General features: G+C 37.5%; 1 protein-coding gene and 1 pseudogene across 1 annotated transcript; both read right to left on the bottom strand.

Moving 5' to 3' along the window:
• Positions 1-21,968: 21,968 nt before the first annotated feature.
• Positions 21,969-24,722, bottom strand: LOC132631338 (ABC transporter G family member 11-like; annotated as a pseudogene).
• Positions 24,723-26,561: 1,839 nt separating this feature from the next.
• On the bottom strand, positions 26,562-27,689 carry LOC132634165 (uncharacterized). The gene is made up of 2 exons (XM_060350457.1): positions 27,390-27,689; positions 26,562-27,274 (listed from the first exon to the last, which is right to left on the bottom strand). The coding sequence occupies exons 1-2, from the start codon at positions 27,630-27,632 to the stop codon at positions 26,810-26,812; spliced, it is 708 nt and encodes a 235-aa protein (XP_060206440.1). The 5' UTR covers positions 27,633-27,689; the 3' UTR covers positions 26,562-26,809.
• Between the last annotated feature and the right edge of the window lie 44,400 nt (positions 27,690-72,089).

Below are 72,089 nucleotides of genomic sequence, written 5' to 3'. Positions count from 1 at the left end.
CCTAAAATTTAAAAGAGTTATTTAATAAAAAATTTAAAGGCTGTTTTAGACAAATATACATTTCAAGTGTTGGAAAGAAACTAAAGTGAAAGAGTTATTCGTTGAATTAGTTGACCCTTTTATTTCTTAGATTAAGCTAATCGTTAGTGTAGGATTTGTGATGTTTTAAGCTTCTAAAATAGTAAGAGTGAGTGTTGATTCTTTTAGCTTGAAAAAATATGTAGGCATACCATTTTGAACAATCAATTGCTCTAAATAAATATTATAGATACTATAAACAATTTAGAAAATAGAATTGAATGTAATTTTGTGGGATTAACTACCCATAACTAAACTAAAACTCTTAATGTTACTAAAATTTATCTTAATTAACGAGCATAAATGTTAGTTATACAAAAATAAATAAAATACACAACAATAAGAAGGAAGAGAGGAGAAAGTTAAATGGGCCTGACCCATTTATTAAGGCCTAATCGTAGCAAACTGTTGACGTTATTGGGCTTCGGCCCAATAGATTTGTTTTCTATTTTTTTGGCTACGAACCAAGGCTGGACACGAGAGAGGTTTTGTTGGGCTTTGGCCCGACGCCGAATGCGGGAGAGGCGAGTCCCCTTGGACTCGTATGCAAGATGTCATGCGTAAAACAAAAGAAAAGGATTAGTACCCGATCGATGAATAAAACTAAACATACATAATGTAAACTCAAGAGAATGACATATTAATAACTCATGTACGTACTATGTATTCCTAATATATTTCACTTATACACATTCATATAGGAGCAATCCGAAAAAACTATATTAGGACTGGTATACTTCAGTATACCTTGAATATACAGATCTCAGTATGCCTGTGGGCATCGTGAGGCTGTATACTTTAGGTATATTTGAGTATATCGTCTTATAATTTGATATAGAACACTAAAACACACAAACCAACAAACCTCAAATTCGATTATTATGCTATACTTTTATCTCTCAAAAATGTGCAGGATACATTTCACACGATAGACAGGATATTCGAGGGAAATACGAGTAAGAAATGCACTGTGAGACTCAAAGAAAACAACATAGAAGCCCGGGAAAAGCATAATGATTACTCGCTGAAAATTTAAAGCAGCAAAGTCGATCTAAAAACAGTATTTTCGGCCTCGACATGCAATGACAATTCAGCTAAGAATAAAGCAGAGATTTAACTCAAAGTATAGCAGAAATTCAACTAAAAATGCAGTGGTTCATAGCCCGAAAGTACAACAACAAAAGTGGCTACACTGCAGCAGTTCAGGGGCAGAAAACAGTGATTCAGTGCTCCAAAAAAATACTCCTTAAGTATGGCAATCTTTTAACAACTTAATGATTTTAATTTAAGACAGGGGACTGTTTATATGTAACGTATTAATAGCTCCCAAACATCTGTAAACCGAAATTAAAATGAGGATCAGAAACACAGCCCTCTCACTATTATATTTGTCTCTATCTTTCTTTTAACAGTGGAGTGCCAGGAAGATGATTTGTTATACCAAACACATTTGTGCCATTTGAAGGCAAAGGAACCTATACCATGCTTTGTACACAAGATTTTTGTGGAAAAAAGAGGAACTAACAATAATACAAAGTAAGTTCGGATTTTTCACTATGTTTAAAGGTAACCCAGCCATTAATTTCATCTTAAAATCTAATGAGGTACAATCACAGCAAAAATCAGATGAAGAGAGAAATGACCTCTTACTAGCAACATTTTAGACTAAGACTTGATAGACGTAGGCAACATCCAAACTGAATTCAAACGAAACAGGGCACAAAACCAAACGTATAAAACATCAGAGAAGACAAATTGAAGATGACAGGGGAAGCAGAGTGTATGTCGAACAGGTTCGTCTCATTCCTTATTCGGCAGAATTCAATGCGAAAAAAGGACTTAACTCTACAAGGACTTCCCTTAATCACCTCATCTCACATTAGGGTAAATCCATGTTACATCCGGCATTTTTGCATATTCGAAAAATTCGAAACAATTTGGCTTGTAATGGACAAGGCCACATTTGGACCTTGCTTGGTACGAATGTGTCGGTTATGAATACATTGGTGTGGAATTACGAAAGGAGGCCAAGGGCAAAGTTGGAATTTTGGAAACTTGTGCCATGAATTACAAAAAAAAAAATTAGCCAAGTGGACTCAAAAAAAAAAAAAAAGAGAAACAAGGCCCAACAAGGGAGCCCAACCGTCCATGGTGTGTGAAAATGGTCCAAGTCCATAATTTAATTATGTGATATTATATATATGCATCCCTATCCATAGAACCTTCAAGAAAAATAAAGCAAAGCAAGAACAAAAAAAAGGAGAGGGTTCGGGTGAGAGAAAGAGAGGAGAAAAAAAAAATTCTTGGAGCTTAATCCTTGGTTCAAAAATTCATTTCTTGTGGGATTATTACCAAGTGCAAGGTTCTCTACAAGATGGTATAATTATATTGGCAAGAAAGTGACTTTTGTAGCAAGTAAAGAACTTGGGAGAAAGGTAAGGATTTTATGCTTTTGTTGTGATATGGAAGGTATATGTATGTTGTAGTGTGTGGAAATGAATAAAAAACATGAAAATCTTGTGTGTTGAGGTGGTATGCATGTTGGCCGAAAGTGTGCATGTATTGTATGTTCATGAAGATTTGAATTTTTGTTGAAATCTAGTGTAGTTATGATAGAAATTGTATTAGAAATGAAAGTGGAATGAATTAGTGAAAGTTGGAAAATATAGCATGTGGCCGTGTGATGCTATGGTGATGATGGAATGTGAATTAAATTCCGTTAGTATGTTAATTGCGTTATTTTGAAATGAATGGAAGGATAATGGTTCTTGTTGTCATGGAAAACTTGTTGTTAAGTTGTTGTAAGAAATTATGCAAATTTATTGTAACTTATGTAAATATGGAAAGAAAAGTAGTAAGAGGTAAATTATGATTGTCATTGATGAAGTTGGAAGATAGAAATATGTCATGAACATATATGGTAAAGATTGGAAGTTGTGGGTAAAATATGACTTTGGTAGTAAACTTGTATATTGTGTATACCTTATGTATATTTGGTGAAAACAATAGGATGTGCCTCCGAATTATGTTGTAATGATCTTGATGAGTGACGAATATGAAAATGGTAAGATGGGTTTGGAAGTGTAAGGTCGGAATGAAAGATGCTATGTTATGCCATATTATGTGTTTTGTAATGCTTGTTGTTGTTATTGATGTTGTTGTTGGGTTGCTGTGTTGATATATTAAGCCGAGCTAAGTCTCGGGGATGTCACATATATAGGGGAAATGCTGCCGAAATTTCGATAGACAATTATGTGATTGAGTATGGAATCTTAAAGGCTTGAATTGACAATTGGTAAACTTGACCATTTGTAGATTCTGGACGAAATTGGAAGTGAAGCTAAGCGAGTATAAGGCGCAATTGAGGTATGTAAAGTCTACCCCTTCATTCTTAGGCATGTTCTGAACATAATAGGCTCGGCCGCGAGCCTTAAATACGACTCCGTTCCTCGGAATTCGAGATGGAAATCCACTCCAATTCCTTCAGTAAGATTGAATCCATTTTCTTATAACTTGTCTTCAAAGTGAGCCTTAAGTATGCAACCTTCCTAAACGGAGTCGGAATACTTCCAAATCATTATGGACGACCTCATAAGGTCTACTATCTGTAATTTACGTACGCCTCCTCGGGTTGGTCCGAGGTGGGCCCACAAGGCCCCGACACTTTTTGTATGACCTAAATTGCCCTATTTCTGTCCGTTTCTCACAGGCAACATCTGGACTATTATTCTGATCATGCTATGACTATTTTTTATATAAATTTTACAAAATGGCTTTGACATCTGAAAATCTGATTCTGGTAATAATCCGTCGTGCCTTCCCAAGCAGGATATAGGCGCATATTATGAACGCTATCCGAATACTCTGATTTGACTCGCCATTTGGCCTACTTCAGTTTGATTGAGTCGGTATAACGATCTGTATGTATGTGGTTTCTCATTAATCTGTTCGTGGATGTCTTAAAGCTTCCTTTCACCGGATCCCGGGCCGGTTTATATCGTGCAGATGGGCCGCCGAGTCCCTTGTCGGGGGCCGGGTCCCATGTATGAATTCCGAAGTATGATGTGTCCGGTTCCGGGGTACTGTGGTATATGTCCGTCCCCAGCTACCGTGAATATGTTACGAAGTATGATGTGTCCGGTTTCCCGGCGTGTGATCTTTCCCCGGGGTTACCGTGGTTATGATGTGATGTGTTATGTGACGGAGATGTTCGAAGATATGAAATCTTCTGATATATGATATGTTGTGGCGCCAAAGACAGGAGTGGCGACCACGTTCCTGTGCCCTGTTCTGATTCTGTCTGTCCGTATGGATTGTGATTCTGCCCGTCCGTCTGGACCATGATCCTGCCCGTCCGTTTGATTTATGGTTCTGTCCGCTATATTTATGTGCTTCCGGTTCAGACTATGATTATGTTTGTTATGTTTCTGCTTTACATACTCGGTACAATTTTTCGTACTAACCCCCGGTTCTTCGGGGGCTGCGTTACATGCCCGCAGGTACAGACGCACCTGAAGTTACGCCGCCAGTCTAGGGCTCAGATTCTGCTATTTTGAAGAGCTCCTTTGTTCCGGAGCGTGTACTTTTGGTATATATCTTCTGTCTTCTGTATATTCTGTATGTATGGCAACTCCGGGTACGGCGGGGCCCTGTCCCGTCATATGACTCTGTATGTCTGTTAGAGGCCTGTAGATATGTTTGTGGGTTAGGGTCTTTCTGTACGGATGTGTGTATATGTTGTGTTTGGGGCGACCCCATTCGCCGCGGCGGCCGGTCCGCATATTATATATTGCTTTGTTGGCCGGTGTGGCCTTTGTTGGTATTTTCTGTGCGCAGGGTTATTTTGGATAGTATGTAAAACAAAGGAAACTCTGCCAAAATTTTTCTGGAAATTATCTAAATTTAAAATATAGCCTTGACGGCTTCTGCTTTATACTTGAATGCGTTTGATAACAGTTGAGATAGCGTTGGATAGATGTGTTTGGGTGCCCAGATCGGGTACTAGTCACGGCCTACGGGGTTGGGTCGTGACAGAAGTGGTATCAGAGCGTTTTGTCCTCGGAATGTCTACAGGCCGTGTCTAGTAGAGTCTTGTTTATCGGTGTGTTGTGCACCACATCTATAAACAGGAGGCTACAGGGCATCTAGGATGTTACCCCTCTTTGAATCTTAGATCGTGCGATAGAACTGTATTAGTAGGATGATCCCCTCCTAACGAATTGTTATGTTTTCAGCGATGCCTGCAAAGAAGGCAACAGCCGCCCAGAAGGGCAAGTCTACAGCGGCAGGTGAGACCAGCCGAGCTCAGGTAACTACTAGGGCTCGTGCCCAGATTGAGCCAAATGTTGTGCCTTCGACGGCTAGTTCTGTTACGCCACCAGTATCGGAGGGACTTGGAGCAGCCACAGCTGCAGCACAGGGGGCGGCTCCACCGCGAGCTCCCAGGGTTCCAGTGCCCGAGCCTCCAGCTCCACAGCTAGGGGCGGAGGACAGGGCCATGCGAGATGCGGTTCAGTTATTGACCACACTGATGACAGAGCAGGTTCGCAGGCATGGGTTTGGGGGTGGTCGTGCGGACAGATATGAAAGCTCCAGGGCTCGTGAGTTCTTGACATGTAATCCTCCAGAATTCTCCGGGACAAAACCCGAAGAGGACCCCCAGGAGTTCATTAGAAAGATGGAGAGTACGATACAGTTGATTAAGGCTTCGCCGACTGAGTCCGTCGAGTTGGCTTCGTATCGGTTATATGAGGTAGCGGCGAACTGGTATGAGTCCTGGCAGCTATCCAGGGGTGACGATGCTCCCCCAGCAGTATGGGCCGAGTTTACTAAGGCCTTTCTTGATCATTTTCTACCTCCAGAGTTGCGGAGAGCTAGGGTTGATCAATTCTTGAACTTGAGGCAGAACGGTAGAAGTGTTCGAGAGTATAGCCTAGAGTTTGACTCACTGGCTAGGTATGCACCCGCTATAGTAGCTGAGATGGCCGACAGGGTGCACCGGTACGTGATGGGGCTGGACCCTTATTTGATTGATAATTGCCTGGCGGTGGCTTCTCAGCCAGGGATGCATATTGCCCGGGTACAGGCGCACGCCCAGGGCATGGAGGACCGACGTAGGGAACGTCGGCCTGATAGGGGTCATGACAGGAGCCGGCCTAAGAGAGCCAGATCGGCCGGGTATTCAGGGGGATCTCAGAGCGGGTTTTCTCAGCGGCAGGGTGACAGGTATCCGTCCCAGCCAGCACACAGCACGCCTCCACAGTTCTCGGGACAGGACTCCATGGCTTCGAGTTCGCGAGTAAATAGGAGTTTCAGTCAGATGGGGCCATCCATACCTCGGTGTCCTTATTGCAGGAGGCGTCACCCTGGTGAGTGTTATCGTGCCACTGGTGCCTGCTTTTCTTGTGGCCAACAAGGCCATACGATGAGAGAGTGTCTGTATAGGTGTGGTCCAGGTGGTTCAGCCCAGCTTACCGGGTCAGTTGCTGGCTCGTTTTCTCCTTCGGTAGCCATACGCCCCACAGGGCGAGGAGCACCAGCACCAGCGCCAGCACCAGCGAGTCGTGGCCGAGGTCGAGGTGCAGCTTCTGGTTACAGCGGTCCTTCGAACCGCGTATTTGCTTTGACCGGCCGACAGGACCCAGGAGCGTCTTCAAGCGCACCCAGGTATGTTAGTGATCCTTTCTTGAGGGATATGTGTATGAATGGGTCTATCCTTTATCATATTATGTGATTTTCTTCTTCTGGGTATTAATAAGAGCAAGGTAGTTGTTAACCTGATAGACATTGAGAATTCGGAAGGGCGATATGGAAATTGTATGGTCTAGCCCGGGGTGGGACCCACTATGAGAATTTCCCGAAAATTTATTAAGACCCCGATCTGCCCTAAATTACGTGACAAAGGTCGTGCGGGGCAATCGACGAAATTATATTAGCCGTAACGCGCCAAAATGCATGAAAGTTTCGAGGTTAAGCGTGCTAAAGCCAGAGTAATTCTGGGATGGGTGACCCCCCTGGGAAGTAATACAAAATTTTTCACAAAGTGTAAGTATGATATATATAAATGGAAATTTGGGGTAACCTAAAGGAAAAGAGAATGTGTGGAATAGCTAGTGCCCTTACAGAAGCCGCGCAGACCGAGGCGGACTAAATGGGCGAAAAGAAGAAGCGCAATACCGCTCGGGAAATTGAGCGAATTTGAATAACGGTCGGAGACGTTCGCGAATAAGATATTAGTAAATGTATATGTATGTGTATGATTTTCGTCTGGTGCCCATATGAATCTGTCTGATATAACTCTGTATGTCTGACTCCGATTATGAATCTTTCTGATACATCTCTGTACGTCTGACTCTGATCTCGGATCTGTCTGATACCCTCCCATGCATCTGACTTTGACTACGAATCCGTCCGCCATAGTTTAGTACGTTTGCCTCCGATTACGAATCAGTCCGATACGCTCCTGTGCGTCCGATCCCAGTTATGAATCTGTTTGGTATGACGTGGGATTATGATAATGTGGTAAGGAACCGAGGGGTGTGACAAGAAGTGATATTAATTATAATGTTGAAAAGCTTTGAAGGAAGGGAAGAAGAGACATAACGTCCGTGAAATAGCGAAAGGCATTTATCTGTTACTGGAATATAATTCTTGGCCCAGTGACTGTGTGGGATATGAGAAAATACGTTATGAAAGCATATGAGTCAGTAATGTGAAGAATTACTCCATCATTTTGGTAAAGAATCCATATCGGAAAGTCAACAAAGGACGATTATAAAAAGAACCCTCCCGAAGTAGTAAGACGCCCCATGAGGTCAATTTAACATTCGAGGACGAATGTTCTAAAGGGGGGGAGAATGTTACATCCGGCATTTTTGCATATTCGAAAAATTCGAAACAATTTGGCTTGTAATGGACAAGGCCACATTTGGACCTTGCTTGGTACGAATGTGTCGGTTATGAATACATTGGTGTGGAATTACAAAAGGAGGCCAAGGGCAAAGTTGGAATTTTGGAAACTTGTGCCATGAATTACAAAAAAAAAATTAGCCAAGTGGACTCAAAAAAAAAAAAAGAGAAACAAGGCCCAACAAGGGAGCCCAACCGGCCATGGTGTGTGAAAATGGCCCAAGTCCATAATTTAATTATGTGATATTATATATATGCATCCCTATCCGTAGAACCTTCAAGAAAAATAAAGCAAAGCAAGAACAAAAAAGAGGAGAGGGTTCGGGTGAGAGAAAGAGAGGAGAAAAAAATAATTCTTGGAGCTTAATCCTTGGTTCAAAAATTCATTTCTTGTGGGATTATTACCAAGTGCAAGGTTCTCTACAAGATGGTATAATTATATTGGCAAGAAAGTGACTTTTGTAGCAAGTAAAGAACTTGGGAGAAAGGTAAGGATTTTATGCTTTTGTTGTGATATGGAAGGTGTATGTATGTTGTAGTGTGTGGAAATGAATAAAAAACATGAAAATCTTGTGTGTTGAGGTGGTATGCATGTTGGCCGAAAGTGTGCATGTATTGTATGTTCATGAAGATTTGAATTTTTGTTGAAATCTAGTGTAGTTATGATAGAAATTGTATTAGAAATGAAAGTGGAATGAATTAGTGAAAGTTGGAAAATATAGCATGTGGCCGTGTGATGCTATGGTGATGATGGAATGTGAATTAAATTCCGTTAGTATGTTAATTGCGTTATTGTGAAATGAATGGAAGGATAATGGTTCTTGTTGTCATGGAAAACTTGTTGTTAAGTTGTTGTAAGAAATTATGCAAATTTATTGTAACTTATGTAAATATGGAAAGAAAAGTAGTAAGAGGTAAATTATGATTGTCATTGATGAAGTAGTAAGAGGTAAATTATGATTGTCCGAATTATGTTGTAATGATCTTGATGAGTGACGAATATGAAAATGGTAAGATGGGTTTGGAAGTGTAAGGTCGGAATGAAAGATGTTATGTTATGCCATATTATGTGTTTTGTAATGCTTGTTGTTGTTATTGATGTTGTTGTTGGGTTGTTGTGTTGATATATTAAGCCGAGCTAAGTCTCGGGGATGTCACATATATAGGGGAAATGCTGCCGAAATTTCGGTAGGCAATTATGTGATTGAGTATGGAATCTTAAAGGCTTGAATTGACAATTGGTAAACTTGACCATTTGTAGATTCTGGACGAAATTGGAAGTGAAGCTAAGCGAGTATAAGGCGCAATTGAGGTATGTAAAGCCTACCCCTTCATTCTTAGGCATGTTCTGAACATAATAGGCTCGGCCGCGAGCCTTAAATACGACTCCGTTCCTCAGAATTCGAGATGGAAATCCACTCCAATTCCTTCAGTAAGATTGAATCCATTTTCTTATAACTTGTCTTCAAAGTGAGCCTTATGTATGCAACCTTCCTAAACGGAGTCGGAATACTTCCAAATCATTATGGACGACCTCATAAGGTCTACTATCTGTAATTTACGTACGCCTCCTCGGGTTGGTCCGAGGTGGGCCCACAAGGCCCCGACACTTTTTGTATGACCTAAATTGCCCTATTTCTGTCCGTTTCTCACAGGCAACATCTGGACTATTATTCTGATCATTCTATGACTATTTTTTATATAAATTTTACAAAATGGCTTTGACATCTGAAAATCTGATTCTGGTAATAATCCGTCGTGCCTTCCCAAGCAGGATATAGGCGCATATTATGAACGCTATCCGAATACTCTGATTTGACTCGCCATTTGGCCTACTTCAGTTTGATTGAGTCGGTATAACGATCTGTATGTATGTGGTTTCTCATTAATCTGTTCGTGGATGTCTTAAAGCTTCCTTTCACCGGATCCCGGGCCGGTTTATATCGTGCAGATGGGCCGCCGAGTCCCTTGTCGGGGGCCGGGTCCCATGTATGAATTCCGAAGTATGATGTGTCCGGTTCCGGGGTACTGTGGTATATGTCCGTCCCCAGCTACCGTGAATATGTTACGAAGTATGATGTGTCCGGTTTCCCGGCGTGTGATCTTTCCCCGGGGTTACCGTGGTTATGATGTGATGTGTTATGTGACGGAGATGTTCGAAGATATGAAATCTTCTGATATATGATATGTTGTGGCGCCAAAGACAGGAGTGGCGACCACGTTCCTGTGCCCTGTTCTGATTCTGTCTGTCCGTATGGATTGTGATTCTGCCCGTCCGTCTGGACCATGATCCTGCCCGTCCGTTTGATTTATGGTTCTGTCCGCTATATTTATGTGCTTCCGGTTCAGACTATGATTATGTTTGTTATGTTTCTGCTTTACATACTCGGTACAATTTTTCGTACTAACCCCCGGTTCTTCGGGGGCTGCGTTACATGCCCGCAGGTACAGACGCACCTGAAGTTACGCCGCCAGTCTAGGGCTCAGATTCTGCTATTTTGAAGAGCTCCTTTGTTCCGGAGCGTGTACTTTTGGTATATATCTTCTGTCTTCTGTATATTCTGTATGTATGGCAACTCCGGGTACGGCGGGGCCCTGTCCCGTCATATGACTCTGTATGTCTGTTAGAGGCCTGTAGATATGTTTGTGGGTTAGGGTCTTTCTGTACGGATGTGTGTATATGTTGTGTTTGGGGCGACCCCATTCGCCGCGGCGGCCGGTCCGCATATTATATATTGCTTTGTTGGCCGGTGTGGCCTTTGTTGGTATTTTCTGTGCGCAGGGTTATTTTGGATAGTATGTAAAACAAAGGAAACTCTGCCAAAATTTTTCTGGAAATTATCTAAATTTAAAATATAGCCTTGACGGCTTCTGCTTTATACTTGAATGCGTTTGATAACAGTTGAGATAGCGTTGGATAGATGTGTTTGGGTGCCCAGATCGGGTACTAGTCACGGCCTACGGGGTTGGGTCGTGACAGAAGTGGTATCAGAGCGTTTTGTCCTCGGAATGTCTACAGGCCGTGTCTAGTAGAGTCTTGTTTATCGGTGTGTTGTGCACCACATCTATAAACAGGAGGCTACAGGGCATCTAGGATGTTACCCCTCTTTGAATCTTAGATCGTGCGATAGAACTGTATTAGTAGGATGATCCCCTCCTAACGAATTGTTATGTTTTCAGCGATGCCTGCAAAGAAGGCAACAGCCGCCCAGAAGGGCAAGTCTACAGCGGCAGGTGAGACCAGCCGAGCTCAGGTAACTACTAGGGCTCGTGCCCAGATTGAGCCAAATGTTGTGCCTTCGACGGCTAGTTCTGTTACGCCACCAGTATCGGAGGGACTTGGAGCAGCCACAGCTGCAGCACAGGGGGCGGCTCCACCGCGAGCTCCCAGGGTTCCAGTGCCCGAGCCTCCAGCTCCACAGCTAGGGGCGGAGGACAGGGCCATGCGAGATGCGGTTCAGTTATTGACCACACTGATGACAGAGCAGGTTCGCAGGCATGGGTTTGGGGGTGGTCGTGCGGACAGATATGAAAGCTCCAGGGCTCGTGAGTTCTTGACATGTAATCCTCCAGAATTCTCCGGGACAAAACCCGAAGAGGACCCCCAGGAGTTCATTAGAAAGATGGAGAGTACGATACAGTTGATTAAGGCTTCGCCGACTGAGTCCGTCGAGTTGGCTTCGTATCGGTTATATGAGGTAGCGGCGAACTGGTATGAGTCCTGGCAGCTATCCAGGGGTGACGATGCTCCCCCAGCAGTATGGGCCGAGTTTACTAAGGCCTTTCTTGATCATTTTCTACCTCCAGAGTTGCGGAGAGCTAGGGTTGATCAATTCTTGAACTTGAGGCAGAACGGTAGAAGTGTTCGAGAGTATAGCCTAGAGTTTGACTCACTGGCTAGGTATGCACCCGCTATAGTAGCTGAGATGGCCGACAGGGTGCACCGGTACGTGATGGGGCTGGACCCTTATTTGATTGATAATTGCCTGGCGGTGGCTTCTCAGCCAGGGATGCATATTGCCCGGGTACAGGCGCACGCCCAGGGCATGGAGGACCGACGTAGGGAACGTCGGCCTGATAGGGGTCATGACAGGAGCCGGCCTAAGAGAGCCAGATCGGCCGGGTATTCAGGGGGATCTCAGAGCGGGTTTTCTCAGCGGCAGGGTGACAGGTATCCGTCCCAGCCAGCACACAGCACGCCTCCACAGTTCTCGGGACAGGACTCCATGGCTTCGAGTTCGCGAGTAAATAGGAGTTTCAGTCAGATGGGGCCATCCATACCTCGGTGTCCTTATTGCAGGAGGCGTCACCCTGGTGAGTGTTATCGTGCCACTGGTGCCTGCTTTTCTTGTGGCCAACAAGGCCATACGATGAGAGAGTGTCTGTATAGGTGTGGTCCAGGTGGTTCAGCCCAGCTTACCGGGTCAGTTGCTGGCTCGTTTTCTCCTTCGGTAGCCATACGCCCCACAGGGCGAGGAGCACCAGCACCAGCGCCAGCACCAGCGAGTCGTGGCCGAGGTCGAGGTGCAGCTTCTGGTTACAGCGGTCCTTCGAACCGCGTATTTGCTTTGACCGGCCGACAGGACCCAGGAGCGTCTTCAAGCGCACCCAGGTATGTTAGTGATCCTTTCTTGAGGGATATGTGTATGAATGGGTCTATCCTTTATCATATTATGTGATTTTCTTCTTCTGGGTATTAATAAGAGCAAGGTAGTTGTTAACCTGATAGACATTGAGAATTCGGAAGGGCGATATGGAAATTGTATGGTCTAGCCCGGGGTGGGACCCACTATGAGAATTTCCCGAAAATTTATTAAGACCCCGATCTGCCCTAAATTACGTGACAAAGGTCGTGCGGGGCAATCGACGAAATTATATTAGCCGTAACGCGCCAAAATGCATGAAAGTTTCGAGGTTAAGCGTGCTAAAGCCAGAGTAATTCTGGGATGGGTGACCCCCCTGGGAAGTAATACAAAATTTTTCACAAAGTGTAAGTATGATATATATAAATGGAAATTTGGGGTAACCTAAAGGAAAAGAGAATGTGTGGAATAGCTAGTGCCCTTACAGAAGCCGCGCAGACCGAGGCGGACTAAATGGGCGAAAAGAAGAAGCGCAATACCGCTCGGGAAATTGAGCGAATTTGAATAACGGTCGGAGACGTTCGCGAATAAGATATTAGTAAATGTATATGTATGTGTATGATTTTCGTCTGGTGCCCATATGAATCTGTCTGATATAACTCTGTATGTCTGACTCCGATTATGAATCTTTCTGATACATCTCTGTACGTCTGACTCTGATCTCGGATCTGTCTGATACCCTCCCATGCATCTGACTTTGACTACGAATCCGTCCGCCATAGTTTAGTACGTTTGCCTCCGATTACGAATCAGTCCGATACGCTCCTGTGCGTCCGATCCCAGTTATGAATCTGTTTGGTATGACGTGGGATTATGATAATGTGGTAAGGAACCGAGGGGTGTGACAAGAAGTGATATTAATTATAATGTTGAAAAGCTTTGAAGGAAGGGAAGAAGAGACATAACGTCCGTGAAATAGCGAAAGGCATTTATCTGTTACTGGAATATAATTCTTGGCCCAGTGACTGTGTGGGATATGAGAAAATACGTTATGAAAGCATATGAGTCAGTAATGTGAAGAATTACTCCATCATTTTGGTAAAGAATCCATATCGGAAAGTCAACAAAGGACGATTATAAAAAGAACCCTCCCGAAGTAGTAAGACGCCCCATGAGGTCAATTTAACATTCGAGGACGAATGTTCTAAAGGGGGGGAGAATGTTACATCCGGCATTTTTGCATATTCGAAAAATTCGAAACAATTTGGCTTGTAATGGACAAGGCCACATTTGGACCTTGCTTGGTACGAATGTGTCGGTTATGAATACATTGGTGTGGAATTACAAAAGGAGGCCAAGGGCAAAGTTGGAATTTTGGAAACTTGTGCCATGAATTACAAAAAAAAAATTAGCCAAGTGGACTCAAAAAAAAAAAAAGAGAAACAAGGCCCAACAAGGGAGCCCAACCGGCCATGGTGTGTGAAAATGGCCCAAGTCCATAATTTAATTATGTGATATTATATATATGCATCCCTATCCGTAGAACCTTCAAGAAAAATAAAGCAAAGCAAGAACAAAAAAGAGGAGAGGGTTCGGGTGAGAGAAAGAGAGGAGAAAAAAATAATTCTTGGAGCTTAATCCTTGGTTCAAAAATTCATTTCTTGTGGGATTATTACCAAGTGCAAGGTTCTCTACAAGATGGTATAATTATATTGGCAAGAAAGTGACTTTTGTAGCAAGTAAAGAACTTGGGAGAAAGGTAAGGATTTTATGCTTTTGTTGTGATATGGAAGGTGTATGTATGTTGTAGTGTGTGGAAATGAATAAAAAACATGAAAATCTTGTGTGTTGAGGTGGTATGCATGTTGGCCGAAAGTGTGCATGTATTGTATGTTCATGAAGATTTGAATTTTTGTTGAAATCTAGTGTAGTTATGATAGAAATTGTATTAGAAATGAAAGTGGAATGAATTAGTGAAAGTTGGAAAATATAGCATGTGGCCGTGTGATGCTATGGTGATGATGGAATGTGAATTAAATTCCGTTAGTATGTTAATTGCGTTATTGTGAAATGAATGGAAGGATAATGGTTCTTGTTGTCATGGAAAACTTGTTGTTAAGTTGTTGTAAGAAATTATGCAAATTTATTGTAACTTATGTAAATATGGAAAGAAAAGTAGTAAGAGGTAAATTATGATTGTCATTGATGAAGTAGTAAGAGGTAAATTATGATTGTCCGAATTATGTTGTAATGATCTTGATGAGTGACGAATATGAAAATGGTAAGATGGGTTTGGAAGTGTAAGGTCGGAATGAAAGATGTTATGTTATGCCATATTATGTGTTTTGTAATGCTTGTTGTTGTTATTGATGTTGTTGTTGGGTTGTTGTGTTGATATATTAAGCCGAGCTAAGTCTCGGGGATGTCACATATATAGGGGAAATGCTGCCGAAATTTCGGTAGGCAATTATGTGATTGAGTATGGAATCTTAAAGGCTTGAATTGACAATTGGTAAACTTGACCATTTGTAGATTCTGGACGAAATTGGAAGTGAAGCTAAGCGAGTATAAGGCGCAATTGAGGTATGTAAAGCCTACCCCTTCATTCTTAGGCATGTTCTGAACATAATAGGCTCGGCCGCGAGCCTTAAATACGACTCCGTTCCTCAGAATTCGAGATGGAAATCCACTCCAATTCCTTCAGTAAGATTGAATCCATTTTCTTATAACTTGTCTTCAAAGTGAGCCTTATGTATGCAACCTTCCTAAACGGAGTCGGAATACTTCCAAATCATTATGGACGACCTCATAAGGTCTACTATCTGTAATTTACGTACGCCTCCTCGGGTTGGTCCGAGGTGGGCCCACAAGGCCCCGACACTTTTTGTATGACCTAAATTGCCCTATTTCTGTCCGTTTCTCACAGGCAACATCTGGACTATTATTCTGATCATTCTATGACTATTTTTTATATAAATTTTACAAAATGGCTTTGACATCTGAAAATCTGATTCTGGTAATAATCCGTCGTGCCTTCCCAAGCAGGATATAGGCGCATATTATGAACGCTATCCGAATACTCTGATTTGACTCGCCATTTGGCCTACTTCAGTTTGATTGAGTCGGTATAACGATCTGTATGTATGTGGTTTCTCATTAATCTGTTCGTGGATGTCTTAAAGCTTCCTTTCACCGGATCCCGGGCCGGTTTATATCGTGCAGATGGGCCGCCGAGTCCCTTGTCGGGGGCCGGGTCCCATGTATGAATTCCGAAGTATGATGTGTCCGGTTCCGGGGTACTGTGGTATATGTCCGTCCCCAGCTACCGTGAATATGTTACGAAGTATGATGTGTCCGGTTTCCCGGCGTGTGATCTTTCCCCGGGGTTACCGTGGTTAGAGGCCTGTAGATATGTTTTTGGGTTAGGGTCTTTCTGTACGGATGTGTGTATATGTTGTGTTTGGGGCGACCCCATTCGCCGCGGCGGCCGGTCCGCATATGTTTATATATTGCTTTGTTGGCCGGTGTGGCCTTTGTTGGTATTTTCTGTGCGCAGGGTTATTTTGGATAGTATGTAAAACAAAGGAAACTCTGCCAAAATTTTTCTGGAAATTATCTAAATTTAAAATATAGCCTTGACGGCTTCTGCTTTATACTTGAATGCGTTTGATAACAGTTGAGATAGCGTTGGATAGATGTGTTTGGGTGCCCAAATCGGGTACTAGTCACGGCCTACGGGGTTGGGTTGTGACAATCCACAACCAACTAACAGAGTTTATGCTAACCTCAACTTTTCTTAACTGAAGCAATATTCTAACTAATCATATGTTTCAAACATACTAGTAGGTGTATATAATTTGTATTAGACTTATGTATATGACTTGGATTAATATGAAACTTCCTATGGCATAAACTGTACTATACTAATCATGTAATGGTCATTAAACCAACATAAACAAATAAACCCATGTTAGCTGAAGGACGGACTTGTAATGCTAAACTACTAACAATGCTATACTTACAGCTAATTCATAAATATACACGAGCATATAGTAAACAGACACCAAAATAAATTCATAAGCAGAATAAAGCAAACTAATCGAACTGTCAAACAAGACAGACACACATGAAGGCCTAATTTAAACAGACAAGCGGTTTGATGCCTAATATAAGTCAACTAACAATCAAACAATACGATTAACGCACTAAGCAGTCATGAAGTTTACTGAATAATATCAAACCAAGCTTAACTGACCATAGAAAATAACTCATGTGAACATCAAATAGAGATCTTAAGCCATATTTTCAAGTGAAACACTGAGTATATCAAACGAGCACCAACCAGTATCAAAAGGTAAATGTAACTTCCTATTTTTCAGACATCGGATATACAAACTTTATCGCAACGCCAACTTTAAACATGCAAGCAGGACATCCAGACACACATCATAAATCAAAACGAACCAAAAATAGAAGGAAGGGATTGCACTGACCTGTTTTGTGTACAGTGAAATGGGGCGTCGACGTCATCGAATCTACTCTCGCGTCGACAGATTCGTAACTAGAGTCAATAATTAAAGTACCTCCATCGTAGTTAAGGCTCTCAGTGTTTTTTAAATCCCCGATTTTATACTCGACTTTGAAACAAAAGAGCAAAAACAGAAATAATGTTTGGAATTTTCAACTGATGTCAAGAAACGAAATAGAATTCCCTTTTCACCAACTCAATCCCCTCTTCTCCCGAACTGAAATCTCTCTTTCTAAAAAAAAACCCCCTCTCAACAGCGACGAAGAACAACCATTTATAGCGTAGGAGAGAGGAGTGGGGGACAGAGCGTGGGTGTGAGGCGTGGGGATGGCAGAACGAAGCGGGGGACAGGGGTAAGTGGAGCCAGAGAGGATGGCAGAGAAGAGGTGGGGAGAACGTGGGAGATAGAGGAGAGAAAAGGGAGTAGAGAGAGAGAGAGGCGTGCGGCGGGTAAGAGGGAGGAAGAAGAAAAGAGAGTGAGGGATTAGGGTTTAGGTTAAAGATAAGGGAATTGGGCCGGACTCGGGTCGGGTAATGTTGTAAGAATTGGGCTGATCTGTTGAAAACATGGGTAATGGGCTGGTCCGTTTGGCATTTTAATTGGGTTAAAAATGTGGGTTGGGTATTAAAATGTGGGTTGTTTATTTGGGTAGGAAAATAATATTAAATTTGTATTTTGGGCCATTAATTTGGCTGAAAATTGTTGATCCTTCCTCCTCTATTTAATTATTTTTGGGCTTCTAATTTAATAACTGGTATAATATATATTATGTAAAGATAATAAATAACTAATATGTAAAAAATAAATATTTTGCAAAGTGTTGTCTTGTAATTAGTTTAACGATTCCAAACCTGAAAATGAAACGTTGACGAACATTTAAAATTTGTGATAAAGTAATGCTCGTAATGTTAAAAAATGAAGTAGCGAAAATAATAGTAGTGAAAATAAAGTATTTAGCTCGTCAATAAATTTAGACACCCGAGTAAATAAAATCAAATAAAGGAGGGACAAAATTGGGTGTCAACATATGTCACCAAATAAAACAAAGGCTTATCCCAGATAGAGTTAAAACCAACTTCCTAAAAGAAGAAAAGCAGCAATTGGACAATTTAATACCTTGAGTTAAAAGGGAAAAAATATACTCCTTTCGTCCCAATTATGTGACTAATTTGGCTTCTATGTTGGATTAAATCAAATAAGCATTATAAAATTGAAATATAGATATCTTCTCATGTCAATATGATAAAATATAGTAATTTCAAATTAAAATATTGGTCAAAGTTTACATAATTTAACTCTTAAGAAAAAATATCACACAAATTAGGACAAAGCAACTATACCTTTTCCAGTTTCTAAATTTTTTGAGAATAATCTTGTATTTGATGGTGTAACTCTCTTCAAATCAAGTTATCGCTAAAACTCTCATGAATCTTCTTCTTCTGCTATCAAGACACGAAAACAAAGACCCATAAGCTTACCCCAATCAAATAAGCCAGGTTCTACAATTAGAGAGAGCAATAGTTATTTATTATAAATAAAGATAGGAAAAGATGATGAATGATGAAGAAGTATGGTGTTAGGATTTGAGCATTTTAATATTGCAAATATCTTTCACATTTTTGTCCAAATTCCTCACATGTTTTGTGCCTTGCCATGCAATTTTATTTTCATTTGGGTAGCCACAAAAGTTGACCATATCTTTCACATTTTTTGTGGAAAAAAAATGTGAAGACCATGGTAGCCACCATATGAACATATTTGGTCTTATTTTCACATTTGTGTTGACCATGATTTTCACATTTTTTGTTGATCATGATTTTCACATTTGTGTTGACCATGATTTTCACATTTTTTGTTGAACATGTTTTCACATTATTCATCCATTATAAAAGGATGAATTATTATTCTCCATAACACATATTCAAATACATTCAAGAAAAAAATAAGTTCAATCCTTAACTTGTGGGTATAGAGAGGAAAAGTGAGGAAAGTGAAAAATAAAAGAGTTTATTAGTTGAAGGAAGGTGTTCTTTTGGTGGAGCTTTGGACTCAACATCTTGTCCAGAGTTCGTTGAGTTATACGACGTGTTCGGGCTGTTGTATCCTGGAGGGGACAAGTCAGAAAGATTACTGCTGGACCGGTAAATTTGTTGCAGTGGGCTTGAATCTCCTTAAAGAGAGCGAGATATCCGCGCCTCAGCCATAATTTTTTTTTTTATTGCGTCATTGTTATTTTTCAATTGTAATTGTAATTTCACTGCAAGATCACCAACATATGGAAATTAAAAATAACAAAAATTATAAGTCCAGCCATACATAAAACGTATGAGTTATGGAGGAAAAAATCTTACAGTTAACATGTATAGTGTCTTGGGATCATACTATGTTTTCCCCACCTTAGTTATACACCTAAAGAAAAAAGACAGTGGAACAACACTTTATGGAAACAAAAACAATAGGAGTAGAAGAAAGGAAGAAAAAGTGCGGACCTACGACTAAGAATCACCGAGGGAAATAAGAAACAGTAGCCCTTGAACTGGCTCATTCTTCTATTACCGATAAAGAAGGAAATAACCACTGCTGGACCTGGAAACTTTCAAGCTTCTTCCAAAATATTTGCAACAGTTAATAATGGGTTGTCGTAATGGGTTCCTCCTCATTAATAATGTAATTATTAGCCACTTAAAAAAAAAAAAAAACACAGAAAATTAGGAGAAAAAAGCAAAAAAAATCACAAAAAAGATAAATAGCAATGCTGGCCATTGAGAGATGCCACATCACTTTATTTCTGCCTAGCTTTATATATAGATAGATAGTTGTCAACTATTACTTGTCCAGTTTAGAAAACTAAGAGATAATGTACCATTTTGTTCCTATTATACCCTTAGTATCAATAAGTCAAATTTTCCAATTCTTTTTTCCAACACTTTGGAATTATGAAATGATTTTTCAATTCCTTTTCTCATCACTTTGTAGAAGATGAAAAGATCTGAAAATTTTGGCTCCGAAACTTTTTTATTGTGGGGGAATACATGAATTGTTGGAACCAATATTCAATTAGTTGGCTACAAATTTTCTGATAAGTTTTTTAATTGATTTCAATCATTAGGCTACTTGACAATAATTAGGGGTGATGTGGAAAAATTGTCATTCTATTTTGCTCCTTAATAAGTGTGCCAAGTGAATATACATGAAAAGTAAAACTGGACGGAAGGAGTAGCTTATAAGCTATTTTTAAAAAGTCAATCCAAACAACCTCTTAGTCATAATACTAATCTCTCCTATAGTTTATGATTAGTTTATTTTCTTGTTTTAATTTTTAACAATTCTCTTAATGTATTTATTATTAATATAAAGGAATTGTGATTCAAAGCATATATATATTTAATATAGGATTTTTTTTGTTTGTTTGTTGTAGAGCAGTCTTTTAATGAATCTTTTATAAAAAAGAAAAACGTATATACATTCATGCAGCAAATAGAAAAACATAAATGCATACGCTAGCTCTCTGTTTTGAGGTGGTTCTTCTATATATTATTCGTGGAAGGAAACGCTTGATGTAATGAGATATTTAATAATTCAACTTGTAAGCCGTTCGAAGGAAAATGTATATCTAATTTAGCGATCAGGAATGTTACGTTTTTGAATATGAATTATTGATTCCTTACAAGTAGTGATTTTGACAATTCAATATAGAATAGAGGTTGATATTCGAATTAGGCTTCACTTGTGTTAGCTAGTGGATTGCAATTAGTGTGCTTTCTCATCGTTCTTCAATTACTATTGTATAGTTGCAACTTGCAAGGAAGAAATAAAACACATTCAAATTGGTGATTGGCTGCAAATTAAAGTAGACAAATATCTTTACGGCAGGAATACCGGATCTTAAAAGCTAGTGAGAATGTTCAATGGAATCTCGAGAAATTAATACTTGCGACAACTAAAATTGGCTTTCTTGGTTACACAAGATTATTTTTGCATACTCGATGTCTATGTAAAAGAAATTGCAAAAATTAAACGAATTTTCTAAAGAAAAGTGATTTTGTTCACCTACTTCTTTAAGTAATGAATTCAAATGAGTACAAGATAGTTAAACATAAAAGCTGAACTTGGATTGGACAAAATGACTAGCCAGACGTATATATAGAACTTGAAAACTGTTAAGTTAATGTTTTAATTAATTTTGAAACATTTCATCTGATAAAAGTTTTCAAACTAAATGAATGTAAATTTGAAGATACATTCTTCATTTAGTATTTTACGTTTTAGGTTCTTGAAAGTTACATGAAAGTTGCATGTATTTTAAGAAAAATTCATGAACCTATTTTAAATCCTATTTAATGAAAACTTTTATGTTATGTAATTTTTATCCTATAAATAGTGTTTCATTCTTTTGGAAAAGGCAAGCACTTCAAGAAAACAATTTCCCCTAAAAACTTTAGAGACATTGATCAAAAGGTGAAATCACCAATTCAAGAATAGAAGAGCAACTTTCTTGAATAATACTTGTTGTGGCTTAGTTGAATCCCAAAGATAGAGTTGTTATTTATTCTTCCGTTTGCTCGTGGGAGAGACTCCAACTATCTTCAAGAAACGTCTTAACGTGCCTCTAAGCCAAGCAAGTTTATTTTGGATTTTTTTTATTATTATCATCCTTGTTCTAACAAAAATAACAACAAATGCCAGTAGAAATGGGGAGCAGCTATGTTTGTAATATCCACACATAGACACGGAAAAAAAAAATCACACCTCTTCACTTATAAAATGAAGAAAAGATTTCTCTTGCATAACCCGAAAAAGAAAAAGCAACATTTGGCAGCTGATAATTCAAACTAGAATATATATTTAAAGCACTAAGCTGAAGAATGGCTAAGAAGTGGCAAAAATACTACCATCATCTCGTATGATAATTTGATACAAATTTCTTGGAATTAACCACTTATCAAAAGAGGTTTTAACAAATACTAAGCCTTCATTTTTTACTTTGACTTTATTAACATTGTTATGCCTTGATTTACCTATCGCTATTTGGTCCATTGTTTCCAACATAGGCCCTGAGAGAGGGTGATTGAGTTTAGACCATAAGGAGAAATAGCCTGTTTTTGATTCCCATTCTTCTACTGCATTTTTCGTCTGGCAATGTAACCTCTGACCCAAGGTGTGACATACTCATTGATCTTGATCACGAAAAAGAAGATAACCCGGTAGGTGATTATCATCACGAATAGCACACTTACGTCCACCCATTTTGATCTGTTCAGATTGATCAGGAATACCTGGTCTAGTATGAATTCATCCGGGATTTTGGGAAGATCAGGACTCATGTTATCAAACATCAACCCCGTCAAATCGTTTTGATATTGCCCCTGTAGCATCAACAATTCAAATAAGACGTGCTAGTGACACTGTCGCTATATAGAAGTAGAACACTTCTTACCTGTAGGGCCCAAAAGTGGAAACTGAGGTATGACATAGGGTAACGCTAGAAAGGCTTTGGGATGTCATTAGGGAGTCTAAAGTATCCAGAGACTAGCATTATTATTCCCTAGCACCAAGATGAAAACACAACACAAGTTAATTAAGACTATTGGAATTAAATTGGTCATTTGGTTGTAATTTTGGACTAATTGAAGGGGAACTGATGAAATTTATATATTACCTGAATTCCAGCACCTATAATGATACCCATGAGGAAATTAGGGACAACCCTAGCAATGACCATCATCAAGCTTTCGACAACAGTAACACTGCCATAGAGGCAGATCACAAAGAACAAATAGTGTGTGAAGCCCGAGTGTAACTGGACCATGAAATAGCAGACAGTGCCAGAAAGAAACGTGATCAGTATCAGAAATAGCATTGCGGATAAGGTATTGCTCACTACAAATGCACAAACACCATAATGCCCATTCATCCTCTCCCTTTGAAAAACCTGTTCTCAATCGGGAAAAATTGAAGTTCAGGTTGTTATATTGCGTTGTAAGAAAATTGGGTAGCTTTTTCAAGATTATGATACAAAGGGGCAAACCTTCATATCTTCGACAAAAGAAGGGAATCCTCCAATTGACATGAATGTCACAAATCCAAAGACGAAAGATACACATGCTCCTCTTGCCTGTTTCAGGGCAGTTGAACATATAGTAAATAGGAGGTTAATTTCTTCTCATTTATCACAAAGGAACAAGTTACAATCTTTCAACTGAGTGGTTATGTTGCTTATGATGATGTAAAAGAGTGTAATTTTAACCTGTCTCTAGTTATATTTTAGATGAGTACTATAAGTGTATAAAAGTTAAACGCTTAATTACATTTTTATTCAAGGGGAATTAGGATATTACCAGGATGGAACTATAACCGGTTCCGACATTAAGATAGATAGTTCCAATGCAGATAGTGACCACCAAGTAGATAACAAGCCTCAACCTGTAATAACCAAAGTCTCTTGACATATTAATAAAGGAACGTTTGGTTAAGGTGTAGGACTGCATGAAGAAACTAGCCTGACTTCCTCCAGAATCTAGCACTGTTCCTTTCTGTTATACACCAAAAAAAACATAATTAACAATCATGTTTGATAATAGAACATGATTAGACGGTGACATTAGTAATGAATATTGATCAAAGTTGGAATGTCAGAACTTACAACTTTTGACATTTCTTCAACCCTTTCGTTAGCTGAGTAACTGTACTGAGATCGACAATAACAGTCTACTAGGATGTGCATAACTTCAGCGGTCGTCGTTTTGTCAAGAGGATCCTCATTGGACTCAAACTGATTAGAATATTAAAAAAATACGGGTTAAATGAAGTAAACAATGCTAATATTGCTTAAAAGTACGTTACTTTGGTTAAAAGAAACTAAGAATTGGCCACTGGGTTAAAGAACAGAAAGGTGCAGTTTGTTAGTATATAGTTTATTGATTATTATATTGCACTTTATCGGAAACAAAAGCACATGGTACGCAAACTTCAATTGTTCCCCTCCGTCGAACAGGGCAACACTTGCAATTGAAAAAACATATTTTGTAAAACACTAAGCTAACAGTGATTTGGAATTTTGAAGGGAAACAACATGATCAAAGGTGAAAATTTACCCGTAGCTTCATCGACCCTTTCAGAGTTGCCTTAACTTTGTCGAAATCAGAATTGATACATCGTAGGAAATGATCCGATGGGTTTCTCAGAGCAGGACAGGGAAATCCAGCTTGTTCAAAGAATTGCAAACACAAACAATTTTTTTTAGACTTTTCCGGTTCTTGATCGAGTGTTACCAAAATTAAAAAATCTTTATATTATAAGAAATAAGAGTTTAACTGCTATGTGATGTCATTGTTTTCGCGAAATTTTTTTTCGTGAAAATTGTGTTTCTAGAAAATATTTTCCATGAAAAAATGTTTCTATAGAAAATAGACTCTTTAAAAAAATTGGGTTAAGTTGGGTGGGTCATGACCCAGCCCACTTCAGTTCAATTAACTTTTGGGCCAATGTTATCCAATACATTTATTACCTCAGCCCATCTTTATCATGCACACATCGAGCCACTCCTTTGATGTGCACCAAGCAACATCGGACAGATTCCCAAAACACCAAAAACAGAAAAATTCGATACAGAACCATCATCCATAAGATAAAGGTCATAAGAATTTTGTAAGGTACAATAAAATCAACGTTTTTCCCTTCTACAAGCTCATGAAGGAACACTCGTCCAATTGAAATGTCAATTAACAGCTTTCTATGCATCCCAAAGTGTTGCTAATGCCAAAGACCATGTGATGGATGTTTTTTAATAATCAAAATGTTTCATTAATAGTACAAATATTGTGTCATAATTCTTTACGAAATGAGTAAATGGAGATCTACAAAAAACCCAACTCTTTTGATTGTACTCTTTAGAGCTTCATTCTTATTTTCCTTTGTAGTAAAAAATTAAGTGGGGATTAAAACGTCAATCCGATCCCTCCTTCATTAGCAACAGTGGCGGAGCCACATAGAGCCGAGGTTGTTCATCCGAACCTCCTCGGCGAAAAAAAATATTATTTTTACAAGGTTAAAATTATTTTTTATATATATATCTAGTAGATGTTGAACCCGCTTAGGCTTCTTCGTATGTTACTTTTTTATATTTTGAACCCCCTCGGCGAAAATCCTGGCTCCGCCACTGATTAGCAATTTCTTTTTTTTTAGTTTTTCTCCTTCTCTTTGCTCTTCAATACCTTCTACGCATTCATATTGTCTTTTGCAATCGAGAATCAAATAGAAGAATACAAGTGAATGTAAGATTTCGCCATACAATACAGTTCCATCCTAATTTATGGCACATTCAAACATTCTTTTATGCATGTAGCCTATTTCACATCATGTGAATTATGTGAGTCTTTATGTTAAGAAAAGTCTAAAATTTCAGTAGTCATAATCAACTATCCACACGCTAAACTTCTGTTTTGTCGACCTAATTAACACCCAGGAAGTTCTCACAAGCAGCACTTCGGCAGATAAAGCAGCAGGGATGCACCGAAGAAATATCAATTAAGCTAAAGCAACAGTGATACCGTAATATAAAAGTTTTAAGAATTTCCGTTTAACCAAAATATAGAAATACCGATTGCATAAAACCGAAAATTGAACTTTCAAAAAATCAAAACCAAACCGAAGAACCAAATTAAATCCGATCCGGTTTTTTAATGTTTCGATTATTATGCCCACTTCTAATCTTACCTGTTACTAAACCCGTAAAGAAAGTCCATAAAGGAAAAAAGAATGAAGTTTGTTCTAGGTCGCCAATTAGTTAAAAAATGTATTCGCATAAGGTGACCAGATCGCGTGTAATGCATGAATAGAAAAACAGAAGCTTTTTTGAGTTGCAAACAAAAAGAAACGAGGCACTTGTAAGTCAATCCCATTTAACATTTAGATCATTACAATTTGCTGAATCCAATATGTATATACATGATACATCATTTACTTTTCCAGAATAAATCTATTTGGAGGTACTGCATTAGGAGAAGTTCTAAAGAGAAACTATAAGAGGGACAAACTCCTCCGAGACACAAGAAAATGTTAGTAAATGGAACAATTACATTCCCATACAATCAACCAGTGATATAAATAGCCTTCTGAATTGCCATGTCTAATTGGTCCAAGACTAATAATAATAAGAGTATTAACTCTATACATCTCCTGATTAAATTTTTACTAATAACAAAACTGAGCTGAAAATTGAGAAATATACCCATCACCACGACACTGCGAATTCTCAAGTTTCTTAAGCTTTAAACTAATATTGATAATAGTGTAAGTACCAACATAACTTGGTCACCTTGGCCAAAGATCAGAAACAAAACAGAAAAGATGTTGGAGTGCCAAGAAACCAGAAAATGGTTGTCAAGAAGAGTTGTTCACATTTACCAGAGTTAAAATGTGAATCGAGTATTGAAAATCTAGAATTAGTATTAGTTAACCACAATTCAACAAACAATCAATAATTTATTCACAATAGCAGTGACACTGCAACAACTCACATACTATAATACTGGTAGATAATCAACTACAATTACTTCCTCATAGATGGAGAATTCTTGTTAGGAAAATGCAAAAACAGAACTAATAACTTTAATAGAGTGGGGGAATTTTTAGGGAGAGATCAACCCTTAGGGAAAACAAAACACATAAAAGAGGTCAATTACTACTATGAAATTTGAGGCCACAGTACTCTCAACGGTTGCTGCCTCCAAGTGCGTTGTTGAAATATATATGGTGCGACTTACCTTGAAAGAGAAACTCCACAGCCCCAATATCAACTAAACATTGCTGAAGGGTCCGTACCCATTCAACTCCTAATACCATGTCACAGTTTGCCGACAATGGAAGTAGATAGCAATCCAAACTAAACACGGTGCCTTGCAGTGACAATTGAAAGTTTTTGCATGCTCTGGAGGTCACAAATTTCCCAGAAGGCGACCTAACATTTCGGGGCTTGATTGGAAATGAGTCACAACCTAGCTTATCAGCAAAGGATTCATCAATAAAATTGTGCGAAGCCTCATCTAAAGCCATTAGGACAGTCAAGGATTGATTCCCATGAAACCCAGTCACACAGCAACCTTGTACTAGAGCAGCATCAATTGTTATCGCCATGTCTATTTTTTTTTCCTCTGCAGTTAGGGTTTTTCCACGCCCCTGAAATCAGCAACATAAACTATCAATCCACACAACAGAGCAAAAATTTAAAGTCATTACAACAAAAAATAAACTCTAGAGAAGCGAGTGAAAAGAATAGAGTTTAGGATTGCACCTTAGATGGCTCTTCATCATTCATGGCGGATTCCTCTTGAGCCCTAGAAGATTCAATGGATTGCTTCAACTCTGAAAGTGACTGATCAAACTTTTCCTGTCTTGCATGCAACTCTGAAAGTGAGCGATCCAATTTGTCCTGTCTTGCATTCAACTCGCTAAACAGCTTCTCGATCAGAGCACGCATTTCCTTAATCTCCGCAGCAGTGTTTGTGCTTCGCTTATATCCTCTAAAACAAACCATCTTGACAATGAAGAAGAATAGACAGAGGACTAGGGTTTTCTCCAATAGATCGAGAGCAAAGCATGCCTATTTGTAGCTCTCTCTCCCGTCTCCTCAATTGACCAAAATGCCCATGTAGTTATCAATAATTACCCCAAAAACATACCTATTACTCCTACAATTTATAGAAAATTATTTACTATATCCAACAGTTATCTATGTGGTACTGATCTTAAATTAGTAAACTTATCCGCGCTTTGCGCGGTGATACTATCGACATAGTCTCTGGTTCTTTTTCTAATGCTTGGAGATAAAAAATAAAACTTTTGATTTAGTGACTTTTTACATTTATATTTTTCATGCTTAATTTAAAAATCAGCTTTTAAGTTGGGACTCTCTCGCTGTCTCGTCCTCTTCTTTCATCATTATCTATTTTCATTTAGCTAATAAAAATTACATGCCAATAAATTACATAGCAAAACACTTTAATATTTCTTGAAGGAGTCTTTTCTTAATGATCTTTGTTCTTATAATTTTGTACGTCTTTTTTAGATTTGTTCTCCTTTTATATACTTTATTTTTTACATTCAACCACAAAATAGCCTTATAAATTTAGAAAGCTCAGAACACATCAAATTTTTTATTAACCTCTTTGTCCAATAAATATAATTTTGAAACATCTGTTATGGATTTACAATCTAATCTTTATCTATATAAATTTAATTTTAAGAATAAAATATAGATATTTAAATATTTAAGAAAACATATTATACGTTGTACACCATAATACACATTTTTCATTTTTATGAAACTATTGGCGAAACAACATCTTTTAAACACCATAAAAAAAATTCTATATAGCAGATTTTGAGGAAGTTAAGTCCTTTTTGTGGTTCCGATTTTTTTCTATTGTTTGCATATGCGTAGGAAAACAATGACATACTTTTCATGTTATCATTTGTTTGGGGGGCATGTAAAGATAATTATACACACACTCTCTCTCTCCCCCTATTGTGAGCAATGAAGAGATAACGAAAATCAATTTGAATTTAGAAAAATATCACCCCTAAAATTCAAAGTTACTAAATATGAATTAGCACTATAACTATTAAGTTTGGAACAGACTAAAAGAGTAACAACACGTATATAATTTATATACCTTTTTTTTCGAGCTCTTGAGGAGTGAATACCTTTCTCTTTGATATTGTCGTCACCTATCAGAAACTCAAAATCATTTTAAAAGCAAACATAATAAATAAAATAAAATATAATATACAACAATGTGCATCACGAAAAAATATCTCGAAAGATTATTACCTTTGTTTTGTAATTCTCACTGTCTTGTGAATTTACCCTCCAAATCAACCCACATAAAAAGAAATTCTACAACAATGTGCATCACTTCTATCTTGTTTTGCAAAATTCATTTTCTCGTGTGATTTACCCTCCTACTGAACCTACAACCATTTTCGTTCGTCTAAGAAGAGTACATACTTTTTGTATTTCCAAAACGAAATGCGTGAAAATGCTCACAGATTGTATAGAAGAGTCAGATAAGAGTACGAAAAAGAAAATGATGAGCAAAAAAGCACTCACTGTTATATCCCGTATTTTTGAACGTCGGATTATTTGTAAGCTGAGATGGGGCCCACACGTCAAGATTTTTTTTTGGGACATGTGACAAATTATATGAATCACATATGTGAAGTTAAACACAACTCAAGAAGGACCCTTGGGCCAAATCAACGTGGAAGTCCTCCAAACGAATATTTTTAAGAAAACATTTTCGGGTGACCTGACTTTGGGGGGAAAAAACGGTATTATAAGTTTGGAATTTGGAAAAATACCAAGAAATAGAAGTTGTAGATAATTGAATTAGCTTTTCAACCATAGGTCGTGGGTTCCCAGGTGACGTCGGTACAAAGAGATATGGACGTTTTAAGGTCGAAAGGTCAGTAGGCTAGACCCAACTCGGGACCAACCGGGTTGGCCTAAAAAAATGAAGAGAAAAATCAGGCCCAAGTGAGGGGTGGCCGGCCATGTATAGGTCAAGCCCACCAAATTAATAAATTTTTCCATGTGCTAAATATGATAAAAGGGGTGATATATGCATCATTTATCTATTAGAAGATTCTTGAAACAAAGATAGAGAGCAAAGCAAGAACATGAGCTTGAGAAACAAGGCCATACGGCCTACTAATTCAAGGGTCCTTTACAACTTGGTGTAATTATTTTGGAAGAAAGAGCACTTGTTTCTTCAAGTTGACAACTTGGTCAAGTGAAGAAGATTGTAGAAAAAGGTAAGAATTAATTCCTTTTTATTATGTTATGAAGGTTGGTTTATGTTGTAGTATGTAGAAATGAGTAGAATTTATGGAAATATGGAAGTTTACAAAGTGAGTTTGCATGTGTGCATGTGTATGTAAGGTTGTATAAATAAGATGAGTTGAATTTTATGTTGTATTCTAGTTGTAGTTGTGGTGGACCTTATATTGGAAATGGAAGAAAATGGTTCAAGTTGGCATGGAAAATTATTGGAAATAGTTATAGGAAATTATGTGATTTTAATGAAGTTTTTATGTAATTATGGAAGTGGAGTTCTAAATGTGAATTATGATTATGGTTGATGAAATTGGAAGATGGAAATATGTTATGAATATGTAGATTGAAGATTAGAAGTTTTGGATGGATTATGGTTTTGGTGGAAAGTTTGTATATTTTGTATATCTTGTGAATATTTTGTAGAAATGATATGAAATGTTTCCGAATTATATTGTAATGATCTTGATTAGTAATGAATGTAAAAACATTGAGATTGGTTTGGAAATGTGAAGTTGGAATGAAAGTTATTACACTATGTTGGAAAGAGGGCTAGTTATGTTATATTGTGTTGTGTAGTGATTGTTGTTGTTGTTGGTGTTGTTGTTGGGTTGCTGTTGAATTATTTTGGCCGAGTTAAATTCTCGGGGATGTTGTATATATAGGGGAGATGCTGCCCAAATTTTTGTAGACAAGTATTGGTTAAGATTGAAATCTTAAAGCCTTACAATTAACATTTGGTAATTGTGACCAAATTGTAGATTTTGGCGAACTTGAAACTTGATTTTGGAGACGTGTATGAAGCGAAAAAGGTATGTAAGGCTTTACCCTTCCTTCTTTGGCATGTCTTAGACATATTAGGTTGGATATGAACCTCGGGGACAACTCTATTCTCCGGAATCCGCGTCTAAAGTTTCCCCTTTTTCATTCAGAAGAATTGAACTAGAAATTGTGTGAAATGTTGAAAAAAAAAAACTTCCTAAACATCTAGAACTTGTACAAATGAGACCCGACTACCTTAAAACTCTCACAAGTGACGTTATTGAATGTAATATACGTAAATTGTGTATGCCGCCTCATTTGATCCGAGGTGGGCCCATTGTTCCCGGATTTTCTCGATTGTTCCGATTATAAAACAATAAGTGTTGTAATTATTCTAGAGAGAATATGTCTATGATGAGTATGACAAGAATGATTGTATGTCTAAAAGTCTTAAGTGAAGGATTCAATATGAATACAAGAATAATGAACTAGTTCTTGAGTCCAACTTTATTCCTTGGCCATGACTCTATTTTCTAAAAGACTCTAAAGTACATGAAGTAATGTTTTATAAGTTTTACGATCTTGTTCCATGTTTTCCCTTAATGCTATTCTTCATTGATAGTCTCTCCTTATAATATTAGTTCCTTCAGGGTGAGACACGACGATCATGATTATTCTATAATGTAATCGGAGGCTACCGACCTTACGTCACTCCGACGCGGACATGATTTTCTTGGACTCTCATGCATGCTGTATACATGTTATAAGTATATGTAAATGTATATGGGGAAGATGGGGGAAAGGTAAGGCGCTATAGACGCATAGCTACCTGATCAGTTGGAGTATGGTACATGATATCGTCCCGGACGCGGGATATATGGTCAAATGGATCGGAGCCGACGCCTCGGCAATATGATATGTTCTATGTTATATATATGAAAAGAAATGTTTTCCAAGACAACAAAGTATTATATGTATATGGATCGGGCTGCACGTGCCGCAGCAATATGTTATAGTATATGCACATATGGATCGGGCTGCACGTTCCGCAGCGCTAAGCATGCATGGTATCCGCCAACGTGCACTTATATGTACATGTTATGTTTCTACTTCATGACATGCGCTATATCTCTTTTATGTCATTATCCCAGTTCTATATTTTCCGTATGTTATTATTCATGCCTTACATACTCGGTACATTACTCGTACTGACGTCCCTTCTTGTGGACGCTGCGTTTCATGCCGCGCAGGTCAGCAGGTAGACAGATTTGACTCTTAGAAGCTCCATCAGCAGTACTGTGGCAGCGCTCTAGTTGTTTCGGAGCCTCAGTTTCTTGGTACTACTTTTGTGTATATATTCGGGCACGGTAGAACCGGTCCTTCTTGTATATGTAGATGTACCTTGTTTAGAGGCTCGTAGACAGATATGTACAGTCAGAAGTTTTGTACTTTTGTTGTCCTCGTCGTTGTATAATGTGCTAGCAAAGTTTATAAGTCCATGTTTACAATTATGCCATTAATGTTAGCGTTAAGCAACAGAAAAAAAAAAGATACGGTATAGTCTATACGGCCCACCTAGTAGTAAAAGTACGATACGAGATAAGGGGTGCTCGGTACAAGTATCGGGTACCCGTCGCGGTCCCTGGTTGGGTCGTGACACTCACGTTGGGGAAAAAGGAAAAGAAAAGGAGGAAACTTCCTGTGCAGAGATTTTGGGATGAGGAGAGTGAAAATGATAAATGAGAAAGAAGAGAAAAAAATTATGCAATGAATTAGATATGTTTTTGTATTTATAGTAATAATAAAATTAGTATTGATAAATGAATACATCAATTGATTGTAATAAAAGTAGTATTACGTGCACTAATATTGAATGCATTAACTGATCATTGTAACAAAATTAGTATTAAGTGCACTAATTTTCATAAAAATCATTTGGGAAGAATGTTCTTCTTTTCAACGGAAGGATTGGCTGACTCTTCATTGTCATACATTTCCTGCAATTCTTAATTGCCTTCATAACTTTTCATTTTCCTCTCTATTAAAACAATAATAACGAATAGAAGAGCAAGAGAGTAAGATAATTAAGAGGTATAATTAAGAGAATTAAGTGAGTAATGTTTTGATTTTTTTAATATAGAATATTAATTTTTAAATAAGGAAAAATTCAAAAAAAGGAGAAAAAAGATAAATGCGAATGGAGGTTATAGAGAGGTGCCACATAGGATTGTCTATGCCTAGCTTTATATTATATATAGATTAAACTAGTAAATTTATCTGCACTTTGCGCAGTTATGAAAGATATCAATAAATTTTAAAAAACTAATATTTTTATAGATTTAGTTGAGATAGAAGACATAAAATTAATTTTATTATATTGATTAAATCACAAAGATAATATTTTTATTGAGTTTTTATTTATTTATCTGAATTAAAGTTTAGATAAATTGCATTTTTCATTATCCAATTTTTTTTCTTAGAAAAGGAAAAATTTGTAATTCAAATAAAAGAAACATGAAAAAAAATCTAACTAAACTAAAACCATAAAGAAAAAAGACAACCAACATATTATTGGTATATTCTCTCAGAAGTCTTCAAATTTCACCAACTTTTTCTTTTTGCTAAGTGAAGTACATAACTACACATCCACGCAACTTATAATTTTTTGCTTCTATTTCAAATACTTCTTTTAAAGAGATTAACTTACAACTCAACTGCTTATTTATATACAAATGTATACGTACAACATTGGCTGCAAGTTTTTTTTTTTTTTTTAAATATTTGTACAATATTCAAATTTCGAGCGTAAAAGATTTTTAACCTGCAAGAAATTATCAAAGGCCCTCGCACCAAGTAGATTATCGGTGTTTTTTGCTTCGATGTCAGTTACTTTTTTTTTTTTTTAACTCCATTCAAGTACTCATTCCATAGATATATGTCACAATGTCAGTTGCTTGCGAGCTTAATTAAAAAAATAACATATGTATAATATTCACATTTAGAGCGATTTTTTTTTAACCTTCAAAAAAATAGCAAAACCACCCTCTACACCAATTGGACTACAGATGTTAATTTGAGAACACCAAAATTATATGCGCTAATAGAGAATAGTCTCACTCTCATTGCTATTAACAATAATTAAATCGCCCGTGATTGAATAATTCGGTCAGTAGCTCCTCAAAAATTAGTTCTACTCTTAAATGTTTTATTGAATTGAAGCAGATCATGAATTTAAATATGAATACTCAAGAATTTATAAAGGTTTTGGCCAGTAACTTCTAGAATAAGAAAAAGACCTATACCATTGTATATGTTACAGTAACTCAAGTCTTCCAAAAGCCTCATGAAAATGAGAACTCCATACTAAGCAAAAAGTTACGCACAATATAATTTTCGGAGTAAATGATATCCTATCAGGAAGGAGTTTTTAGCAAGCCTTGACAAAATATGACTCACTTAATAATATAACACCTACAGGATCATCCTTCGGCTTAGGAACAAAGAAAAAATTAATAATGGAATACAGTCTTCATTAAGCTATGGATTAGTAATTATCAAGATTAGTAACACCAGTAATTAGTAAACCACTCAAAGAAGAAAAATAATTCGTGATACTTCTTCTGGAATCTACATTCAAGTGATTTTTAAGAGGCTCGTGAGGATTAAGGTCCAGCGTAATGGATTATTCTCATTAAAAGTACTTATTTCTCAGCTCCGTTTATCTTAGGGCTCGTTTTCACTTTGTTCTCCTATAAAAATTACATGTAACATAAGTAAAAAAATAATTGAATAGCTATGTATATATTGTACAGAGGAGTAAAATAATAAACCTTATGCAACTTGCCTTTTAGATGAAGATCCATATGAAAAATACATATCGAATGTTTCTATTGCAGGTGGTATGTGCAATAACAAAAATAATCTCATCGACACCACTCCGGTACTTTCTAAGACATAAGACTGAAAATTTAAGGAAAACATTAAAAATTAAACTACGAAAACTTATTCCTGAATTCAACTATATACATGGTAAAAATCATCTATCAACGGACCCCTAAACTACATGCTAATTCATAAGATAATAAAGGTGGGCTACATAAGAACACTAAAAACCATGATATAAATCATTGCGATAAATCATGTAAAGTATGAACACAAATGCTTGACTATGGATAAATAAACAGAAAATGATAAATGCAAAAAAAGTATGAATGAAAATTGATACATTCTTGGCGTCAATTTATAATATGGAGGTTTGGAATATGTACAAACCAACATTAAGGAGGTGTATTAAATCACCCATTTATTAATTATTTAAAGCACCCATAATGAACAATATTAGAGGCGGAGCCAGGATCCCGAGCTTGTGGGTTCGGAGTTCTAATTCTTTAAAGTTACTGAGTTCTGAATTAATAATTTGTACATATTTGACAAAAAATTTAATACAAATACATGGTTCGGACAAAAGCTACTGGGTTCGGCCGAACCCACATTCGAAAGGCTGGCTCCGCCCCTGAACAATATGTACCGGAAAGAGTAGTGGAAATATACCCCCATTTACAGGTTATTCAAAGCAGGCATTTAGAGGTTACTTAAGAGTGCTATTAAAATAAAAGTTATGAAAATCAATAAATGTGAGTTATGGAAATTATATTTTAACATGAAATAATTGATAAAAGTTATGAAAATCAATAAATGTGAGTTATGGAAATTATATTTTAACATGAAATAATTGAGAAATATAAGAAAAAAGCCAAAAAAAAAGGAGAAAAAAGATAAATAGGATCCTTGGCCATAGAGAGGTGTCACGTAGGATCGTCTATGCCTAGCTTTATATTATATATAGACTAGCAAAATGGTCCGTTTCGTGAAAAATTCAAGTGAGTTTATAAATTATTTATTGGCGTAAATTTACTCTGAGATGGAACTTTATTAAATTGCATTCATCTATTATTGTTTCTGTTTCAATGAGAAATATTAAATTGAATTATTTTCTTCCCGTCACTCCTCTATTATAGTATTTTTCTTCTTTCCCTTCCCCCCCCCCCCCCCCCCCCCTCCCCCTCTTTTATATTATCACTTCCCCAGAATATTTTCTTCTTGATTCTTGATTTCCTTTCTGTCCCTCGCGGTTACTATTATAGTACCTCATTTAATTTTATTTAGTCAATTGCGTGGAAACGTACATCATTCTATTAAAGTTTGACAGTCACTATATAAGCATTTTAAATAGAAGATGAGTAAGTTCAAATTTGAGGAAAATGCAAGAAAAAGGACCATAACAAATTCAAATTCTAATTATTGACTCAAATTTGTAGGTAAAAAGTAATCTGATGTAATTACAGAATTATTATATTTTTGAAACAATATACTAAAACCCAGATATACTAACTCACAAAATCATACGACAACATATAAGCTTGATTAGTAAGCACAGGCAACGCTAGAGCAGGGCTGAATGTTGATTTAATTCTATATATAGCACTACAAAATAACTGTAGTTAGTTACAAATTTCGTCGCTAACCGTCGCTAGATTGCTCAGCTAACAATTTTTTTTGACAATCTGTTGCTAAATAGATTTAATGACGGATTTTGTTATTTAGCTACATAATTTATCCGTTGCTAATTCCTATTCTTTTCGTAGTGCAGTGGTCAAAACATATGAAGAATCACTTATATTAGGATGCCAGGGAGGGAAGAGAACACAAAATGTATTGTAATCGTGGAGTATATATATCTTGAATGTATGAGAAATTTTAAACGGAAATCTATATCTATATATAATATAAAGTTAGCATAGACAAGGTGATGTGACACCTCTCTATGGTCACCATTCCTATTTATCTTTTATCTCCTTTTTTTGAGTTTTTATTCTCTAAATATTCATCTTAATTAGTCTATTCTCCTTTCCTTATTATTGATGTGATAATTTCTATCCTCACAATCAATGTGATTAATTTCTGTTTAATGTAATAGTAAAAGCAAAGAATTTTACATCTCCCAACGTCTAGGATTAGTAACGCTTAAATATTTCTTTAAATTTGTTACTAAAGAGTTTAGCTTTATGTTACATTCCCAAAGGTGTCCCATAGCATAATCTTCTTCAGACTAATTTCAGGTGAAGATTTTCTTTGTATTTTTATCCTAACCATTTTTATCAGTTTGTCCTTTTAGATTAGAATTGATTTTTCTTACCAACTTGATTATAATTCCATTTTTCAGAAACTCTGATCTGTTTTGTTTTTGATAACAAACAATATAATATTTGCAAACAAATAGACCAGCTAAATTCGTGCCTTTAAAGATAGGAGGACAAGTTCAAGACGGACGCCGTTCGAGTGATGCCGCTGCTAACGATCTCCTGTATTAGTGGTGGTTATGGTGAAGGATTCAATCTCTATGTACATGGCTTGGGATGATTATGAGAGTCCTTGAAGAAGAAGAAGAAGAAGAAGACGCCAAACACTCTGATCTGTTTGAATAATCAATTGTTGAAGCTTTTGCCTTCTTTTTTTGGCGTTTGTTTCTTAATTATCTTATGTTGCCCATAAAGTTCTTGTATATAAGGTAGTTTTATTATATATAAACTCTTCATTAGTAGGATGATTGTTTTTGTCTTAACTTTCTTTTATTTCTTTTGTTTTCCCTGAGAGAGTTGGTGCTTATTAATTAATGCAATCTTTTATCTATTAGTAGCATTACTACTTCGAAAACAAAATAATAAAGAAAAATGAAGCCAAAGGAAAGAACCTGCCTTCTTTTTCTGGTAAGCATTTTTTTTCCTCTTTTCCCCACTTTCGATTTTTGTATTTATGTGAATGAACATAATCAAATTTTACCTTAAAGAGCTCATTTACTTAAAAGATGACGAAACAAATAAGAGAAATAACATGAGTCCGGAGCCTAAAGGGTATAAAAATACACGGTATTTACCAAAAGGGGATGACCAAAAATTTATATACCAAAAGGGGTATATGGTTAGAGCCACAGGTTAGCTTTTAATTCAAAGTTTTTGGAGACTTGTGGTTGTTATGTGGTGTTTTGTCTTGGTTGCTTTGGTTGTTTGTGTTGGTATATGGTATTGGAGGAACTCCTTGTTACAGGGGAGATGCTGCCCGATTTTACGTAGACAATCAAAGTAATTGCTAAGAAAATTTATCATACAAAAATAACTTCTATTTTTTTATGGCATTTACAGGATGCAGGTGTGATACAAGAGGAGGTTCACCAACGTAGATCAAAACGAGAGCGCCAGCAAACTCGGTGTTTTTATTGTATAGTGGGTAACTTCATGTTGAAGTATTAGTATTTAAACTTTATTCAATTGGAAAAGGATGGACACGTTTCTGTTTTTATTTGCCAGTGTCTTTTTGCTACGATGGTGACCCTTTTCAATATTTAAGATGAAGAATAAACAGACTTCAAAAAGATATGTATCAGAAATTATGGACAAAATGCACTGATCCATATCTTCTGTATGGATGATAATGTTTAACATTGTTATTAGTCTCTTTCTTGTTTAGTGTATGTGTTTCATTTTAAGTGAATTTGGAATGCAGAAAAGACAAATTGAGTATCAAAATCACTAGCTTTAAACGGTTGTCTTCTTGTCCATATATATATATATATATATATATATATATATATATAGGTTGCCTGCATATTGGTCCCCTATGGTTTTCCAACCACACAATACGAACAGACCGGCCTAATATCTCTAAGTTTGCCTAAAATTTTCAGGGTAATTATTGTAAAACGTTGGCCAGCCAACATTTTACAACAATTCATATTTTGTTGAAAAACGTTGGCAGGCCAACGTTTTCCAACAATAAAATTTTGTTGATTGGTAATTGATTCATGCAATAATTGATTGTTGAAAAAAGTTTTACGCCATAGAATCGTTGCAGACGTCAAATCACGCATGCAGCTGTAAAAGCAAAATGTTACACATCCGAAAAAAAATTGAGTCCATGAAATAATTCTGCGGGTGAACAGTAGACGCGGATGAACAGTACCGGTGAACAGTAAAAATCAGAAATTAAAAACCGAAAAAATCTGATTTTTTTTCATTTTCTACCCCCCTCTCTCACTCTAAACTCTCTCTAAACCCTCCCAAACCCTCCTAAAAGCTCTCTAAATCTTTCAAGTTGAATTCCTCCAAATCAAATCAAGATTTCATCTTAGGAAATTGGAAACTAGTTAGGAAAGGATTATAGTATTTGGTGCTTGATGTGTGGCTGATTATTGAAGCTTGGAGCTAGGATTTTAGTTGAGTTTTCTGGGCAATAAGGTATGTAATATACTCTATTCTTGTTGTCACGACCCAGCTAGGGGCCGCGGCGGGTACCCGGGGCTAACCGCCGAGCACCGCTCTCTTTAGTGCTTATCTTACTCGTTAAATAGCCCTTTATCAATTTATTATACAATTAGCAAAGGAAATCATATTTGAGATGAAATATAAATACTTATATACGCTTTTCGGTTATCAAAATAAAGTATACAGATAATGATACTGTCACGTGAGACCATCTAACCCACACTGCGTATCTACGAGCCTCTACTGACCTGCTATACACGGGACAGAACAAGACTCCGTCATGCCCAAAATGTAAATATATATATATATACACAAAAGAGTGACCATAAGCACCTCCAAACAATGGAGTGCTCTCGATAGCTGACTGCTGCTAGGGATCTGGATCTAGCTCGCCTCCCTGTCTACCTGTGGGCATGAACACAACGTCCGAAGAAAAAGGACGTCAGTACGAATATTGTACTGAGTATGAGAGGCATAAACAATGAAAGAAGGCATCAATAATACAGTGATAACATTAATATGAAGCATCTGGATCTGACTGGTAATCATAAAAGAAGTAATGCATGCTATCTTACTCATACTCATCATCATAACATGTATGCATCATATGCAAGCTGCCGGTCCATGTCGGAACGGTGTGATAATCAATAATGTAAGCCCGCGTCCAGGCCTCCCGCGTCCGGGGTACCATCTCATGCTGCCCACTAGTGGTGTCTGCCCATGCCCGAAGGTCATGGTGTATCCGTATAGCTGCCCGCCGTAGCGGTGACTGCCCGGCCAACTAGGCGCGGTGTAATGCGATCATGACATGCTTATCATAAAATACTTATAATATCATATTTTCAACATATTCTTATCTCATCATAATACATGCATAAAGCTCATGATCAACTGTACTCTATCGGGGTGACGTAAGGTCGTGATCCCCCCGATTATATTATGGGACAATTACTGATACTCTGCCTCACCTTGAAGGAACTAGTATATAAGGTGAGTGTAAGCGATGAATAACATCATTATCATGCTAGCTTCATCATAGCATATCTTGCATACTATACTGACATTATGGCTTTAGACTTCTAGCTTTCCGGATTATAGGAACTCATGTAGTAGGTAGGAATTCAAGTTATAAGATTCATGCCATTAGAAGGAAGGACTAGCCTCACATACCTTGGTCGTTTAGTTAAGCTATCACTCGCTTGCTCTCCTTCAATATCACGTCGTTACCTTTATAAGAGAATTCGGATCAACGTTAGTAAACTAACTACAAGAACGCATCGCTAATTCTAGGAAAGTTGGGCAACACTTCCTTTGTTTATACTACCTTTCCCATGTTCTATACCAACTCTCAACATTCATAATATTAATCACAATATCGCAATCAACAATCGTCATTTAAGTACATTTAGCAAAATCCACCATTTTCCTCCAATTTCACCACATTTCACCTTATAACTCATCTTTGTGTTTTCACGCCTTTAATAGTTATTTCATGCTATATACATCATTCATAACGTATTTGTAGTCATAACATTCCAGCATTCATGGTTCAATCCCACTATCATTTAATTATGTCACTATTCACTCAATAATGACCCACTTTCTATGTTTTTCTACATTTCAAGTGTCTAAGCTTTCCAATACTTCAAACAACATGAATTAATCATGAACTTACCTTGGATGATGGTTGAACAAGTCTTGAGTTGCAATTCTTTACTTAGACCAAAACCCTAGTTCCACCTTCTAGGGAATTCCTTGATTTAGATGACCCTTTGATGTGTTCTTGCACTTAATTTCATGAATTTAGTGTTGATGATCTTAGATTTCCTTGGATTTTCTTGGTATTCTTATGGTTGAAGTGTTGGAGAACACTCTAGAGTTTTCTTGAAGTGTTTGGATGAAACATGACGTGAAATGGGCTTAGGTCCCTTTTTAATATTCCAAAATCTGGTCTTTAATGAAAATTTGTCGGGATGAACAGTGGCCGTAAACCACCATATACGGACCGTATTCTGATTTACGGCCCGTCCATTGTGGTCGTTTTTAAGCTTATGAAAAACATAAAGTTTTGGCTGAGGAACATGGCAGTTTACGACCTGGTTACGGTCCGTAAACCAGTTTACCGGCCGTATACTGGGTCGTATTTAACCATTACAACACTTGACAGAACTTGAGATTTTTCTGGTCAATGGAACACGATTGCACTATACGGTCCGTATATCACTTTACGGGCCGTATAGTGCCATTTACGACCACTGGGCTGAAAATTTTCCGCGACTTTCTTATTTCCAAAAATTCATATTTAGCCATTCCCGACTTAGTAAAACATCATACACTCAAGCTCTTCATCGTCCTACTCGGCACATAAGTACGGAAAAGTTTCCTAGGTGTAACATTCTTCCCCCCTTTGGAACATTCGTCCTCGAATGTTAAAATACTCAGGAATTCTTAGAGAAATTTCACCAGAGTTTCCTTTGTAATGTGGACACTACCTTCCTGCCATAATAACCCACAATATTCTTGCCTCACAGGGTTATATCACAATATCAACACATCTATGGCCACACACGACCGAAAACACTAAAACTAAAACATACATACCTTATATCGTCGACGTCTCATCTTGAATCTCTTCTGGGGATTGGAATAAACGGGGGTACATAGATTTCATCTTCTCCTCTGCTTCCCAAGTCATTTATTCCCGATTATTGTTCCGCCATAGAACTTTGACTGAAGCAACCTCTTTATTTCGAAGCCTTCGTACTTGTCTATCTAGAACCGCAACAGGAACTTCTTCGTATGTCAACTTCTCTGTTACTTGCATATCATCAATCGGAACGATCCTTGTGGGATCTCCAATACATTTGCGGAGCATCGAAACATGGAATACCGGGTGGACTGATTCAAGCTCCGGAGGTAATTCCAACTCATAAGCTACTCGACCCACTTTACAAATGATTTCATAGGGTCCGATGTATCTGGGACTTAGTTTCCCCTTCTTGCCAAATCTCATCACTTCCTTCATCGGCGATACTTTCAGAAACACCCAATCACCAACTTGAAATTCCAGGTCTCGTCGGCGATTGTCAGCATAAGACTTTTGGCGACTTTGAGCTGTTAACAGTCGGTCTCGAATCACTTTAACTTTTTCCACTGCTTGTTGGATCAAATCGGGGCCTATCAATTGTACCTCTCCGGCCTCAAACCATCTAATTGGAGATCTACATTTTCTTCCATATAATGCTTCATACGGGGCCATTTGAATACTGGAATGATAACTGTTGTTGTAAGCAAATTCAATAAGGGGTAAATGCCCATCCCAACTACCACCAAAGTCCAACACACACGCTCGTAACATATCCTCTAGGGTCTGAATAGTGCGCTCGGCTTGCCCGTCAGTCTGTGGGTGAAATGTCGTGTTGAATTTGACTTGAGTACCTAACCCTTCTTGAAAGGATTTCCAAAACTTGGCTGTAATCTGGGCCCCTCTGTCTGTGATGATGGCCAAGGGAATTCCATGAAGTCGCACAATTTCTTTCAAATACAACTTCGCATAATCTTCCGCCGAATACGTGGTCTTGACCGGGAGGAAATGAGCTGCTTTCGTGAGTCTGTCCATGATCACCCATATGGAATCATACTTCCCTCGTGAACGGGGTAATCCCACAACAAAATCCATATTAATGATTTCCCACTTCCACATAGGAATTTCCATCTCTTGCAACAAGCCCCCTGGCTTCTGATGTTCTGCTTTTTCCTGTTGGCAGTTTGGGCATTATGCTACAAAATCTGCTATATTCTTCTTCATGCCACCCCACCAGAATAATGACTTGAGGTCGTGATACATCTTAGTTGCACCGGGATGAATAGAATACCGGGAATGGTGCGCTTCTTCTAAAATTCGTTGGCGCAAATTTGCCACATCCGGTACACATAGCCTGCCTTGATATCGAAGAACTCCATCTATAGAAACTTCGAATGGAGACTCTTCCTTCTAATGAGATAGGTCTCGGTAACGGCAACGGCTTAGCTGAGAGTCTTCATATTGCCGTTCCTTCACTTCTACATTCAAGGATGAAACTGTGGGGTCATTAATACTGACATTTGCCTTGCCTGAATCAATTGTGCGCACTCCAAGTCTTGCTAATCGATAAAGCTCGCGAACCATTTCTTTCTTTTCTGAAGGAATTCCACATAAACTACCCGTTGTTCGACGGCTAGGCGCGTCGGCTACCACATTCGCCTTTCCGGGATGGTATAAAATGCTCACATCATAGTCTTTCAACAATTCCAACCACCGCCACTGCCGTAGGCTCAACTCCTTCTGCTTAAAAATGTGTTGGAGACTCTTGTGATCTGTATAGATATCGACGTGCACACCGTACAAATAATGCCTCCATATCTTCAAGGCGTGAATAACCGCAGCCAACTCGAGATCATGAGTTGGGTAATTCTGTTCATGTTGCCGCAGTTGTCTCGAGGCATATGCAATGACTTTGCCATGCTGCATTAATACACATCCTAGTCCCATACCAGAAGCATCGCAATATACCACATAGCCATCCGACCCTTCTGGAAGTGTTAACACTGGAGCTGAGGTCAATCTGTCTTTTAGCTCTTGGAAACTACGCTCACAAGCGTCATTCCATTGGAATTTTGCCGACTTCTGAGTTAACTTCGTTAATGGGGCTGAAATAGATGAGAAGCCCTCTACAAATCTCCTGTAGTATCCTGCTAAACCAAGAAAACTACGAACTTCCGTAGGCGTCGTGGGCCTTGGCCAATTCTTCACAGCTTCAATTTTCTGAGTGTCAACTCGGATGCCATCATCTAAAATAATATGGCCTAAAAATGCCACAGAATTAAGCCAAAACTCGCACTTTGAGAACTTTGCATATAATTCTCGGGCTCGGAGAACACCAAGGACAATCCTTAAATGATCTGCATGTTCTGATTCTGTGCGAGAATATACCAGAATATCATCGATAACTACTATCACGAAGAGATCCAAGAATGGTCTGAACACGTTATTCATTAAATTCATGAACACTGCTGGGGCATTTGTTAACCCGAACGACATCACTCGGAACTCGTAGTGACCATACCTTGTTCTGAAAGCAGTCTTGGGAATATCTATTTCCCTGATTCTCACCTGATGATAACCCGATCGCAAATCTATCTTGGAGAACCATTTAGCACCTTGCAGTTGATCAAACAAATCATCGATTCTGGGAAGAGGGTATTTATTCTTTACTGTCACCTTATTCAATTGCTTGTAGTCGATACACATTCGTAGAGATCCGTCTTTCTTTTTCACGAACAAGACTGGTGCTCCCCACGGTGATGAACTAGGCCTTATAAACCCCTTCTCGAGTAGATCCTTCAACTGTACCTTTAATTCCTTCAACTCTACTGGAGCCATTCGGTATAGAGGAATAGAAATGGGCTCGGCGTGTGGTAATACATCGATGGCGAAATCAATTTCCCTTTATGGAGGAAGACCTGGGAGTTCATCTGGAAATACATCTGGGAACTCATTTACAACCAGAACCAACTGGAAAGTTGGCGGCTCTGCCTCAATATCATGGACTCGAACTAGATGATAAATATACCCTTTTGCTATCATCTTCCTCGCCTTGAGGTAGGAAATAAACCTACCCTTTGGGGATGCTGCATTCCTTTTCCATTCAAGTACGGGTTCTCTCGAAAATTGGAATCGAACCACTTTTGTCCGGCAATCAGCATTTGCGTAGCATGACGCCAACCAGTCCATACCCATAATTACATCGAAATCGACCATTTCTAATTCAATCAAATTGGTTCTAGTCTGGCGGTCACATATTACAACGACACAATCTTTGTATACTTGTTTTGCTATCACGGGTTCACCAACTGGAGTGAACACCTCGAAGGGTTTAATCGGATCGGGTCTCACCCCAATACAACCAGCAACATACGGAGTAATATACGAGAAAGTAGAGCCTGGATCAATCAAAGCATACACGTCACGGGAAAATATAGTCAATGTACCTGTGACAACATCTGCGAAGGACTCAAGATCCTGTCGCCCGGCCAAAGCATATACGCGGGGCTGAACAGCACCAGAAGTAGATACTCCCCCTCTACCTCTGCCTCTACCTGCTGCAGTCTGAGAAGTCTGTGTTGTCGGACGTACCGAAGAAGAACCCACTGCTGAACCTGTGGCTGAGTCCCCGCTCTGCCTCTCGCGGAAGGACAATCTCTCATAATGTGGCCAACCTGCCCGCAGGTGTAACATGCGTCTGAACCCTGACGACACTTCCCGGTATGCAACCTACCGCACTGGCTGCACCGCGGTACTGGAGGTCTCCGCTGACTGAAATCTCCCCTAAACTGGGAATCTGAGGCCCTCGAACTCTGGCCCTGTCCTGGCTGAAAAGAATGATCAACCCTCCTATCTGGGAACCTAGGAGGTGCGCTGGTCGCTGACTGGCCTGAGTGTCTGGAATGCATCTGTCTTGACCCCCCTCTATATTCACTGCTCGCTCCCATTGATCTACCCCTTTTTCTAGTCTCCTGTCACCGTCATGATCACCTCTCTGCAACTGTCGTCGTTCCTCAAGATTCTGTGCATGGGCCTGTATTCGGGAGATGTCCATCTCGTCTTGCAAAGAGGCCGTCAAACAATCTCTGAACAAATGTGGCCCCAAACCACTCACGAACCTGTGTACACGATAGCCCATGTCGGCTACTACACTCGGAGCATACCTTTCCAGAGAATTGAATTGCATACTATACTCTCGGGCACTCATGTTCCCTTGTTTCAAATTCAGGAATCTATCCGCTCTAGCTCGGCGAGTCTCGAGTGGCAAGTAATGACGAATAATGGCATCCACAAATTCCTGCCAAACCGGAGGAGATGCACTTTCTCCCCTTGATGCCATCCAGTTGTTATACCATAGCACCGCCACATCGCGGAGTCTATAAGAAGCTAGCTCCACTGATTCAGTCTCGGAAGCATGAATAATCTTTAAAGTCCTCAACATTTCATCAACAAAGTTTTGCGGGTCTTCATCCGGCTTAGATCCAATGAACTCCGGGGGATTTAAGGTCATGAAATCACGGGCTCTCGTACTAGTTGAACGATCACTCGGGCCCGCACTCTGCCGTTGTGCCTGGGCGGCAACCAACTGTGTCAATAAGTGTATGGCCTCGGTCACTTGTTGACCCGAAGCAACTGGTGGAGGAATCGGAGCCGAGGCTCCTCCTTGCCTCTCTACATTAAGCGAGGCCTCATTTTGTGATTCGCCTTCCCCTACATTCGCCGGAGGCTCTCTTTCCGCCCCTTTTTTCGTCGTAGCCTTGCCCTTCTGGGCAGCTGTAGCTTTCCCCTTTGGCGGCATTCTGAAATTATATCGCACTTTTAGAAGAGAATAAAACCCTACACACGGCTCTATCGCACGATCTATAAAAAGAAAGACGGTCATTTTCCTAAGTGCCCTGTAGCCCCCTGTTTATTGATGTGGCACGCTACACACCATAAACAAGACTCTACTAGACACGGCTCGTAGACACTTCCTAGGACTGAACTGCTCTGAAACCACTTTTGTCACGACCCAGCTAGGGGCCGCGACGAGTACTCGGGGTAACCGCCGAGCACCGCTCTCTTTAGTGCTTATCTTACTCGTTAAATAGCCCTTTTTCAATTTATTATACAATTAGCAAAGGAAATCATATTTGAGATGAAATATAAATACTTATATACGCTTTTCGGTTATCAAAATAAAGTATACAGATAATGATACTGTCACGTGAGACCATCTAACCCACACTGCGTATCTACGAGCCTCTACTGACCTGCTATACACGGGACGGAACAAGACTCCGTCATGCCCAAAATCTAAATATATATATATACACAAAAGAGTGACCATAAGCACCTCCGAACAATGGAGTCCTCTCGACAGCTGACTGCTGCTAGGGATCTGGATCTAGCTCGCCTCCCTGTCTACCTGTGGGAATGAACACAGCGTCCGAAGAAAAAGGACGTCAGTACGAATATTGTACTGAGTATGAGAGGCATAAACAATGAAAGAAGGCATCAATAATACAGTGATAACATTAATATGAAGCATCTGGATCTGACTGGTAATCATAAAAGAAGTAATGCATGCTATCTTACTCATACTCATCATCATAACATGTATGCATCATATGCAAGCTGCCGGTCCATGTCGGAACGGTGTGATAATCAATAATGTAAGCCCGCGTCCAGGCCTCCCGCGTCCGGGGTACCATCTCATGCTGCCCACTAGTGGTGTCTGCCCATGCCCGAAGGTCATGGTGTATCCGTATAGCTGCCCGCCGTAGTGGTGACTGCCCGGCCAACTAGGCGCGGTGTAATGCGATCATGACATGCTTATCATAAAATACTTATAATATCATACTTTTCAACATATTCTTATCTCATCATAATACATGCATAAAGCTCATGATCAACTGTACTCTATCGGGGTGACGTAAGGTCGTGATCCCCCCGATTATATTATGGGACAATTACTGATACTATGCCTCACCTTGAAGGAACTAGTATATAAGGTGAGTGTAAGCGATGAATAACATCATTATCATGCTAGCTTCATCATAGCATATCTTGCATACTATACTGACATTATGGCTTTAGACTTCTAGCTTTCCGGATAGGAACTCTTGTAGTAGGTAGGAATTCAAGTTATAAGATTCATGCCATTAGAAGGAAGGACTAGCCTCACATACCTTGGTCGTTTAGTTAAGCTATCACTCACTTGCTCTCCTTCAATATCACGTCGTTACCTTTATAAGAGAATTCGGATCAACGTTAGTAAACTAACTACAAGAACGCATCGCTAATTCTAGGAAAGTTGGGAAACACTTCCTTTGTTTATACTACCTTTCCCATGTTCTATAACAACTCTCAACATTCATAATATTAATCACAATATCGCAATCAACAATCGTCATTTAAGTACATTTAGCAAAATCCACCATTTTCCTCCAATTTCACCACATTTCACCTTATAACTCATCTTTGTGTTTTCACGCCTTTAATAGTTATTTCATGCTATATACATCATTCATAATGTATTTGTAGTCATAACATTCCAGCATTCATGGTTCAATCCCACTATCATTTAATTATGTCACTATTCACTCAATAATGACCCACTTTCTATGTTCTTCTACATTTCAAGTGTCTAAGCTTTCCAATACTTCAAACAACATGAATTAATCATGAACTTACCTTGGATGATGGTTGAACAAGTCTTGAGTTGCAATTCTTTACTTAGACCAAAACCCTAGTTCCACCTTCTAGGGAATTCCTTGATTTAGATGACCCTTTGATGTGTTCTTGCACTTAATTTCATGAATTTAGTGTTGATGATCTTAGGTTTCCTTGGATTTTCTTGGTATTTTTATGGTTGAAGTGTTGGAGAACACTCTAGAGTTTTCTTGAAGTGTTTGGATGAAACATGACGTGAAATGGGCTTAGGTCCCATTTTAATATTCCAAAATCTGGTCTTTAATGAAAATTTGTCGGGATGAACAGTGGCCGTAAACCACCATATACGGATCGTATTCTGATTTACGGCTCGTCCATTGTGGTCGTTTTTAAGCTTATGAAAAACAGAAAGTTTTGGCTGAGGAACATGGTAGTTTACGACCTGGTTTACGGTCCGTAAACCAGTTTACCGGCCGTATACTGGGTCGTATTTAACCATTACAACACTTGACAGAACTTGAGATTTTTCTGGTCAATGGAACACGATTGCACTATACGGTCCGTAAATCACTTTACGGGCCGTATAGTGCCATTTACGACCACTGGGCTGAAAATTTTCCGCGACTTTCTTATTTCCAAAAATTCATATTTAGCCATTCCTGACTTAGTAAAACATCATACACTCAAGCTCTTCATCGTCCTACTCGGCACATAAGTACGGAAAAGTTTCCGAGGTGTAAAACTTGTTAATTAAGTTATTCATGGGATAATTCCCTAGTTTAAAGTGAAGGGAATTATGTTATGAAGTCATAGATTAGTTGGTTGATATTGTTGCCTTGAGGGTTGTTTTTGATTGGAACTTTGAGAGATTTCTAGGTGCTTATATTGCTATATGAGGTTGTTGATATTGTTGTTGATGTTGTTGATAAGTTGTTGTTCTTGAATTTGGGAGAATAAAGTGTATAAAGATATTGTATACAAAGCGTATACCGGGCTGTTTTGTGCCGATATTTGGGGCTGTTTTATGTAATTTTCGTGGCTGTTTTCTGACAATATTTTGGGGCTATTTTATGTAATTTTCGTGGCTGTTTTATGACAATATTTTGGGGCTATTTTATGTAATTTTCGTGGTTGTTTTGTGACAATATTTTGGAGCGGTTTTATGAAATTTTCGTGGTTATTTTGTGACTATATTTTGGAGCTGTTTTGTATAATATTTGTGGCTGTTTTGCGATGATATTTTGGGGACTGTTTTATGATCGTTATGGACTGTTTTGTGGGCTGGAATATCGGGGGATTGGCTGTAGTTGTTGTTGTAATATTATGGATATACGGAGATAAATAAGTGTATACAAGCATTGGCATCCGAATGTATATTGGGCTGTTTTGGGAGTAATTTAAGAATGGATTTAATTCTAGTTTGATATGAAATTGTTGGTATTGTTGTTGTGGTATTTTGATTGACGTTTGGCTAAGTTGAAATTTCGAGGATTGTTAAGTTTACATGGGAAATGCTGCCCAATTTTCTCTAGAACTTATGACGCGATCTTATAATCGATTAACTAATGTTAATATGAATTCTCCCGTGAAGGTAACGACGTGAGATTGGGGGAGAGCAAGTGAACGATAACATAGCTAAACGACAAAGGTATGTGAGGCTAGTCCTTTCTTTCTAATGGCATGAATCCTATAGCATAAGTTCCTTTCCTCTTCATGAGTTCCTATATTCCGGAAAGTTAGAAGCCTATATCCATAAATGTCTATATAAGATAAGAGATATGATATGATGGTGCCATATTGATAGTGATGTTATTTATTGCTTACACTCACCTTATGTTCTAATTCCTTCAAGGTGAGGCAGAATGTCAATAATTGCTCCATAATGAAATCGGGAAATCACGACCTTATGTCACCCCAATAGAGTATAGTTGATCTTGAGTCTTATGCATGTATTATGATAAGCATATTATGATAATCATATTATTACAAGTATTTTATGATGAGCATGTCATGATCATATTACACCGCGCCTAGTTGGCCGGGCAGTCACCGCTAAGGCGGGCAGCTATACGGATACACCATGACCGTTTGGCATGGGCAGACACCACTAGTGGGTGGCATGCGGGAGGCCTGGACGCGGGATAATGTTATTGATTATCACACCGTACCTATATGGTCGGGCAGTTTATATACATATGTGTTATGCATACATAAGATGTTGAGTATGGAAGTAAGTCAGCATGCAGTATGCCTCTATGATTCACAGTTAGTTACAGATTATACCTTATTTTATTGATGCCTCCCTATTTCATTGATGTATTATTATTGATTATGCCTCTCATACTCAGTACAATATTCGTACTGACGTCCGTTTTCTTGGACGCTGTGTTCATGCCCACAGGGAGACGATCTTGATCCAGGTGCATAGGAGTTAGCGGTTGATTTGAGAGCACTCCATTGTTCGGAAGTGCTTATGGTTATTCTGTTGTGTATATCTATGTATATTTTGGGCATGACGGAGTCTTGTTCCGCGTATATGTATAATACTTCAGTAGAGGCTCGTAGGTACGCAGTGTGGGTAGTATGGTCTCACAGTTTTTACGTATATGCATACTACTATTTTGATAGCCTAAGGGCTTATGTTTATAAAAGTACGATTTCTAGCATGAATTGTATATGAATTTGATAAAGAAGAGTATAATAAGTATAGTGAGCAGTATAATGAGCGGTGCTCGGTGGTTAGCCCCGGGTGCTCGTTGCGGCTCCTAGTCGGGTCGTGACAAAAACGATCAATAATTTGTAAAAATTTTGGTGTAAAATCGCAGAATGCATGCAGTCGTCGAATCTGCCATGAAATCGTCAAATCAAGCGTGCTTTGCTTAAAATCAAACAGTAAATATATTTTTTCAACATCAGCATTATGACATTCAATGGTCCGTGAATCATTTGTTTTATATACCAGTTAACATTTGTATTCTGCATATCTCCCTGGATTCTACACTTCTCTATTGTAGACTTCATTTTTGACGAATTCTCAACTTCTCTCTTGCACTCTCCATTAATTTTTACTTTTGTATTCTGTTGAAAATAATATGGCGGAAAAATATGTAAGAGTTAATTTATATTGGGGTGGTGAAGTTGTGTACGAAGAAGGTTCAGTGAGATATAACCGTCGTCCGGGAGCCGTACAAAGGTTTCCAATTTCCCTTAAATACGATCATCTACAACGTGTTTTCATAAGCAAAATGGCCATATCTGATCCTAACCTTTCAGTGGTTATCACTGGACGATATCCAACATCAATTACAGCTAGGGGATTTCCCATTTACGAGGAAACTCTTATTTCAGACGATGACTCCTTATCGTCATTTCGTCGAAGTCCTGATATATTTAGCAATCATATCAATATAGCCACACTTGACATGTATGCAACTGTTGAACGCTCTTCTAATGTTGAAGCACCCACTGACGATGAGTTTGATATTCGAGATACTACGTATCTTCCCGCTATGAATATTGGGCTTCAAAGAGGTACACTTCAACAAGAAACAATGGTAGGAGTTGGTAGCCAGTCACATAACTTTGGTTGGACTATGCAGAGCTGTGATATTCCTAGACCGAGTAGTGCTCCAGATACAAGTGAATTAGGTGGCGGGAGTATAGTTCGATATCGCCCTACTCAAGCGGAGTCATTTACAGAAAGGTAAATATAACGATGTTTTATGAAAACTTTCTCATTTACGTTTTATTCAATGTCTTTGTGCGTTTAATCATCTCAAGAATACAACATGTTATTTAGTGAATGTAATCCATTTTTCTCTTTTTTTTTCTTTTTTTTTGTGATTTTCCTCTGTACCCTACTTTATTCTCTTCTTTTTTTTTTCCTTTTAGCGTTCTTCATTAGCCAAAGTACTAATGTTGTGGCTCCAACAATGATCTAAAGGGTGAAAAATGCTATTTTCTTATGAATGATAATACGAAATGTAGCTTTGGTCATTACTAGAGTAGTACTATTTTTATAATATAACTTTATTTTTATTTTTCATTTTGTAATCGGCATGTTATTTTGATTATTTTTTATTTTTTAATTTGTCCTTGGGGTTAATATAATCTTTTTTAATTTTAATTTTATTTATTTATGTAGGTGTAACGATTGTGAAGAAAACCCCGTATTGACTCAGCTCACACAAATTGTGAGCAACAACGATGTAGCTAATGATCACTGCGATAAGTCAGATAGTGATATCCCATTAGATCACACAGAAACAGATGATGATCACTCATCTGATGGTGATGGTCATTCTTATGAAGACATTACTACTCCAAGTGATGGTAACGTTAGCTACCATTCTAATGCAATTCCATATTTGGACAACACAGAAAAAGGCTCGGATGATTTTGCCTTCATGAGAGATGACGGTCCAGTTCGATCTGCACTTTGGGATTGTAAAAAACCTGAATTTATCAGATCAGGTTAGTATAGTGGCAATGAATATTCTTTTTATTTGTTGGACCATTTTTAAGGGGTTGATAATTTTCCTTGTACTATGCAATTAGGTATGTTATTTCAGAACAAGCAGGAAATGAAAGGCGCAATGAGACAATATTGTCTCAAAGAAAATAAAGAGTTCATTTGTGATCAGTCCAAAGGTAAATTTTGGAGGGTTATTTGCAAGCGTCATATGTTGGGGTGTGAGTGGATGATCCGTTTTAGAGAAATTTCAAGTGGTATATGGAAGGCAGGCAAAGCGTATCTCCACAACAGTTGTCAGACGGATGATTACAGAAAGGATCATTCCAATTTGAACAGTCACCTAATTGCTACTACGTTGATACCATATATTATGGTCGATCCATACATCAGTATTAAGTCAGTTCAGCAAAAAATAAAAGGATTGCATTTGTTTGCTCCTAGTTATAGAAAAGCACAAAAGAGGCGTAAAAAAGCTATTGAAATGGTATTTGGTGATTTTGAAACCTCTTTCAAGACATTGCCCCTATGGTTGCCTTAAAATATTTCAATACGGGGACCGTTGTTGAGTGGGAGCACCAATCAACTATAATGCAAGGTGAACACATCTTCAAGTTTCTGTTCTGGGCTTATAAACCAAGCATCGATGGATTCAAAAGTTGCAATAGAAAGTACTCATCTGTACGGTAAGTATGAGATGAAACTGCTAATTGCTGTTGGAATTGATGCAAACAATAACATTTTTCCACTTGCATATGCTATTGCTGCACGTGAGAGCTTTGAGTCCTGGACGTGGTTCCTTGTGTTGTTGTGGAGACATATTGTTCGTGAGAGACAAGGAATTGGACTTATTTCTGACCGTCATCAGGGCATCTTGCAATGTGTCCAAACACATGATTGGTTACAACCACCATCCACACACCATAGGTTTTGCGTTCGGCATTTGAAAAGCAACTTCAATAAAAAGTTCCTCAGCAGTGACCTTGAAAAGCTAATGTGTTTGGCGGCTACAGAGCACCAGAAGAAGAAGTATAAAATGAAGATGGAACAAATCAAAACAATGTCATCTCCAGCGTATCTGTGGTTAAAAGCTCTTCCGGAGGAAAAATGGACATTGCATAAGGACAACGGTCATAGGTGGGGGGCTATGACAACGAATGTCTCCGAGTCTTACAAAGGTTTATTGAAGAAAGCTCGTGGATTTCCCGTTACTGCCATGGTCCGTTATACGTTTAAAAATCTTGTTGATCGGTTTGTTGAGAGAAGCACCCTTGCTGATTTGTTGATTGCGGATAAAAAGTTTTGGCCGCGCGCTGTTGAAAAGAAGTTTGATGAATACTGGGAGAGGTCCCTAAAGCATACTGACATGAAGCAATACAATGCAACTGAAGGGGTCTTTGAGATTCTGACATTTGCACACGAAGGTAAGGGCGAAAATATCCATAAAGTCTCTGCCGAAGGGAAAAAGTGCTCGTGTGGAAAGTGGAGAAACTACCATATGCCATGTTCACAAGCAATTAAATTTTGTGATATTCGCGGAATTCAACCAAAGACCTATGTTAGCAAGTACTACAGTTGCAGGTTTTACAAGCAAACGTACAGTGGAAATTTTTCACCGTTGGGTGATGAGGCATATTGGCCACCTTCTCCCTTCAGTTTAATTGCAAACACTGAATACGAGCGAACTTCAGGAGCGCAGAGTACAACTAGAAGGAGGAATGAAATGGATATAGCTCCTGCTCGCATGGCTAGAAAGTGTAGTACGTGCAAGCAAACAGGTCACAACAAGAATCGCTGCCACGACAGAAATCAGTAGTTGTTGTTGCTTGTTGGTTTTTATGTTTTTTCTTAACTTGTATGATTGTTGTTTCCTTATGTACTCTTCCAAGAATATATAACATGTCTTGTGCCGTTTAATAGTTAGTATGTAATTTAACATTTACTACTCAGTTAATGTGTGACGTTTATTTAACTTATATTTTATTTTTTATTTCTGTTCGTATATATAACACATTTAATTATTGCACGTGTTAAAATATTTACTTGAGTTAATCATGCTTTAAAAATTAAAAAAATCAATAATTTTTTTTTATTAAAAACATAACCGAATATGATTTAAATTTTTGTGTCGTTTAATAGTTAGTATGTAATTTAACATTTACTACTCAGTTAATGTGTGACGTTTATTTAACTTATATTTTATTTTTTATTTCTGTTCGCATATATAACACATTTAATTATTGCATGTGTTAAAATATTTACTTGAGTTAATCATGCTTTAAAAATTAAAAAAAAAATCAATAAATTTTTTTATTAGAAACATAACCGAATATGATTTAAATTTAGGCAACGTCTTACCAAGTATTTGTAAAACGGGATATAAATATAAATTGTATAACGTGGACTGATCCACGTTATACAATATATATTGTATAACGTGGATCAGTCCACGTTATACAAGTTATAATTGTATAACGTGGATCAGTCCACGTTATACAATTAAATTTTTATTTTTTTTGTTTTTCGTTGACTTCGTCTGACAGAGGAAAAAAAATTGGGGTATATCGTGGACTGATCCACGATATACCCCTTTTGGTATATAAATTTTTGGTCATTCCTTTTTGGTAAATACCGTGTATTTTTATACCCTTTAGGCTCCGGACTCGAAATAACATGCTCACGCACTGCATAATGGAAGCACCCAACACTCCTTTCGGACATTTCAATTTTATTTTTGAGAATTGACTACGAAAATGGAAGAGAGTACAGAAGGTATTGAGTTATACTCTGATCCTTCTATGAAAATAACTAGAGGCTAACCTCTTCTTTTGTGTTCTCATTCATTATACATATCCTTCTTTCTCAGAGATATACTTATCCAAGGTAACTATAAAAATATTTATTAGGAGTATAAAAATGTAATGAAACTAAAATTTGTAATAATGATTTTATATATTTACCATAAGCACGTAATCCAAAGTTTATATGAAATAATAAGGTTGATATCAGTCAAAACTCGACAAATGTTAGACACACAAGATTTTATATTTGGTTGAAGGGAAGAATGGTGTTGATATCCACCTCTTAAAATTGCAAAAATTTTATACCGTAGGATATTTATGGTCTGATTTTAATTTAATTTTTATTGTGATTCAATATTGTGCAATTTTTTTCCTGAGGCATGAACTATTTTGCTTTCACTTTAGCCTTTTTGATATTGCACCGTCGTGATTACTTCCTTTTTTATTTTTACTACTCATAAGTTTTGTTTTTAAAAACATTTATTGCAAAATACCTTAGCATTAGAGTGTTAAACTTGTATGTTTGGAATATCTTTTGAAGAAAGATTAAAAATAATTTTAGTTCCCGCGAAAGTTATTTTGGTTGTTTTTAATATTCAGATATTAAAATGTATTTCGTGAATGATACAATAACAAGTATTATGTGAATGATGTGATAATATTTCGCGATCGTGTGAAGCGCAGACAAATTAACTAGTAAACAACTCATGAAGAACGGAAAAGAATAAAGGAAGAGTAAAAGCTATCAATTGGCTGAACGCCTGGAGTAGGAAGAGCAAGAGAGGCCGAAGGCCAATTACGAAAATTTAAGGAAACTCAACAAATGGGGTATAATATGTTCATTCTTTAATTAGATAATAAGGAGAAAATAGAGAAAAATGTCAAAACGAAGGAGATACAAGATAAATATGAATGTTGGCTATAGAGAGGTGTCACATCACCTTGTTTATGCCTAACTTTATATTATGCTATATTGATTTGATTGAGATGTAAGAGAGAATTTTTGTGCATGCGTGTAAATACGTATATTTACTCAAATTAACTCCACAACTCTGCATGTCATCAATTTTAAGTTTACTTCATTCAAATCCTAAAGTATTTAAATGATTATTGTGATTGATGATCATGCATACTGCTATTCGTGTTACACATCTGGATCACCTACTATATGATGCACATGTTACGATGCAAGTTAATATAAACTTAAAATTAATCAGATACTGAATATATAGCTTGTAAATTTTGTAAGCATAGATTTATTTTTTTCTCTAAAATGCAATGAACCCGGGTAGAATACACTCCCCCAATGCTTGGGAGCTCGGAAAATGTGTTTCCATTCTAGTCCTTTGACAATCAAAATCTTGTTTCTCTTTTGCTGCGTTGATTATCTAGTATGATTTCCATATAATTTTTATTCTGTTAAGTAGAAGGACAAAAAAAGCATGCACATGCCAGTCACATTTTAAAAGGAAGTATACTTGCTCAAATATGGTGTTTGCAATAAAGGTATTTACTTATTATTGTGAAGTGATTAAGTGAGGTAAGAATAATAAGTGATTAATAAAAGGATTTGTGTACTAAGGGGTACTCTAAGTCTAATAATTTATAATATCTCAGTGTACTTCGCCATCTCTCGCAACCGTCCAACATCCTAATCCTATGCAAATGGAATTGTAATACAGATTCAAAATCTTCAACTAATTAAATGAATGTCGAAACCTACCACTCTATTCTACAAACAGAAATAAGGTAAGCGTTAAAATAAATTAAGAGACATTAGGAGCAACATATCTTTTTTTAAACTCTATAGTTTTTTGTTCAGAATCAGCAGGCTCTGCTCCTCTTGTCCTTCCACTCCTTTTTTTTCTATTGCTATATCATGCGGCCTTCAACAAAATTTCATAGGATGCTTGGAACGCCATAGAACCATATTCTACACTTTTCTTTTTGATACGTTGTGAAACAATTATGCTCTACATCACTTGATGTTTCATTCACGTTTAGCAAAGAATATTGGTAGTATATATAACTAGTAAAATTATTCGCGCTTCGCGCGATTATTAAAAGATCGAATTTACTAATTAATCATTTTCTAATATTTGAATATTAAATATCAAACATGTAAACATGAAAGATCCCATTGAATTCACAAACTAATCTTCTAATACTAATTTTAGATATTAAAAAATATTGTGATATTTTACAAAGAGGAAAAAGCAACAATAAGAAAATCTTCCAAGATCTCTTCAGGGACACGATCCGATAAAACGAAGCAAGAAAATACCCAGAAATATTAAATAATGCTTTCCATCAGTAATCGTGAGACCAAGAAGAAGAAGAAGAACATGCTGAGCAAAAATTCACCAATTAATATCTAGTAAGCCTTAAGCATATAACTTTACAAAGAGATTCTTGATAGCCTGATTAAGATTTTTTTGGATAACATCATCAAATGAGTAGCATTTTTATTCCAGCTTTAACATGGTAGGTGAAGAGTAATTTGCTTAAATTTTCTACACAATAACTAAGACATGTTTACTTCTGCAATCGATAACTGAGACATTAATTATTGTGACAATAAAAAAAATAAGGAGAATTGACATGAATTCAGAATTCTGAAGATAAAAAAAAAAATTACACAATTTTAAAGCAAAATAAATAAATACACCATTTCTCAAAGTAAGAGAGAAAGTAGACGAAATGAACAAATGTTTAGATGAAATGTATATGGTGCTTTATAACATAAGAAATACCAAATAAAGGGTGTATTCCTTTTGAGCAATGAACAGTAAAATGTAAACTTTGGTTAGTTGTTAGAAGATTTCTAACAAATTCACGAATGGCTAATTTGAGCCCAAAGGAAAATACAAACCTACGAAAATAAGAAGACAAAGAAGGGATAAAGATAAATCCAGATGGAGGATTTAAAGGGAAGGGAAGAGAGAAAATAAAAAAATAAAAAGTGCGTAAAAATTAGAAAAAGAAAAAAAAAATAGCAAATAGTTTGTATCTACTGGAGCAGGTTAATATTATTTAATGGTATGAAAAAATAATACACTGACTATGCACCAAACTTAAATTCAGTGCAAAATCTAAAAACTGTTAAAATAACCTCTTTTCGTCAATCTAGCTTTTTAAGTGAATGCATCATCCTACTAATCCAATTTCTGAGAGCAGTGATTTTTCTCCAAAACCACATTATAGCTCCACAAAGGATTCTATGATGGTTCATTGGCTTCTTTGCCCGGTCAGAAGTTTCGGCTTTCTTTTTTTAAAAGAGACTATCAATCACCTTTTGGGACAAATACATTGGTCCTAATTAGGGAGAGTTAGCCTATATTAGTTCAAATCTGTTAAAAGAGGAAAAACACATAGGCAAATAGGGTATTATAAGCCTGTCAAGTGGGTCGGGCCAGCCCGAATTCGGCCCGGCCCAGACCCACTAAGAGGTGTAAGGGGCTGGGCTAGGTGGGATTTATTAGGGGGCTGGGTCGGATAAGGTGGACAGTCCACCAGCCCGGCCCACCAATAGTCCAAGTGATGGCCCACCGGGGCACTGGACCTGCCGGGCTCACTTCAAATGAAAAAAAAAGATAAAGTACTACATTTATTACTAATAATAAGTATTTTAAAAATATAGTATCCCAATAAATTAGGAGCCTCTTTTTACGGAGCACTTTAGTTTTCTTTAAAATTGTATTTTAAAGCTAGACAATCTTGTTTTCTCAACAAGTATACCTTTGGTACATTTTCAGTATATAGTATATATTAGATTGTGATAGTTTTATATAAAAGTAAAATTTCATTAGCATGTCATATATACTGTGAATACGCAGATTATATCAAATATAATTCTCCCTCCGTTTCAATTTACGTGAACCTATTTCTTTATTAGTCCGTGATAAAAAGAATGACCCCTTTCTATATTTGGAAACAATTTACCTTTATGCAATGATTTATAGCCACACAAAATATATGTGACTCATTGAACACCACAAGTTTGAAAGTCTTCTCTTCTTTCTTAAACTTCATGTCTAGTCAAATAGACATATCAACATCTACATAAATAATTTAAAATAAAACTTAAAACTTAAATTGATAACATTATAAATTCAAAACATACAAAATTGAATTGCAAAATATTGCAAATCAAAAGCTCAAAACATACAAATTAAACAGCTAACATCGATGGACAAATTAAAGAAGAGATAAACTTCAAAGTTCAATTTTATGCCTTTTCACAAGTGTCTACGCAACACACCGGTACCCCCCTCCACCCCCACCCCCCCTAATAGGCTAATACCCGACGCTCCGGACTTGTGCAGATATATGTCACCACAATGTTGACATTTAACATATTCCTCATTTACTCGCTCAAAATGTATCCACACAGCACTTGAAGTTGATCTTCGAACTCGAGGAGAAGGTGGAGGTGAAGTAATGTACATTAGTTGAATAGCAAATTTAGATAAAGAGAGAATTGTGAAAGAATTGTGTGAAAATGAAGAAGAATGGAGGGGTATTTATAGTTTGAAAATATGACTAAAGTGCAGTTATTCATAAATTTAGGGGTTAAAAAAAAATTGCAACAACTAGTTTTTTAAATTTATAACGGCTAGCTTTTTGAATTTGACGACGACTAAATTTTTTTTTTTATAATTTAGCAATTTTATCATTAGTTGTAAATGTTAATTTTATTATTAGTAGTAAATATAAATGTCTATTTTTGTATTAAAACTTAAAAAAAAAAAAAAAGCCCGACCCACTAACTATAACCCGCCCCGACTAGCCCTAGGTGTAGCCCCTATCCAGGTAGGGCTGGGCCGGACACCCTTTTCTCTCTCCAAGACCGGCCCCCAGCCCGGTCCGACCCCTTAACTTATGGCCCGGCCTGGCCCCGACCCAACCCCTTGTGGCCCACGTTTAAATGGTCCGGCACAGCCCGGCCCACTTGACAGCCTTAGGGTATTAGTGTGGTATGTGTTGAGGAGGGGAAAATAGCAAATGAAGTTTGATTAAATTAAGACAAGATGGACTTATGAGCAGTTTCTTTTAATCTTATATTTTAAGGTAAATTTTTCTTTATAATCAATTCTATTGTTTAAGTGTAAATCAGTATATGTTGTTTGACTTTAGTCACTTTTCTCACTTTGCTAATGTAGTGTAAATGTCGATACTATGAAATCTCAAGCATCATAGTAGGTTGTTCCAAATGTTAATAAGGAACTAACTGTTAGATCGGTTAAAGACATATATTTGTGTGATCACCACCACTCAACCAGATACCTTTAGCAAAAGAATTGTTTTATCTTAAACGAGGTGATTGAATAAATTTTTTTTATTGCCAGTGAATAAAACCTCAAACACATTTAGTAATAGTAATTAAGAGTCTTTTTTTTTAGTATCTATGATGGTTTTTGAATTTTAAAGCTCTAAGAGATCAATACTACTTTGTATTGTAACATGATTATCTATTTTGGCCAATTCAACCTAATAAGTTCTATGCGGAATCTTAACTATTTGACAATAGTTTTAAAGCTATAACTCATATTGACCCAAACTAAATGCAAATGGTCAGACTAGAACATTTTTTCGCCCCCAACACATTGGTTCACGACAAAAATATACAACACAGGATGTGTGATAGGCTCATGTTTCAGGTTTGAATTCCAGTAGGAAATCATGACCGGTATCAAACCTAGTTTCGAAAAATGTAAAAAGAAACTTTTTTCTGGACCAAATCATGTTGTTCTTATAAAAAAGAGAAGGCAAAAAAAAAAAAAAAAAAAACTTTTTCCCGTAAAACCTAGAATAATGTGGACGAAATGAATTTAAAGCACATATCTAACTTTAAAAAAAAAAAAACATTGTGTGCAAGTGTATTTCCATTACTACCAATGCTTGATGTAATCAAATATTAAGTCTTCCCTTAGTCTATTTGTTCCTCCAGCAGAAGTTGCCAGCATTATGCAAAGCTTCTTTTAATAACCAAGTTTCAAGTATGTCTTTAATTAGATCTTAAGCAATTGGGCAAAGGCTAACGGTGACTACATGACCTTTGTTTAAAGCTGGATATTCAGAAAATTGGAACCTATTCTCTTTGATTTAAGAAATTACTAGCAATCTAATTCCTCAATAAGGTCAGATAAAACTAATGATGAAAGATGAAATTGGGCACAATTTCTATCTCTTCTCCTAGTGAATTGTATATTAGTCTTGGGGCTTGCAAAATGCATTGCATACAATTGTATTACTCCAATGTGGACAGCAGACGAACACTATATGAAAATCAAATTAATCAAAACTCAAAAAAATACAAATAAACATGGCGGGTGTAGAGTTGCAAAGTCACATTTATCTGAGCCTAGTAGTTTGGACTCTGAGCATAAATTTGGTGTAAAAATTCAATCAAATTGCAACAAAGGGTAGGTTTAAATCCATAATTTAAAAAATACAATAAATTAAATATTGAACCTAAAATGTCAGAACTCATAAAGTTTGAATTCCCGAATACAGTATACATTGCATATAATTAGACTTAATCTAAGGCTACTAAATAGTCAACTAAATATATACTATCCTAAAAACAATAACAGAATATATATTTACATATATATCTTAACAAATAGATCAGAAAAAAACAAAAATTCTGGAAATAAGGAGAGTTTTGTAACTACCTCTTTTTCGGAGTCCTCCTCTTTAGCATAGACATGAGTTCTTAACGACATCAGAGATTCTTTTATCTCTTTAATATTGTCATCCATTTTTTCTACCCTAACATAGATATCTTCCAAGTGACCCTCGACTGTGTTGTTTCCCTCAGCCATTAGGTTTGAGAAAGAAAAGGGAAAATATAAAAGAGAAGAGAGAATGAAGAGGCCTCGAATGAAGAGACGGTAGGGTATGAAATATAAGTCTATGACAATATATTTATATGGAGTGCGATGTGAAACAAGTGTATCTTTTTTTTACAATCATATTTTGCACTTCCATTGCCCTCCCCTCCATTTAACTTTTACAATTTTGCATGCTGCCTAACCGATTTTGGACGGCTGAATTGTGTGGGATGAAGCAGATGTTGGCTGTTGGGTCACTGATGCATGTAGAGGAGTAGGATTTGGGCTAAGAGAGATAGGGGAGCTGGTTTGGCTTGTTGAGGAAGGAGAAACGGTAGAATCTGGGCCGCTAGAGGAAGGCCGGTTAGCATTTTGTGAAGGTGGGCTGACCGGCCTTGTTGGAGATGGGCAGCTGGCGGGATCTGGGCCACCAGGTTGGGTCCGGTCAACATGGGAAGTTGATGGGCTGACTGGGCTCAAAGGAGGAGGCGAGTTGGTGGGATCTTGGCCACCAAGTTGAGTTTGGGCCATTTGTTCAGGCTGTTGGGCTGACTGGTGACCGTCCAAAGTATTGGATTGATTTTGTATGTGATGAAGAGTATAAGGAGAAATGTTGTCACACAAAATAACATATGCATTAGAAGAAGGGGTATGCAACTTTGCAAATGGGAAAACATGCTCATCAAATAACACATGACGACAAATAATAATTTTATTGGAAGATAAATCATAACATTTGTAGCCACAATGATTCGAAGGATAACCCAAAAATACACATGGAGTAGACCGGGGTTGCAATTTATTGATAGTAGTTGACGGAATTAAGGGATAACATAAGCAACCAAATACCCAAATGTGAAAATATGAGGGAACGCTTTGGTATAGAATTTGTAGAGGAGATAGATTTCCCAAAAGCTTGCTCGGGAGAATTATTGACACTCAATTTTGTCCCGCCTTCCTTCCAAAGATATTTATTGACATTTCTAATATTTTTAATAGCTTAAGAATAGTCATTTATACTTTGCCGCAATTTTAATTAGCTTTCTATTAATATTGTCGTTTATTACCCAACCATTGTCATTGCCTATTATCATTATCATTATCATTATCATTATCATTATCATTATAATGATACATTATCATTATCATTATCATTATCATTATCATTATCATTATTATTATTATTATTATTATTATTATTATTATTATTATTGTCATCATCATTACCATTACTATTATAATTTGCATTATGATCACTTTTAGCATTTTCTATTTACCGTTTTATGCACACACGCATCGCATTTATTTTGTTCAATTAAACAATAGCATCTACTTACTGTTAAACTTTAAAAATATTATCGCACGGCTATTATGATATCATATAATTTTATTTTTATCTGGGCACTAACAAATATATACTTTTATATTAGGTAATATTTTAGCACGCGTCCAAATCCGAGCTCAATCAACCTACAAATATTTTCAGACCAGTCCATAATAACCACTCTATAATCAATCCTAAAATCACTGGGGCTAAAGCCTAAATTATATCAGCCCATTACTCGCCTACACCGACCCAGCCCACATTTTTAATTCATCAGCTCACTCCCGCCTGGACCTACCCGACCCGGCCCGCACCATTTCATTTTATTATCCTAAACCTAGTGAAAGAAAACTCAGCGCCGCGTCTTGCTTCTCCTTCTCTCTCTCTTCTTCAACGAATAGAGAAAAATCACATAGCTCTTTCGATCCTACAGGCCATGCATGGCCATTTTAGGGAAAGGAATTAATGGCTCGTGTTATACCCCATTTTAACCGGGTTAAATTAGAAGTACAACATATTGGTGATTCCTATTTTTATTTATTTGTTTTAAGGAGTCGCCACCTAATTATTTATGGTTAATTAGGACACCCAGAGTTTATTAAAGTTATGTTTAAAGTTAACTCTGTTTAAAGTCTGCGAAACTTAAGATTCTAGGTAAGGGTTCAATTAGTATAAAGGGAAGGTATTAGGCATCCTTTAAGACCCATTAACAATGGTTAACCGACCGGACTTATGTTATTTAATTAAGGCTAAAAATATAAATGTAATATGTAAATATTTTAAAAATATCTTGTAAGTATTGCTAAAGTTATTTAAAGTAAAACTTGTAGAAAATAACAGTTGCATAAAAAAGTTTAATTAAAAATAAACTAAAAGAAGTGGGACGTGTAAAGTTTATATGTATTTGGAGAAAAGTGAGTTATGCTGACTCACAAATTAGAAAAATTATTGTAAGATTAATATTAAATAAATTTTGAAGGTTTTATAGAAAGACTATTAGTTTAATGTATATTGTGCGAATGTTGTTTTAAACAAATGTGTGTTTCAAGTGTTGGAAAAGGAACTAAAATGGAAGAGTTATCCGCTAATTCCCCAAATGAACTAACATTAGTGTAAAATTTATGGAGTTTCAGATTTTCTAAGATAGTAAGAGTGAATCTTGATTCTTTTAACTCAAAATATGTAGTCATACTACTTTTGAAAAATCAATTATTCTAAAGATAAATATTGTAAATACTATGAATACTTTAAACATCAATGGAAGGGAATGAAGCTTGCAGCATTAATTATGGGTTTCCCTTTTAATTAACTGCCCATTATTTCTAACACTATCTATGCTAATTCTCCTATGATTCGTCTAAGCTAAGTAGAAAATAAGAATAGGATGAAGTGTTAGTCAAAACAATACAAAGTTAAATACAATAAAGTAAAATAGGAGTGCAAAAAATATATATGTAAATAATGATATGGCGGCCCAGCCCGTTTTTGGGTTACTGCTGTCTGCTTCAGTTGGGCTGACTCGAGAGAAATTGTGTTGGGCTTTTAACCCAACACCGAATGCGGGAGGTGACGAGTCCCTTGGACTCGTATACGAGATAATCATGCAGAAGAAAAAAATGAAGGAAAAAGGATTAGTACATGATCCACAAATAAGGTTAAACATAAATAAGCAACAAGCCAAACAAAGAAATTTGGAACTTTAAATAAAGTAGCAATGTGGCCAAGAATTGTCCCAGCAATGCTGTTGGTTTTAGTTTCAAATGTGCATCTCAGTTGGACAAAATATAATAATTAGCTTAATGATAGAAATTAACTCAAACTACTCAACATCCAACAACATTCGGGCTAATAACCCATACAGAGAAGAGGTGTATTTATATGCATTGTGGAACTATATGCTTAATCCGTAGTACAGTACGAGAAACTCAAACAACATTCTTCACACAACCAATATTGCATAAAACATACTTGTCATTTTTACTCTTTTAAGACACAGTCGCTTTGTAATGACTTCAGTCCATACGGAAAGCAGACTGGGCTAATAACTCAACACCGATTCACACAAAACAGCAACATTCGACAGGGATATCCATATTTGTAAATGGATGTATCCAACAAACGTAGAGATGGGCTAACAGATTCAAACACAGGGACTGGTTCGCTATATTGTATATACGTGCTCCAAATTCTCAAACATTCACAATGCACTGATGATTTGATCGAACCAGGAAGGCCACTGGGCAGAATTTGGGGGGAATGAATAATGCACCAAGTTGATGTTTCACGAAACAAAGAAATTCTACTATGTCGTAACACATTTAGAGAGTTCGTAGAGGAAGTTCAAGGGACAGAACACGAGTGGTATACACGATATTCAGAGCCTAAAAGCTAATAAGAAGCAGTTACATGTAGAGGTAATCATCCTTATTTGCCCTTAAACCACTACAAATGGATTACATAGTTATAAGGACACAGCAGGCATGGACATTACATACAGAGCTAGCAGACAAATGGAATACAAGTTTGGCCAAGTTTAGACTAACTTTTAAAAGGAAAGGGATGCACTGCGAATTCAGGTACAGTTTGAAATAAAAATAAATATGAATCATGGAGAGGAGGCAGCAGGGGAGAGCCATATGGCGCATAAAAGATCAGTCCATCATAATCTAAATTACGCCCTCAGAACAAAACACACCAAACTTGAACATTGTTTTCTAATCCTTTTACATGTACTAGATTCCTTCGACAAGCATCAACAGACACAAAAGAGAACTATTATGAGCAAATTTTAAAGAGTGCTATGTCATGAAGAGTTGGAAATTAACAATGCACACTTAATCACAGACAACGCGATACAGACAGACCAAAACAACATACGAACTAACACCTTAACCTCATGCTCAGGTCACGATATCAAACTAACATTTGTTGGACACTTAAACGTAACAGACGGGACTGGATTAAACTTTTAGTGATTTAATGCAGTCTCAGGACTTGATTGGTACAAATCATATGCGATAGCAATCCTCTAAATCACAGAAGAACAGGCAACCAATACTCACTGCCACTGTTTCATATTAGCATTAATCAAAACAGAAAACTTGAACTTACGGATTAAAGACAATTATGGAGATGGTTCAGTATTGATCTGTTTTAACCACATACGCAATATACCTAAGATATACACACCATGGTGTGTATATCAGATGTATATCAAATGTATACCTTCTTCTTACCTCGATAACCCACTATATATCTTATGTATATTCGGCTCTAAATAGGTTCTAAGCCATGGAAATTCAATCTAAACATCCAAACTACAACATACATCTTTCAAATTTCATCTTTTAGCGATTAACATCCTATCCTAACAGCTCCCTAACATCGAACAAGCGATACAGCAACAAAGAAAATATATAACTACTCAAGACGGCAGAATAACTTAAATTCTTAACCCAAGCAGAAATTAAAGACGATAAGCGATAAATGTGTCGAAGTTTACCTTTTTTGTGCGCAGTGAAGTGGGTGTCGACGTCTCGAATCTTCACTCGAACTCGAAGAATCCGAACCTGAACCCGATTAAAGTAACTAGAGTTTTAAACAGAAAAGGAAAGGAAAATAGAGTAATTGTTGGCTGTTTTTTTTGTTGATTAAAACTTATGTTTTGTAGGGGATTTTCGTGGTTCCAGATCTTTGTCGATGTTCCATTGATTTCGTCTTTCTTCTCCCTTTATAGAGCGAGGAGAGAGGAGCGTATGAGAGAGAGAAGATTGGCGTGGGGAACAAAAGGAAGTGGGGAGCGGAGGCATGGGGGGACAGGGGAGTGTGGAGATGCAGAGAAAGAACGTGAGGGAGAGGAAGAGGAAAGAGAGGAGCGGGGTGGTGTGCGGCTGAAGGTTGAAGGAAAAGGGAAAGAGAGGAGAGATAGGGATTAGGGCAAAGAATAATGAGATTGGGCCGGGTAGTGAGGTAAATGGTTTGGGCCAGATGGGTTGGGTAATTAATGGGCTAGATTGAGTCAGGTAGTGGACTGATTTGGGCTCAGATGTTGATCCGAAAATATGGGTTAGTGGAGTGATTATTTGGGTAGGGGAATAACATTGTATTTGTATTTTGGGCCATTAATGTAGCTGAAAATTGTTGATCCTTCCTCCTCTATTTAGTTATTCTTGGGCTTTTAACTAGTGCAAAATATATTAGGTGAAGACAATTAATATATAGAAAAATAATGATTTGACAAAGCATTGTCTTGTAATTAATTTAACGAGTCCCAACCCGAAAACGAAACGATGACTAACCGTTTAAAATTTGTGATAAAGTAATGCTCATAATGTTGAAAAAATGAAGTAGCGAAAATAATAGTAGTGAAAATAAAGTATTTAGCTCGTCAGTTAATTTAGACGCCCGAGTAAGTAAAATTAAATAAAGGAGGGACAAAATTGGGTGTCAACAGATGCCCCTCTTCGACCGGAGATGATGTAAGAATCTTCGGGCAAAGAAGTTGACGTAGTAGCCAATTTTGTTTGGACCAACGGATATGAATTTATTAGAAAATACGGTTTTGGAAAATTGATGGAAAATATTATGAGGACCGAAGGAATTATGGAAAATTATGGCCGAATCTCAGTTTCGAGTTGCCTACATATCTAGGGCTGCACGAGAATCAGTCCAAATATCGTCTCTGGTTGTCTTCAGGGACTTGAATGAATGTGTGATGCGTATGCCGAGGATGTAATAATATCTCCAGTTGTATTTGGAGATTTTAATGATAGTGATAAGGCATCCGGCTGTCTTCTGGGACTTGATGATAAATGACGTCTGCGGAATTTAAGGTAAAGTCGTTAAAGTAGGTAAAGTGTATGATAAAGTAAAGTAATAAAGTAGGAAGTAAAGTAAGTGTATAGCCGTTTGACTTATGCAGGTGAGGCTGTGTAGCTATGTGATGTCTCCGGTTGTTGTCGGGACTTGATGAATCTCTCCGGTTGTCTTCGAAGGCTCAATGATAATTCCTGTAAAGTTCAGGGTAAAGTTGTTAAGTTAGTAAAGTGAATGATAAAGATCCCTGTAAAGTTCAGGTTAATGATTCCGGTTGTTTTCGGAAACTCGATGCAATCCTGTAAAGTTCAGGATAAAATTTAAATGATATCTCCGGTTGTTTTCAGAGATTTAATGATGCAAACCCTGTATAGTTCAGGATAATGTTTCCGGTTGTTTTTGAAAACTTGATGCAATCCTGTAAAGTTCAGGATAAAATGTAAATGATATCTCCAGTTGTTTTTGGAGATTTAATGCAAACCCTGTAAAGTTCAGGATAATGTTTCCGGTTGTTTTCGGAAACTCGATGCAATCCTGTAAAGTTCAGGATAAAATGTAAATGATATCTCCTGTTGTTTTCGGAGATTTAATGCAAACCCTGTAAAATTCAGGATAATGTCTCCGGTTGTTTTCGGAGACTTGATGTAAATCCTGTAAAGTTCAGGATGATGTCTCCAGTTGTCTTTGGAGATTTAATGCAACCCCTGTAAAGTTCAGGATAATGTTTCCGGTTGTTTTCGAAAACTTGATGCAATCCTGTAAAGTTCAGGATAAAATGTAAATGATATCTCCGGTTGTTTTCGGAGATTTAATGCAAACCCTGTAAAGTTCAGGACGATATCTCCGGTTGTTTTCGGAGACTTGATGTAAATCCTGTAAAGTTCATGATAAAGTAAATGGTAATTGATAAAGTAAAGTGATAGTGTAGCCGTTCGGCTAATGATGTTGATGACGTCTTTGGTGTAATCTTGATTTAATTCGCCTTCAAATCGGCAACCTACAAAACAAGTGTATTTGTTAATGAAGTCATAAAGTTGTTGTGATAAAATAAATTTAAAGATAAAGTTATAAATAAAGCCGCTTGGCTTTTTAAGGCGAGGCCATAATGGGCCAAATGATGCTTTTCTGCCACGATTGATAGACTTGGTTGTTGATCTCGTGATTTTTTAATTCCTGCACTCAAAGAAAAATTCTTAGTTTGGGAGGGGAAATTGATTCGTGTTGACTCGAAGCTTGACGTTGTTGGCTCTCCATTCGTCTTGTTTGTTTGGATCTTGTGATCTCCGTTCAAGCCTCGGTAGGTGAACAGTAGTGAAACAATTGCAAGAAAGTATTTCATTTGAAAGGTAGGTATGTAAGTATATGTATAAGAAAATGTACTATATGTATATAAGTTGTGAAATATATGTATGTAAGGAAAGATATATATGTAAATATATGTATGTAAGTTGTAAAATATTTCTGCCAACTTCAGATTGTGACACTTCTAAAGTAATACTTCCTGTCTGGTAGCCTTAATCTTGTCAATATCTAACTCTAATCTTTCAAAATATGCCCCAGTTTTGATTCAGCAGGGCGTACTAAACCTATGTTATGGTGTGACCGAACCTTATATAGGTTGCCTACGTATCACTCCAAAGGAATCAGGTCAGAACGTGGTTCGTAAGGTACATAGAAATGGTTTGAAATTTTCTGATAAAGGGACCGAACCCGATTTGGATTTCCTACGTATCCCACCAAGGGAATCAGGTCAGCGTAGTTCTGTTATACAAATGGTAAAAGATTTGTTGGATTTTTATCTAGGTGTGACGGACTTGTATGTTGATAGTCTACGAATCCCGCCGAGGGAATCAGGCTATATGTAGTTCTCCTTGTATAAGGATTTTTGGATTTTCTATTATAATACAACCGAACCCTATATGGGCTGCCTACGTATCCCACCTCGGAAATCAGGTCGGAACGTAGTTCGTACCTGTATTAAAGGAAAGGTTGCAAACTAGGTTGTCTAACCTAATGTCGTCCTTGATTTCTTCTTAACTGATAGCTTTCATGCTTGTGTCCTTGTCTTCTTGTTTTTCTTTGTTACTCTATCGAGATGTATGTTTTCTATTCGTTCATTTTATGTCACAATCATAGAGTTGGCAGATTTGATAAATAAAGTAAAGAATAGCAATAATAGACGTTTAAGGAAAATCAGAAAATGCATTCATAGATTTTGCAATTAAGCTTCCAAAAGATGAAACAAAGCAAACAAAAGCATGATTCAAGCCTCAATTTAAAAACAAGTTCACTACATGTTCAAACTACTAAGACTCCCGGCGAATCAGGGACGGAGTACAAGCCCAATTATTCAGAGTCTCTCCTAGTTCGGCATCTCGTGTGGTCGATGTCTCAGTATTGTGAGTAGTTGTAGCAGAAATCTTCACTGGTACTTGTTTTGGATTGTCCCCACGGGCGCAACAAAAAGTTGATGACATGCCCCTCTCCATCTTTCCAATTGGCGCAATGGCCTCCTTCAGATTCTTAACTTCTTTGATAGTTATCATGTTCACGTTGGCGTTTTCGTGAGTAGGTAAAGGGATTGTGATCCATGTTGGGCTGAGGTCCAGTGAGCTGGATTGCTCCTTCCTTAATCAAGGCTTCGATTTTGTTTTTGAGGCTATAGCAATCCTCAGTGGCGTGCCCAGCAACTCCAGAATGATATGCACAATGCTTGGAGCCATCAAACCATTTTGGAATAGGGTCGGGAATTTTCCCTTCAATAGGTTGTACCATGCCTGCGGCTTTCAGTCTTTCGAACAATTGAGCCAAAGGTTCAGCGAACCGAGTGTAATTACGGGTGTTTTTTATGACAGGGTTTGGACGGGCTTTATGTGTGGTATGTGGTCGATTTTGGTAAGTGGGAGCTTGAACAGATTGGTATGGACGTGGGTTTTGATAGTGAGGTGCTCGAGGTTGGTGGTAATTTGCTTGGGTGTTGTAGACAGGGTAAGGGAATAGCGGAGCTTGGTAGGGTTCAGCGTAGTGGTAAGGGTAGAAAGGTTGTTCTGGATGGTCAAAGTATGTAATGACTTGGTTTGGTGGGTTTAGAGAAGTAGTTGTAGGTGGTGGGTTAGTGTTGGTGAGTAAAGGAATGTAAGGAGTATGAGCTAGTGATTGATTTGGTGGGTTGACAGGTGGTGGATTAGGAGTAGCATAGGTAGTGTAGGTGGGTGGTTGATTTTGTGGAGGAGTATAGTTAGTGTAAGTGGGTGGTTGATTTTGTGGAGGAGTATAGGCGGATGATGGATTTGGTGGATTTGCGGGGGTGATTGGAGGTAAGTTGTTGGTAGGTGCATTGTTTTGTGGAGGAAAATGCTCAGGAACTGGAGATTCGAGTGATGGGAAACGAGGCGGGTTTGGTGCAGTATTTCTAGGTTCAGGGGGTGGACTTTGGAGTGTGAGGGATAAATTGGTCAAGTCCCTAACCCGATTTAGTTCTCCACGTAGATTCTCAATTTCTTGAGTCAGGCGGGCGATATGTTCATCATGTTGAATATTAGTTCTGTGTTCGGAAGTCTCGGGGGGATCACTAGAGATCACGATGTTTTCCAA

The sequence above is a fragment of the Lycium barbarum genome, chromosome 3, assembly GCF_019175385.1.
Source record: "Lycium barbarum isolate Lr01 chromosome 3, ASM1917538v2, whole genome shotgun sequence".
NCBI classification, from domain to species: Eukaryota; Viridiplantae; Streptophyta; class Magnoliopsida; order Solanales; family Solanaceae; genus Lycium; species Lycium barbarum.
Note: the sequence above shows the minus strand (reverse complement) of the source record. Positions and strands in the feature narration are given on the sequence as shown.

What these genes read in the sequence shown, in the direction of transcription:
- LOC132634165 (XM_060350457.1), bottom strand. Translation starts at nt 27,632, where the DNA reads ATGGTTTGTTTTAGAGGATATAAGCGAAGCACAAACACTGCTGCGGAG. An exon ending in ATGATGAAGAGCCATCTAAG is followed by an intron (nt 27,275 to 27,389) that starts GTGCAATCCTAA and finishes TGCTGATTTCAG; the next exon opens with GGGCGTGGAAAAACCCTAAC.